Source organism: Talpa occidentalis, unplaced genomic scaffold (assembly GCF_014898055.3).
Source record: "Talpa occidentalis isolate TD23 unplaced genomic scaffold, MPIMG_talOcc4v2.1 talOcc4.2, whole genome shotgun sequence".
Classification (NCBI taxonomy): domain Eukaryota; kingdom Metazoa; phylum Chordata; class Mammalia; order Eulipotyphla; family Talpidae; genus Talpa; species Talpa occidentalis.
The window spans coordinates 94,813,677-94,885,765 of NW_023602073.1; the positions used below are offsets into that span (position 1 = coordinate 94,813,677).

A 72,089-nucleotide genomic window follows, 5' to 3' on the forward strand; every position below is an offset into this window, starting at 1 on the left:
ATTAGCTCTTCCCCGTGTACTTCAAAGGATCTGGCAACATTGCCTTCAATTGCCCTGGTTGGCATATAATAGGTAATCCCTTAGTATGTATCTCAGAAAGAAAAAAAGCTTAACTGTGTCTGGAGAAGGTTTTTCTTCCTGAAATCCTATGAAGCACTTGGTTGTTGCTTTGAAAATAAATGTAATTGTGGTTATTTCTCCAAAAGTGAATATTTACTTCATCAATATCAAACGTATTCCCTATTGTTTTGTTTCCATCTATATCTCTGTACACAGAATCTTTTTATCTCTATCTAAAAATATTTAAATAGTATAACTCTATACTACCAACTGTAAGATGCCAAGTTTATCTTAGAACTGATGAAATAGGGTACTCATAAAGGGACTAATAAAGACAGAATGACCCACTATCAGAGAGATATTTATATTTTTTTCCATTGCCTATTTTTTTTGAAGGAGGATATCCAACTAATTGTGTAAGGATGTTAAAGCAAACAGGTAAATAGTATTAGAATGGAAGCTTAAAGAAAGATACCATTTCCTCTTTATCAAATTAACAAAGACTCAGAAAATGAAAATATCCAATTTGGTGTGGAAAAAGAGAAATGGACATTTCCATGCACGGGATGTATTAATTTTTATGGAAGGAAGATCTGAGATCTGCCAGACTTTATTTCTTTTGCACTTAAGTACTTGACAGAATAATTTCTTTCACCTTAATTTCTCTGTCTAATAGGAAATGCAGAAAAGAAGAGGCAATGAAGCAGAGGAAAAAATTAACAATGATTCTGGATGCTCATGGAGAGAACAGTCTATGGAACGTGCTGTAAGAAATGTGCAGGATAGGAGCTCTCCACCCTCATCCCAGACAGGTGCCATGGCTTGGAGGAAGGGCAAGCTACTCTTTGGGAGGCAAGCAAGAGAACTTTCCTTTTTTTTTTTTACTTTAAAATATCATTTTATTTTTTCTTAATTTTTTACATCATTGTTCATTTTTAAACAATATCTGCTTCCCCCCACCCCCTCAGGTGTAGTCCCCATAGTTTCCTTCACCAATGCACCCGTGGACCATCACCTCAGTCCCCTGTGCTCCTCCCTCCCTCCCTCTGACCCCTCTCCCTCCTCCTCCCCTGCAGGATGTCTCTGATTTGTAATTGTCAGTTTTTGCTTTGTTGTGTTTGTACTGTTATTTTTTTTTACACTGATGTCTTTTTTTTTTTTTTTAAGATTTATTATTTATACAAGCACTGGGTACAGTCAGAAGCGCGGGAGGGTGAGAGAATTCACCAGAGCCAGAGCAGGGAGCAGAACAGGCAGAAGGACCAAAGTACACTGCTGAGGGGAGCAGCGGGCTGCAGGAGAGGTCTGCGCGCCATGTGGGACCCTCCTCCTGTGGTGGTTTGGGGGAGCAGCCAGGGATCTAACCCGGCGCTGCAGAGGCTGCGGGAAGCTTCGCAACCCAGCGCTCAACTGCTGCGCCACCAGGGAGGCCCATACACTGATGTCTTATTTGGTTCCCCTATATTCCTGCTACAAATGAAACCATCCGATATTTTTCTTCTTCCTTCTGGCTTATTTCACTGAGCATCATTTACTTTTAGCTCCATCCAAGTTGCTGCGAATGGCATGAGTTTATCTTTTTTGATTGCTTAATAATATCCATTGTATATATATGCCACATTGTCTTGATCCAGTCATCTATTTTTGGGCGTTTGGGTTGTTTCCAGGTTTTACTTATTTCCTCTTTAAGAGAAGGTGAAAGTGGTAGACAAAAGGAAGGGAAGGGTGGAGTAAAAGGGGAGAGAGCCTGGAGATGGACAGTAGCTAGGACCTGTGAAATCCCCTGTCTGAGGAGAGCCCACTTTTTTTTTTAAAGATTTATTTATTTATTTATACAAGCACTGGGTACAGTCAGAAGCATGGGAGGATGAGAGAATTCACTAGAGCCAGAGCAGGGAACAGAACAGGCAGACTGACGAAGTACACTGCTGAGGGGAGCAGCGGGCAGCAGGAGAGGTCTGCGCACCATGTGGGACCCACACTCAGTGGCCAGGGATGGAACTGGCGCTGCAGAGGCTGTAGGCAGCTTCGCAGCCCAGCGCTCAACCGCTGCACCACCAGGGAGGCCCAGGAGAGCCCCACTTTTAAAGAATGAAGATGAGTAGCACGTGCCTGAAGTTGTCTGCTTTTCCTCCCCACAATCTCAGGAAGTCCTCACTAAAGTCAGCTACGCTGACAAATGTTTGTTTTCAGCTATTTTTGACTGTAGTTTTTGAGGAAACTGACAAAGCATCCTGGGACACGTAAGAGTGACTTGGCGTAAGCCTGATGCAGGACCGACAAGACAAGAAGGTAAAGGCCAATACCCTCCTCTGACCTCCACCTCTCCCTGTACCCACTCCCACCCTGCTCAAATGTGTAGTCATTGGCGGGTGGGCTTTGCTCTCCTGCAGGCTGTACATTGGGCAAAAGGTTGATTCATCCATTTGATACGTATTTATGCACCAGCAGCTATGTGCAGCCACCGTTCTGAGTACTAGGAAGGAAGCAAACATGCTTCCATTCTTATGAGAAAGGGAGATAATAAATAACATACAATGTTCACAATTGCTGCAAAGAAAGGCAGGATCAGAGAGTAGAGGTTCATGGGGTGAGAGTGAATCCCTCCATGAACAAGTAAGCACTTTCCGCACAGACAGCAAGTGCAAGGTCCTTGTGATAAGGACCACCTGACTGATGTGTGTGAGAGGAAGGGTGAAGGCGTGAGGCACAGTGGTCAGGAAGAGACACTAAGGGTCTCACAGGCAGGTTATAGCCATTGGGTATTATTCTAAGTGTAACAAAGTCATTGGAGAAAAGGATCTGTTCTTCTATAGATGTTCTTCTGTAAGGAACAGCTATTCCTTTCCCCCATGTAATTGATTATATCACTAAAGATTCAATATTTATTTCATGAAAGGGTTAAAATCCAATACTATCAATATTTCATTGCTTAAATTGTTCCAACTTGGACTCTTTGAAGCTCCTTTAGAATGCTCTTAAACTGCTTTCTAAAATTATGAAATGTTTTATATATAGGAAAGTGATTAAATTCAGAATATACAAAACATATATGGCATAAATAATAAAATAGAAATATGATTAGCCAGCTTCTAGATTTTAACCTTAGAATTTGAGTAAGGATATAGAAACATGGGGGCCAAGTAAGGAGGAAAATCAGTAGTTGGGCTTAAGATATTTTAAGTGAGAAGGTTTTTAGTTGCCCAGTGAATGGCATTAAGGAGGGAGAAGGAACTAAGGGCAACTGAGAGCTCATCAATAAAACTGAGGGTGCCAGGCTGACATGCGGGCTTCAAAAGAAGAAAAATCATAGTACACCCAATCCTACCGCTCTAAGGGAAATTCTTCTTAATGAACATTTGGAGTTATTTCTTCCAATTCATGGTCTCTTCTTTTTCCTTATTTAACATTTTAATATAAACATTTTTAAGTTTGTAAGGCCATATGTGTGTATAATTACCTATGTCTCTATGTGCATATATATGATGTAATAGTCTTACATTCACATACCATATCAAGGGTTAGCCTTATATATCTTCATTTTAGAATATTTTCTCTAAATTTTCCTGGCCTTTTGCTCTAAGGCACTTTTTCACATTGGAAATGTCCTTCCCTAAGAACTGAGGTTATTGCCAAAGTTAATTTTTCTGTGTTCTTCAGAAATGTATATGATTTGTAGTCTTCACCTCTGTTATTAAACCTTCATGGTCATTATCTGTTTTTGTTTCCTTTTATAATTTTTTTTAATGAGCTTTCTCTTGAGCTCATTTTTTTGAATCAAAGGCTTCTAGAAGTTTACAAAAGTAACAATTACCAGATGTAATTGATAATATAATACAAGGCAGATATTTTCTAAGATACTCTTTACCTCATGAAGTAAGACAAATTCATAATTTTGATGCTTAACATTGCATTATTAGATTTCTTTAACATATAAGCCTCATTCCATACTACATTCTTTCTATCTAAGCCAACATGTAAGTCTGTTAGTTTCATATCACATCCAGCTTTTTTCATTTCAACTCTTCAGAGAAAAACCCTCTTTGCATTTTTTTCCAGGTTTTACCTATTTCCTCTTTAAGGGAGGGAGAAAGTGGTAGACAAAAGGAAGGGAAGGGAGGTGAAAACATGAAAGCCAGGTGAAAATATGTGGGAAAAATCAATGTTCTGTAACTTGTGGCAACTTGTTTTCAACATTATGTTCTTCTTCTCCATTTTTAGACACTATTCCCTCTGTAGGAGCCAGGTGTTCCTCTTTGTTTCTTTTTTTCCCTCTTCTTCTATTACCAATAGCATTTTTGAAAAGGTGGGGAATCCCTACATAAATCTAATTTTGTCAGCAAACTTAGCCTATAGATTGTCCTCAGTGCCAGATTGCTCTCCCAGGCATAAAATGATTGATTTCTAAAGTATGTGCACAGCTTCTCTCCAAATTCTGTTGATTCACAGGCTCTAGGAAGGTAGATAAAATCTGCTGCTTATAAGAAACTAACTGCCCATTAGAAGAGTTAATCTGTTGTAGAAGCTGAGAATGTATTTCTTCTAAATTTCATTGAGCATGTAAGTTATAAAATTAAAGCTATAAATATCCATAAAAGGAAACTGTCCTTATTATTGGAAAATATAAATAAAGTCCATCTTTTCTGGTCATAATTTTATATATGTAGTTATTAGTAGTTTTAAACAAATAAAGAAATAACTCACACTCCTCTTAAAAATATCTTATTAGATATTTTATATGTAAGTCTAAATTCTTAAGTAAATTCTTAAGAAAAATTATATGGTGAATTAATGATGAGTTTTGAATGAAGCTGGAATGCAACAACCATGCTACTTCTATGTTAGTGGAAGAAACCACAAATAGACCAACATGAGCCATGAGGTGCTGCACTCTTGTTACACAGGAAATATGATGGATTGTTTCATCCTATCTACCCTTGACAAAAGGTTTCCCTAAGTTCCTTAGAAAAGCAAACTTGAAAACTGATATCAGAATCCAATTTGATAAGTAAGTTATAGTTCGTGGTATATAATTACATTATAGTAAACTACATTAATTTCACTAATTTGCCAATAAGCATTTTTCTATCTCCTTTTACATCCCCATTTGGAGGCCTACTCTGGGTATTGTTGTGGAGAGACATCCAGGCTGAGAGGAGCCTTTCTGACTTTTCTCATCAATATTCTGGTGTCCAAACACAGATTCTAGGGCTGATTTTGAAATAAACTACAAGTTGTAACTGTGCATTTCAATACCTCAGAAGGCTATGATTTTTAAAAAGCAGTACCAATTCCTAAAGAGCATTTAGCAGCACACATGTGAGAGCATAACCAATATATACATGGGAGTGATACATAGAAATGAAAGAACAAAGAAAAACCTAGCATCCACGAGTATAGTGTGGGAGGGGGAGGGCTACATAATCCTGATGTATAATGGACATGGTTTTTCTTTGAAAATCTTAAATATTGTCTTGTGGAACCTAAACCATAAATTTCAAATATCAAACAACAACAACCAAATAGTGACAAGAAGATCTAAAAAGCACTCATCCAGAAATGCAGAACATAAGATAAAATGACACTGGGAAATCCAAGCACTCTGACAGCTAAGAAACAAGATCAAATCAATAAGATATTGAAGAGTAGAAATAGCACATAATGTTTATGCACCTAGCAGACAGTTCTTGATTCTTTTTGTGAAGTTAAGAAGAGATGAACTGGTCCACCACTAGCAATAAATACATTATTTTACTATATATATACATATATATTTACTGTAAATATATATAAGGGATTCAAAAATCTCTTGCCCCAAGTGCCTCTGCCTCTATCCAAAGTTTGTTCCTTAAATGTTCTCAATGTTGATTCTTCTGCTTAAGTTACTTTAACTTTAAATGCAACTGTATTACAATATGACTCCTAACCTCCATCCCTCTATTGTTTCCTAGAAGAAACAGCATATTAAAAAATTACCTTCCTTTACACCTTTCAGATCTTTCTGTAATTTAGGGCCTGAAGAAATGGAGGCTTAGAGAAAAATTTGTACAAAAAACTTTTATACAAGAGTTTTATTATATTAATGCATGATATGGTCTTAGAAATCAACAATATAGAAAAACTTGTAATAAGAAGAGTAGCTGAATTTAAAGAAGCCCTTTGGAGAAATAAATGTCTGGAGTACCCAAAAGGCAGTTTGAGTGTCCTATCGCAAGATAAAGGAGAACTTTAAAGGAATTAGAAAGCCACATTGAGGTCAAAATTAGCCATTTTTCCTGGATCTAAGTCTGAAAGGGAAACAAAAAGAGTTTGTTTATTGTAGTTTATCTATTTGGTTCAATCTTTCCTAATTAAACTTATGAAGTATTTTTCTTCTTCTTATACTTCCAGGTAGATGCACTGATATTCAGCAAAATGAACTTAAGGCAGCCAGGTAGGCAAGGAGATGACATAGAAAAAATACCATGGTTATCTGGTGGAAGCAGGTGGTGCTCTAATTTTACACCAAGGTAGTATCAGCAGGGCCCATGGATGATTGAGCCTCTACTCCCATCTGGCATCTTTGAAGTAGACTGAGATAGCATGAAGTGGGGTAATTGATACTCTACTGCTCTTTCAGGCACAATGGGGATCTGAATCCCCACCATGCATAAACAAGATGGAAAGAGAAAATGATATTCAGTACTCTGCTTTCCTCCAGAAAGAGGTGGCACAGCATTTTTCGAGAATTGAAACAATTAAACTTGAATTCTATACCTAGCAAAAATATCAAGACACTGTCAAATGAGAATGTATTGCCAGCAGACTTACCATGAAGAGTGGCTAAAGAAATTTCTCTAAGCAGAAAGTAAATAATAGAGACTGGGACTTTAGGAGTGAGAGAGAACAATGGAATGGCAAAATAAGTGTAAAAATAGTAAGTTATTCTTCTTCTCATAAGTTATTAGAATTATTTGTAATATTTGAAGCAAAAATTATAGCATCATCTGATATAGGGCTTAACACAGATACAAGAAATACTTAAGATATATATTTTTAAGTGGAGAGGATAAAGAAGTCTAATGAAATTAAGATGCTTATACTTCACTTAGAGTAGTAAAATACTAATACTACTCAACTGTATACTGTAACACCTAGAGCAACCTATTAAAAAAATTACAAGATATGATCAAAAGCACTACAGATCAAAATGTTATTAAAAAAATTTCAAGTAATCCTCAAGAAGAAAAAGAAATGGAAACAGAGGGACAAGAAACAGAATGAAGAAAGGACAAGAAAGAAATAAAATGGCATACTTAAGCCATATCGGTACTTACATTAAGTTTAAGTGGTTTAATACACCAATAGAAACAAAAATTGGCAGAGTATATTTTTTAAATACCCAACTATATGCTGTATGTATGAAACTCCATCAAACTAACAGCATAGTTATTTGAAATTAAAATAATAGAAAAAGATGTATGATGTAAGCATTAGCAATAAAAAAGTAGGGATGATTGTGTTAATATCACTTAAAGTGCACCTCAGAGTGAAAGAAATTAGTAGGGACAAAGAAGAACATTACATAATAATAAAAGGATCAATCTACCATGAATACTTAAGAACCTTAAGTATATATGTGCCAATAAGAGAGTTCAAAAATACAAGAAGCAAAAACTGCAAGAGTTAAAAGAAAAGTACATGTGGGATATGAATAATTATTTGAATTTTTATTTTTAATTGAAAATAATGCAGTAATTATAAATTTCAATGTCTTCTATAGCATGAAGATTTAACAATGCTTCATCTTCCTCATCTGCAGAACCAAATAACAATTATGGTTTGGAGTAGGTCAGCAATGCCATATGGCTCACCCCAAGGATTACCAAATCTCCTCCCATAGCCATACCAGCTGATGTAAATGTATACATTTCATTTACTTGCCAAGCATTGTGGAACACCCACTTTATGCTGATGGAAGTACCTAAGGACACGGGGATGAGTGTTATGGAAACATACAGCAAAAAAAATGGAAGGGTATCTCAGAGGATGCTATAAATTACCATAAATAAATGAGAAAGCCCTGAGGTTCAGAAAGCAATAAGAACCACAAGTGTGGAAGAAATGTCAACCTGGGCAGAGATGTGGATAAGAACACAGACTGAGGGTGAACTTTTGAGTTCTACACTTTTCTGTGCTCCACGTGGCTCAGTTCCATCATTCTTAAGAGAGAGGCAGTAGCAGTGAGAGTGGCAGTAGCATTGATAGTAGTAGCAGCAGCAGACCAATTAATTTAGTGCTGGTGTTGATGAGCAGTAGCCGAGGTCAACCTGATTCACATGAGCTGACTGAAAAAGTTTTCTGTAGGGCAATAGCATACCGATTACTTGTTCCTCCATACCCCAAAGCTAACAGATTAAACAAAGGGAGATTGTCCCCTCCTAATGTGCATCCTCGATGGGATTAAGAAAGTCTACGAAAGACATGCTCTCAGAATAAGAAAATATTTACTAGAAATGCCAGGTACATGAAACTCTCCAAGAACAAATCTTTTCCTTCCTCCTTAAACTTCTTAATCTTCCTAATATAGGTTACGATTTGTACTGCACCAGCAGTGACATAAACTGAGCCACAATACCTGAAGGATTAGATGATGTTACTATAAGAATATGCATTCATGAAACAAAATAATTAAATGCTGGAGTATTATAGCCAATATAAAAGAAAACAATAGGCTGATCAAATTCTTCCACACTAAACAGAAATACCAAAATAGGAGTATCAAGGATTTACATTAAACATAAGCTTTATCCTCAAAAAGACAAGGAAGGATATTAGTAAGAAAAATGTGTAACAAGAAGTCATCAAGATAGACATGACTATATTGTGTACAAAAAATGTTAATAGGTGAGACAAAGAAGACAACAGATGGGCTAAACAGTATTATGATTATAATTGGTACAAAATTACCAAGTTGAAGAAGTGACCCTACAAATCAGCAGGGAGGGGGAAAGGGTAAAATTTTTTTTCAGTTAAGAGATATAGAAGATAGAAGTAGAATCTATCTTGAATGATAGCCAAATAAGGGTTCCTTAAATGGAGGCAGAAGAAAGAAAAATACAAAGGAAAGAAAAGAGACAGTGACAAACCTCTCAGAAATAAGATGAAGAGTCTCAAATTGGAAAGGTCCTAGAGGGCCAAACAGGATAAGACACACTCATACCAAATTCATCATGATGACATTTGATAATCTAACTTTAGAGTGAAATTTAGTAACATCGAAAAGCTTCCAGAAAGAGTGTATCACTTCTGAACGAACAAGAATCAGGTTGACATTTGACTTCTCTACAACACTGAATGCCAAAGGACAGTAGACTAATATTTTTTAAAAAATTGATGAGAAAGAACTTTGAACTAGAATTAATATCCAGTCTATCATTTAAATGCAGGGATATGTTTAAAGGAAATGTGCTTGATCTTATTCAGATGTGTCAGTCTATTCCTACTTAATCTGGAGACTTAAAAAGCTAAGATACATTTACAATTAACTCAAATTACATTGAGATGACAGTTTTATTTTTGCAGGTTAAATACTGAGGAATAAATGCTTGCTGCCAGTAATTGAATGAGGAAATCAAGCCTCTGTGGCATTATCAACTGTTGTAACTAGTTTAAGCAAACTTTGATTGCCTATCTTCATTCTCTTTGAAGGCAAATGAATTTCTATGAATGTAGAATTATTAAATAATGCAATACAAGAAAAATGAATAGCTTAAAATTGGTAATGTAAGTCAGATATTCATTGTTTTGTTATTCATCCTCTCTAATATGACCCCATTGAATGTTCCATAAAATTAATTTTTAAGTGGAAAAGTATATAAATAAATAAATGCAAGGATAAAAGTAAGCCATTGTATGATTTAAAAGTTGCCACATGAAAAGACCCTTTGCAAAACACTCTCTGAGGAAATAATTCAAAGAGAAGAGAAACAAATCTAGGAAAATGCTACAAAAGATAGGAATGTAAAGGGATCAAGTAACTAAGAAAATGTACTGTTTGAAAAAACCTAGGACCAAAACAGACAAATTAATAAGTAAAACAAAAAAGAAAGAAAAAAGACTTGCCTGTCAACCCAGATTACATCTGAGAAAAGGGTTGATGAGACACCAAAGAAGATGCTCATGTTCTAAAGCCCTTGTCTGCTTGGATGGAGAGAGGACAGATCAATTAACTGATAGAGTTAAGAAATTAATTTATTAAGTATGTGTAAATATAAATCTTAAGTCATTATGTACAAACAGCAGAATGACAAAAACAAATGTTTCCTTTTTAAACTTAAAAATATTAAAGAGAGGGCCTCCCCTGGTGGCACAGCGGTTGAGCGCTGGGCTGCGAAGCTGCCTGCAGCTTCTGTAGCGCGGGTTGGATCCCTGGCCGCCGGCAAGGGTCCCACATGGCGCGCAGACCTCTCCTGCCATGCCCACTGCTCCCCTCAGCAGTGTATTTCATCAGTCTGCCTGCTCTGCTCTCCCCTCTGGCTCTGGTGAATTTTTCACCCTCCCACGCTTCTGACTGTACCCAGTGCTTGTATAAATAAATAAATAAATCTTTAAAAAATATATATATTAAAGAGAAAGCCCCTCAAGCTCTGGGCACAAAGAAGAAAGTTTGCTGAGGTTTTAAATCAGTCACAACAAAGCTATGAAAAATATCACCATAAAAGATATTTGCTGTGAAGCAACCCTGTGGGTTTTATCCACCATTATTCCAAGTCTTTGCCCTTCGATGCCGCTACCAGAAGAAACCAGACCAGACTGATAGGAACACGCGTGCGCACACACACGCAAATCCTTTCGTGTAAGAACTTTTGTCTTCTAGTACTTCCTTTTCTCACACACCGATTGCATCTGTACACAGAGACAGCAATCTTCTGAAGGTAAACAACACACCCCTTTACAGAGATGTTACGATTACTGTATGCTGGTTTCTGAAACAAATACTTGGGACATTAATGTAATTTTTCTATTATAATCAGTCAGACAATTGTATACAAGCTGGAACCTACCTTGAGGGCTGGGTGGAGAACAGTTGACCAGAACTCTCTGCTGATCTGATTGACCACCTGGCCCTCATCTTTGTCTCTGAAAAAATAAAATTCCTTTATTCACCTTTTCTCATCACAACAGTGATTATTACCTTTCAGTCAACAAGTATATAAAAATACAAGTTGAAATATCCAATGGAAGGTTTCAGGGAAGGAGACGAAAAATAGAGTAAACCTAAAATAAGAAGTAAATCCTAGAAATAATGTAATGTAAATAATAAATAAAGGGCTTCCCTCATGGTGCAGGGGTTAAAGTCTCAGCACTATCAAGCAATCACCAGCCACTGCAGCATGAGTTTGATCCCAGGCCAGGTTGCTGACCCACATGGCACAGCAGACCTCTCCTATCTCGCCCGCAGCTCCCTCAGCAGTGTATTTCAGTAGATCTGCCTGTTATGCTCCCCACTCTGTCTCTGGTGAATCCTTTTACCACCCCCCCACCTCGCACCTCTGGCCTACACCCCAGTTCTTGTGTGAATAAAAACAAATCTTTAAATAAATAAATAAATGACAATGAAAATAAGCAAGAATGTGTTAAACTCATTCTCAAGACACAGAATCTCAGAATGGATTTTGAAAATAAGATCCAGTAATACGTTACCTATAAGTCATACTTTTACAAAATATAGCAAAGTTGAAAATCAAAAAAAAAAAATATGCTATAGCAAGCAATTATAAAAGCTAGCAACTTTAAAATGTGACAACAGAATTTAAAGCAGATATAAATCATAAGGACCAAAAAAGAAGCATTATTTTGGTAAAAGGAACACTATATTATGGGAGGTAAGGAAATAGAAATGGTACAGACTCAGGCAGCCAAGACTGGGGTGATTGGGTGGCAGCTGGAGGGAAGAATAAGATCAGGAGGTGAGCTCTAGTAAATAATAGTAGAAGTTTCTTGAAAAGAAACATCAGAGGAGAGAGAACACTTCCATAGTGCAAGAAGAAAGTAAGGAGGGAAGGAAGTAGGTAGCAAGGGGAGGGCAAGGGATGGGAGGAGAGAGTGGGAGGCAAATAGCTGAGTCTCACAGTGAACTCTCACCTGCTTTTCAGCCCAGCATTTAGTTTGCAGGCAGATGAAACCTGTATCATTTCTCTTGTAGCTAAGAGTCTCGATTATACCTACCTTGACCGCCACACAAAACAAGGTAAGTTTTACATTCCACCACCAGAATGCTTATCACACCTCAATAACTTTACACATCTTGATTTTAAATTTCTTATTTGTGTATATACTTTCCCCATAATTCTAGTGTCTCTGATATATTTGAAGACTAAAAACTGGGGTGTATAAAAGGCAGGCTAAATCAGGAAGAATGAAATATATAACTCAAATTTCCAATCCAGTTTTCAAATCCCAGGGACGCCACCCAGCTTTGAAAGTCTGGATGTACCCATGGGCCACGCCTTTGAAATTTCTGATGTTTGCCATCTCTGACTGTAATGTCTGCCTCCAGAATGTGCCTTTATTACACAGAGAATGAAAACCATCCGTTACAGTAAGTGGCCTGATGTCTTCACGAGGGGCTTTAAAATACAGAAAGGGAAACCTTGCCCAGTGAACCACGGAACTGTTGTGTCTAGGATCCAAGCACAAAAAGAACAAGAGGCATGAAGGCTTCATCTGGCTTTCTTAGTCTAAGAAAATAATGGAGAATTTTTTTTCCTGGAAACAAAAAACCAGTGCAACATGTTGTGCCTGGAGGAGAGAACAAAGGTTGCTATTTTTCCTTAATGACAGCACTGGGTCTGAAATTGAGCACAGCAGGTAGGAAGAGCGTGTATAGATTTAAAAAGATATCTAAATGTTACGCAGGCACTTCCCCGAAGAATGAGCTGCACCGAACCTGGTAGCGGGTTTTCTTTATTTTTCAACCAAAAACAAGACATTCTTGCAAAAACAACCCCATTCTTGCCCTTTGATGCCTTGATTTACTGTCACAAAGCAGAGATTTGGCTAAGATAAAAGTTGGGGGCTGGGAAGGGCTAACCTGTCTGTTCTGGTGACTTCCCTCTTTCAATTATTCCCAGCCCCAGGGGATGGCTCTCCCAGCTCCTCTCTTTGTTTCTATAATTGTCATTATTAGTTTGCTAAATGTATCCCTATGTGCTCTTTACTGCAATATACTGGTTCAGGATCATAATGGATTCCTCTACTCGGGGACATTTCACAGATAAATCATGGAGATTGAGAAATTCTGTCTCCCAAGCCTGATACAATTTGATGCAATTATAAGAAACCCTAAGAAAGGAGATTTTTTTAAAGCATTGATCAAATGTCCAAAGTATAACAAAACAAAACCAAAAAAGAAGCAAAGAAGTAATATTTTTAAAAGATGTTTGTGACAAGGCAATTTGATCTGCATAAATTAAAGATTAGATGAAAAAGCAGAGAATGGAATCTGTGAAAGTAGGTACAGAGTAATTCAAGGACATGTAAGTCCCCATCACCGCTGGATAGAAGGAACCAGAGTCTAGACCCCAACAGGACTTCAAAAGCCTGTATTGATAGCTGATGAATAACTAAGGATGAATATTCAATGCTATGTCATGATTGGAAATGTAAATGTGGCTCTGAGGCATGATTCCAGACATTAGACATTTAAGAAAAGGTTCTTTCCTTTACTTATTTATGGCTGGATTTACAGACAGATGAGTTTTGTAGGAGGGAAGAAGCATGTGGAGAGCCTTGCCAAAAGGCGTGGCAGAGAGGGATTGTGAATGGCAAAGGAATGCAATCCGTCATGGTTAGGATAATAGGGCAAATTATTCTGTTGAGGAAATATATAAACAGAGATTTCCAAGTCAAGAGGAATTAATTTGGCAACAATCAAATGGAATTAAGTCACGAAAACTTCTGTTTAGATAAGGATGGGGGTGAATGAAAATGAGGACAGAGAAACAGGTGAGTGATGCAGGTACTGAGATCACCAAAATGTAGGAATTAAAATGACTAAAAATTTCTAACACAGCCTGGCTGCCACATTTGTGGGATGGTCTAGGGCTCTTATGGTAATTCTCACTCTTCTCCTGCACCCTGAAATAAGTAGGAGGAAAAGTCTAAATGCCTGAGAATTGAGAAATTCTTGCAGTCCCTGACAATTTTGTGACCTTTGTGTGCACAGAATTACTTATTTTTCTCTGCAGTGCAGTGAAAAGCTCCAGTCATGTTAAGTTGGGTTTGTAATATGAAGTTTATGTCTTTGGAATTGTATAGATCATTCTTCTGAGTTGGCTGTCTCTGGCTGTGTGGGCTTATTTACATCTGTAAACAGAATTGGGGCTAAGGTGTGTTGGGGGTTAGAGATGCTGGAAATCAAGACAGTGCAGAGTGACAAAGCAAAAGGGTGAGGAGTGTCTGCTCACCAGTACAACTCTTCAGCATAATTTGCCTCCTTTATGCTACCCTAGTTTCTTCTTTGTAAGCTCTCTCAGATGAGGCAGACAGATGGTATATTGGGAGACAGTCTGAAATGAATGGGAAAAAAAGTGGGTGGTACTTCAGCAGAAGGTGAAAAAGATAAGAGACTAAAGTGGACCAGATTCCCAGTCTCCTAGATATAATATCAGCAGCATCTGTTTGTTTTAAAATCAATTTTCTTCCTATTTCTTCCTCAATAAGACGCTGTTGACTGCTTTCACTTTAGTGGTTAAATGAAAAAAATAGCATATGGGTTATCTAAGTGCCTTACCTTAATGAAAAAAGATTGCCTTTAATATTTCCTCTATGTTAACTGACTGGCTTAGCCCTTGATGTGATGAAAACAGATTATCCAAAGAACCATTCCACTAAAAACAGATACCTTTGGACTGAGTGTCCATCCTAATGACTCAGCAGCTCAGTTTGTCTCCAGCAGAGGTTAGAACACTCAAAACAGAACAAAAGAAACAAAGAAGGTAGTGGAGTGGGGAGACAATTGTAGCTGATGCCCAATGGTTGAAATTCCTCATAACACTATCATAGAAAAAATGTTTGCTAAGGTTATGACAGTAATATAAGATTTAGTTTAAGACTGAAAAATTACAATAATTTCTCTTTCTCTTCCATTACTCCAACCCAGGAAGCCAGCTAAGTAAACACTGTCATCTATAAAGCAGATGTAACCTTTGGAAGGAGAGAAAAGCTGTAGAGATGAGTAAGGGACGGAGGGGCAGGCACCATGGAAAGACAAGGCTGCGGGTTCAACGGAGGGAACACACTCTTATTACTCTCACTACAGATGCCTGTGCTCCCAGGCTGGCCTTTGGTATGCTATTTGAACAAGGTGTAATTACTGTGATTATGACTCTGAAAATGGCTTGAAGCCTTATCTTCCCAGTGCCACCCATCAATTGTACAATGCCAGAAAACAGAAATCTCTCCAGTAACTGGTCTTCTTCAGGATTGAATTATTTTTCTGATTAGTTTACACTTGTATTAGTTTATCAGAGTAGCTGAAACAAAGTGCCATAAACTGGATGACTAGAAAAACAGAAATTTATTGTCTCACAGTCTGGTAATTAGAAATCCAAGATCAACGTGCCTCAGTGGGTTTGGTTCCATCTGAGGGCTGTGATGAGAACATGTTCCATGCTTCTCCCCCAGTTCCTGATGGGCTGCTGGCAATCTTTGGTGTTCCTTGGTGTGCAGATGCATCTCAGTTACCTCTGCTTTCACCTTCACGGTGTACATGGTGTATGTTCACATTTCCCCCTTTTATAAGGACACCACCGTACTAAATAAGGGCCCACCTTATTAACCTCTTAGGAATTGAATTAACCCTGGAAAAACCCTACTTCCAAGTCAAGTCATATTCTGAGGCACCTGTGAATTAGGACTTTAATATATCTTTTTTGGAGAACACAATTCGCCCATAACACTACCCAAGTTCAGCTGTTCTTAAATGAGAGCACCCACCAAGATGTCTGATGTAAGGCTGATCCTTCAAATACTGGTTTCAAACCCTTCCAGAATGGAGCTGTGCCTTTTATTTTGGATCTGAGAAGCAAGGGTGACAATTATAGTGGCATTTAATCCCATGCCACATCTTTAAGGTGGTTACTAGAGCCCCAACCTTCCTTGTAGTGACTTGCCTCTGCTGATAATTAGGAACTGATATAGGCCACCTCATCAGGGGCTAAGGCCCCTAAAAGTGTGTTTTTTCGGCTACAGAGACCTGCTTCTCCCACCCACAATGCCATGTCCCCTGTTCGTTGACCCTTCTCTTGAGGTTGGGAAGGACCTCAGTGTTAAGGGAATTTTCTAGATTGTATCAGCTTTTAGAGATCTTAAAAAAGGTAATCCCCTTCCTTCCTTGTTATCCTAGAATAATATCTTAGGATAAGGGTCCAGGATAGTTGGGGACATCCTTTAATGTCTCTCCTCACTGATTGTAAAAATGCAATGCAATTTACATCAAGAGCCTCTTGAAAACTCATCCATTACCAGGATGCACAATGAAAAAGTGATAAGAAAACAGAGTAACTGCTTAGGTATCAGCTTAATTCTTTCTTTATGATTCCACATAGGCCTTGTTCAGAAATCAAAATGCTGATGAATTCGAACCACTAAATGTGAAGTGCTGTGATTTCCGCATGCGTGCTTCACCTGGCTAGGGTATTTTCACGTGTCCCAAGGCCATTGACTGCAGCTTTTCCTTCAGATCTTTACCCTTCAGTGCTAAACATACAAACACTGAAAATACCACAGAGATTTTGCATCACACAAGTCAAGGATTTAGGAAAAAGGAAATCTGAATGGAAACTTCACATAACTGGAGGGATTATTCGTGGGGTCACAAATATGGATTTCGTTGCCCACATGCCTTTGATAATGATATCAACCTGAGTTCACTAACCAAAAGGCAATGAGGACCCTCTACAGTCACGTGGAAGGGCGTGCATGGAAGTTTTTGGAAACCTTAGTAATAAAAGTCAAATGGTTTTCTATATGATTATGAGAAGAATGGGATATTTCTGAGAAAATGGCAGTTTTCCACTTCTATTATTCTTGTCATGAGTCAGAGAGCTATATCATGTGAATTTTTTAAATTATAGATAGAGGTTTAAAAAAAGTAATATTACCAAGAGAAGAAAGCATATTTCAGCTTTGGCTTTTGAAACCTGTATTGCAACACATACATTTTGTTTTTATTATAAATATAAGGCCATTTTTCTTGGCAAAAGAAAAAGAAAGCTTACTATTTGTGATGAGACTGAAAGCAAGTAAGAAACACTGAATTGTATGATCATTCAATGAAAATTGGTTGCTACCTTTGATTGACATAGAGAACTTTTCCTACAGTCTGTTAGGAAGTAATTTGAAATCAATAAAATATATAAGCCAGGTTCTCAAGTTAAATAGCAGAAAGGTGAAAGTTGAGTTTGTATACTACCCATAGGCCATCTATTTCCGTGGTATTTAGAACATATTCAGTAGGTATTAAAAAAAAACTTTTGTCTCAGTGATAAATAAAGCAGAATAAGTCATGCAAGGAAAGAAAAGAAGACTGTGCTTAAGAGAATACAGGATAGTTGTTCTGGAACAAGGTTTTTAAAATATGTTCATTCTGATACTTTCCTAAGGCTGCTGAAAACTACCCCTATCTCTAACAACCCTGAACACAGAGGCTGAACAATAGTTACTGAAATTTCCTACTCTGGGAAAAAGGGAGCTATCATCACCTTATTTGCTGTCCCCAACATAGGAGAGGAGTAGCAATAGGGAGGTCAATCTAGTGAGTTATGGGGGAAGCTGCACAGGAGGAGCGCCACCCATGGCTGGCTATCGACAGGAGGAATGAGTCAAATCTGGACCTTTTTTAGAGAAAGTGCTGGAAATCTGGTGTGCTAACTGAAAACAAGAACAAGCTCAAGCTCTGTTAATACCAGTCAAGTCACCTTGGGTGAGTCACAGCTTCTCTCTAATATAAGTATAAATCACTACTCTTCAGTGAGTTTGGGAGATGAAGATCTACAGACACACAAATCATTGTTGCACAGGGAAGAGAGCCCATTTTATCATTAATTGGGCTAGCGCTTGCATCCTGTAGGAATCTGCACTGCGGCATATTGCTTAAGCTCAATTAAGTTTAATAGGTCTTCTCCCTCTGCTCCAAGGACAAATCTCACTGTCAACCAGTCTCTGGAGACCAGAACATTCAGTATTTATACATGAAGAAAAAAATAAAACCAGAGAAATGGTCAGCCAGCTTCCAAAATGCAGCAGTAGGCAAGTTTGTCACACAAGGCTGGATGCAAAAGGTCAAAGAGGGAAGATCCTGTAATCCTGATATCTTTTTAAGCACAGTTACCCTGATTACCAGTAAGTACAACACAGCTAGTATGGAATTTGAAGGTGAACTGAGCAGGAGCTGGTGGGCAGATTTCTTTCCCCCTCCATACACCTGCCTATTTATCTTAAAATACTGTGGTGGTCATCAGATCAGAGAGGTAAAATTGCTTTTGTAAAGGACTATAGTAATATGCATCATCATTGTTACAGTTGCAGGGAGGACACAAGAGATTTTGCTAATGAACCAGCACAATAAGCTACCATGGCTGATACATGCCTTGAAATGTTTCCCACATTTGGGAATGCCAATCTAATCTTCATGGTGAGCCTCTAAAAAAATATTGGGTTTTCAATTCTATTGAACAAGCTAGTAGGAGATTGCCTTAAAGCCCTGCTCCACACAGTGACATGGATACTGGTATTAACTTTGAAATGTAAAATTAGAGTTCCAGGTCCACAGATCTGCCTCTGGGTCCCGCCTGCTTGCTCTGGAAGGGCGGCTGCTGTGATATACTACCAGAGAGAGTGTGCAGAGAAATAAATGTAGGTTATTGGTTCCTTGGGTACTTCATTTCTGAGAAGCAGTTACAATTTACTGTTTGCATTTAGGGATATTCAAATTTAACACTGGAAGACTAAACTCCCTCTCTCATTCCTTTCACTTTAGAACCAACCTAAATTTTGAAAAGCACAGAAGAGGGTAAATGCACTGTTACTTCCATGCAATGGGACACCTCCTAACCAGATGTGCAATGATTGTGATGTAATAGACTAAGAAAAGAAAACATCTTATAAAGCAGCGGGTAGATTTTCATTTCATTAAGACAAACAAAACCATAGTTGTGTGAAAAAAAATCAAAGTATATATACAAACGCAAATGTTAACAGTAGTTATTTATGGATATGAAATATTTATTTTCTTCTTTTCAGTTTTCTCTATTTGCCTTAGTTTCCATGATAAAGAATATGTGGAATCATTTCATAATCAAAAAGAAGAAAATATTAAATTGCAAAAAGACGGCAAATATCACTATCTTCGGTTTCTCTGCTACATCAGCCTTGATGCCCTTACCCTGCTTGTTTGTAATCTAAAGATTTAACACAAGAAAATGTGAACTGAAGAGCCAGAGGAAAGTTCCCCAATACCAAAAGCAAAGCTGATATTAGTAAACACCCTGAAGAAGATGTGCAAGACAAAGATGCCTTTAAAGGATCTAGAAACTCTGATGAGATGGTTGAATTACTTACTCTGCTTTAGAGCAAGAATTTCAGGATAGTGAGTGGAAAAGGAGGCACGAATATTAAGGCTATCCATACAGATCACATTGTTCCAGTCCCAAAGAGCAGCAGCCCCAAGTGCACACTGAGCATCAGTGCTGATAATTGCAACAATTGGAGAAATCCTGAAGGAAGTCATCACAGAAGAGGGGTGCAGTCACCGTCAGCTGCCACGGCCAGATCCTCGCCCTCAGTTTTGACTTAATACAACTGTTTTCTTTTTTGGTTTGTTTTACTAATTAAAGCCTAGCTTCAATTCTGAACTGAATCTTGGAAAATGTAACCTGCAAAGTTGTCATGTTTTTCAGATCAGTTTATCTTGGTCTGAAAATATATGGTCACTACAAAGTGGCCTGGCATCTTTGGGTCCAGTGACTGGGTTTGAAGGGGGGCAGTACGGCTGAAGAGTTTTGGAGAAAGCTGATGTAGAAGCCTGTAGTATAGTCCCAGAGATAGCAAGTTCTCAAGTAAGATTCTCCTTTGTGCTCTGAAGAGGTTCAAAAGCATGCCCCCCTCGAAAAGATTCCACCCAAAAATATGCCACTCTGGCATAAGGATTATTTTCAGCTGAAGGCAATTGAGAAAAAGCATCTACAGGATGTGCTCTCCTTCCTCCCACCCCTCCCATGCCTGAAAGTAGATTGTAAATGCCCCTTGTGAGGATGTCCCCCCACCCACCCACCACCACTACTGCCCCTCCCAGGAAAGAGATAAACAACCTTATCGCAGAGAGAAGGCACTAAGAAAAAAATCTATACAAATTTCACTGACTAGCCCTTTTCCTCCATCAATTTCTCCATATATTTACCTCCCACAATTTGCTGACCCTAAAAGCTCAAAGTTCTTTTTCTTTGTCTTGTCATTTCTCTACAAATTTATTAGTTTTTGCCAAGATGCTGTCTAAGCCCAAGTCCCAGCCACCACTTTGGGTTGCTTATCACTAAGTTCCATTGTATGTATGATGTACACATTAGTAAATTTAGGTTAGTTCTTCTCTTGTTAATCTATCATTGTCAGTCCAGCTTGCAGGGCTCCAGGAAATAATCTAAGAAGATGGGGGGCAGGGGGAAGTGTTTCCTTCCCCATAGCTTCAATAAACAGACATTGCAGAAACAATGCATTCTCTCACCTGACACCAGAACCTGAAATAGTGGGATCCATATGGCCGGTTGATTCCATTTTGAACTCAGAGTCACCTCATCTCTGATCTCTGCTATCCCATGTGCTGGGAGCAAATTTACTGTAGCATCAGTTTCAGCCACCAATCCAGACTTGACTCTGTTAGAGGAAAATAGATACGTCTGAACTGGTGAATCTGAAGTAGAAAAGACTTTCTCAGAGGCCTTCCAGTAGGGATTCTCTCTTGCCTTATTGGTCTGGTTGGGTCACCTGGCTACTCTCCATCACTGAAAAGGCAAAGAGGATCACCCTTAGACCAATCAGGCCTAAGAGAAAGGCAGCTTTCCCAAAGCATCATGGGGCCATGTGGGAGATTATAGAGGATCCTTAACAAAACCAGGGTCACTAAGAAACATGAAGAGTTGATTGATTTGGGGTGGACAAGAAAATTGTCTATTACACCCCACTCAATCTGAATGGTTTGGTTCTTAAGGTGGTTCGGAAACTTAGTTTCTTCTGCCCACCGGATGATATATTCAGAGCTTCTCCAAAGATAGATAGGAACCCCTCACTACAGCATTGTATATGTTATTCTTCACTGACCAACACATCATCAAGGGATGTATGATGTATATATATCTGATGAGGCAATTCCAAGATGTATGTATATACATACATAAATAAAATTGCTTACCATTGTATTATACATATTGTCTTGTTACTTTGTCATTTCATTCTGCAATCTATAAGGAGATATTTCCATGTCAATGCACACTGATTTAGCCGAACTTTTTCACAGCTGAATAGCTGAATAGCATTCCACAATACAGATTACTATAATTAATTGAACCTCTCATCAATAAACATTTATCTTGTTTAAATTTTTAAATTAATACAATGTCAAAATGTACATATGCTGCCTTACAAATATATCTTATGTATGTAAGCAAGTTTTTCTTTAAGAAAGACACCTAGAAATATAATTATTGGGTCAAAGACTTGCTTTTAAGTTTTGATTGAGGGGACCTCCTTGGTGGCTCAGGGGTTAAAGACAGCACTATCAAGCTATTACCAGCCACTGCAGCATGAGTTTGATGCCAGCCACTACAGCACGAGTTCGATTCCCTGGCCAGCCAGGGAAGTCACCCACATGGTGCAGCAGATCTCTCCTGTCTCATCTGCTGCTTCCCTCAGCAGTGTATTTCAGTAGATCTGCCTATTCTGCTCCCCACTCTATCTCTGGTGAATCCTCTCACCACCCTCCACACCTGTGGCCTACACCCCAGCTCTTGTTTGCATAAATAAATAAATCTTTTAAAAAATACATAACTTTTGATTGAATTTGACAAATTATCTTCCAAAAGAGTGTCTCCAGTTTTCATTTCCACCCACAAAGGACAAAACAGCCAATTTCTTCATACTTGCTTAAATTGACATTATCCATTTTTTTCAATTTGAGCATTCTGATGGGTGATATATAGCTCATTGTTTTGATGTGCGTTTTCCAGATTATTATTGTAGTTCAGCATCTTTGTATGTTTACTGGCCATTTGGATTTTTTCTTCTTGGAATTGCCTCATCAGATATTTTGTGTATTTTTTTCTATTGGGTTTCTTTTTGCCTTTTCTTTTTGATATAAAGAAAATTTTGTATGTCCTAAATGTTAATCTTTTCCCCATTAAATATGTTGCAAACACTTTCTCCCATACATCACTTACTTTTATTATTATTTATGTAATTTTCTGGCCTACAGAAATTACTAATTCTATAAACTCAAATTCATACTTTTAGCTATTTCTGACCCAGGAGTATAAGGGAAAAAACATTTTAAAATGTTAGTCCCCTAACTCTATTATGCATTTCTTTTTTATTTTTTAAACTGGCATTATATAGAGCTGAGTATTTTCTTTGGTGTACAGTTTTATGAATTTTAACACATACATAGATTTTTTTTTTTTTGCAAACACCACCACATTCAGGATGGAGAATAGATCCCCATCCCCAAAATATAATGCTATCCATTTAAGCATATTTTCCCTTTACCCTAAGTCCTAGCAATGTCTAATATGCTATTTATCGCTATAGTTTTATGTTTTCTAGAATGTCATATAAATGTTCTCATAGAGTATGAAAACTTTTGATGCTATTTTATTCACTGAGCATAATGACTCTGGAATTCATCTAAGGAATTGCATGTATCAAGAGTTCTTTTTTCATTACTGAGTAATATTCCATTTCATGGATATAGCTACAGTTTACCTATTCACCTGTTGAAGTTCTTTTGGGGTTTCTTTTTTTCAGTTTTTGGTAATTATGAATATAAGATGTATTCAGGTACAGGTTTTTGTATGAACATAAACAGAAGTATAAAATTTTTATAAGATGCAATCAATTTTTTCTCTTAGATTATTCTTTTGGTGTCATGGCTACATGTTTGCTGATTAGCCTCTAATAACAGAATAGTTTATAAAGGATAAATCTTAAGATTATTATTTTAACTAATCTTTCTTATAATATTATAAGTGTTTTATATTATACATTTCTCTCAGCTGAATCCTACACATTTTGATATTTTTTACTTTCATTTTTGTTCAATTAAAAATATTTTCTAGTTTTCTTTGATCTTTGGACTATTTGTATTTTGTTTAATAGTCAAGTATTTGGAATTTTCTTTATCTTTATGCTATTGATTTCTAGTTTGATTCCATTTTGGTCAGAGATCAAACTTTGCATGATATTAAGTATTTTTAATTTGTTAGGAAAGTGGTTTGTCTTGGTGAATGGCCCATTTATACTTGAAAAGAGTGCTAGTCTGCGGTCATTGGGTGGGATGTTCTATAAACATTGATTAAATCTAGTCATTTCATGATGTTTAATACTGCTTTATCTTCACTGATTTTCTCTATTCACTAGTTCTGTTAATCACTGAGAAACGAATACTGAAGTTTCCAAATGCAACTATGGATTTGTTTACTTCTCCTTTCAGTTCTATCAGGTAATTTTTTCATCTCTTTTAAAGAACTGATCCAAAGTGCACACATATTTGGAATTGTTGTGAATTTATTTTTGTTGAACTGACAATTTTTCAATTATTTTATGTCCCTCTTTATTTCTTTCACATGTGCTTGTCTGATATCAACATATTCACATCAACTTTCTTCTGATTAATAAGGTACTTGCAGAATACATTTTTCTTTTATTATGTATATTTATTTCCACATGCATCATTTTATTCAAAATGTGTTTTATAGCCACTATATCATTACTTTCAAAGTGTGTCTCTTGGAGTCAGCATACAGTGGGTTATACTTAAAAATAAAATTATTCTGTGTATTAATGATGTATTTATGCCATTGATATTTGCTACAATTATCGATATCTGTGTATTTACGTCTGCCATTTTGTTTCTTGTCTTCTGTCTCATAGGTTTTTTTATTCATCTCTTTCCCATTTTTCTACTTTTCTTTGGATTCTTTATTTCATTTTAATTTGTCAGTTGTGCTTTAGTATATTTCTTTGGGTTTTTTTAATATTTATTTATTTATACAAGAACGGGGGTACAGGTCAGATTCACGAGAGGGTGAGAGAATTCACAAGAGAGAGTGGGTAGCAGAACAGGCAGACAGACTGAAGACACTGCTGATGGGAACAGCAGATGAGACAGGAGAAGTCTGCCACACCATGTGGCCAGCCAGGAATCGAACCCGTGCTGCAGAGGCTGCAGCTAGCTTCAGAGCGCAGCGCTCAACCCGTTGCACCACCAGGGAGGCCCTAGTCTATTTCTTCACATTGTTTAAATTATTATACTTAACATTTCATAACCCACTTAGGATCATTATCTTGCCCCTTCAAGTGACATGTAAAAAAATTACCAATGTATAGGTCTCTTTCCACCCTTTATGCTATGTTGTATTATTTGTAAATTAAGCTGAGATATATAAAAGGTAACTTTCAAGCAATTTAAGAGTACTTGAAAATTATTTTCAAAAGTCATTTAAATATTTTCCTTGATATCTTGCCCAACAGTCTAGTAAATGATAATCAATGCAAATCAATCAAAGATAAATTTCAGGCTAGCCCCTCTCAAACTACCTAAAATTATGAATTAATTACATAGTACAGTGCTCTTTTTTTTTTCCGAATAAGTCACCATAATTAAAGACAGAGATTGTCTAAAAATACGAAACTCTAAGAATTATCTCAGTAGTAATAAACCAGGCTGCCAAATGACTTACTAGTGATATCATTATTCCACCAATGTCATTACTGAAAAAGTTATAAGTAAATCTTTACCATTTAATGCTCTAGGATGACAAGGAAGAGCCTAGGAAATTACCTATAATGAATTTGTAAGCATATTAGCCCCTTTGCTTTCTTTTTTTTTTTAAAGATTTTATTTATGGGACCCTCGCCGGCGGCCGGGGAACGAGCAGGCGCTGCAGAGGCTGCGGGCAGCCTCGCAGCCCAGCGCGCAACCGCTGCGCCACCAGGGGAGGCCCCCCTTTGCTTTCTTAACAAGGGCTTATTATTTCCATCTACAGCTCTTCCTTGTGCTACACCCACATTTACTCAGACTCCAAAGCCAATCCTTTATTTGCTCACTTTTAAGAGAGATTTGAGATGCTCCTCCCCAGAAATATCAAAATTCAATCAACTTTAAAACTATGCTTGCTCTGACTTTGCTCCATATTAACAAACTAAAGTCCAGCTCTAATTACCAAGGTCCCGAACAAAGTTCCATGGCCCTTTAAGATGAGAAATTGCCCTAACTCCTTGGGTTCTTAGATCCAGAGCCTTGGCCCTAAACCCTACTACTTGCATCTGGGCCCCATTGCTAGTGTTAGAGCTCCTTGCTGCCAACTACCCTTTGCTACCCTTTGTATTATAGTATTTGCTTCACCTGGTAAGACATCTTCCTGATGCAGATTAACCTATGCCTTGCAATTCATCTTCTCTCTTCTTCTGGGTCTGACCAGACTGTTTGCTTCATCTCCTCCTACAGGTGCATCTAGACCCCGTATTCAAGCTCTCTCCCTGTCACTTCTGTGCTACCATCTCAACACTAGTACCAGTACACCCTAAAGGTCTGTTATTCACTAATTATGTAAATATCTTTATTTGCTCATTAGGCAGAATTGTTTTGACACCTCTTCCTATAATGCTTTCTATGAACCTCTATTATAAGATTTATTAAATGTTATTATTTACCATTTTTTACCCTGCTTACCTTGAAGACAATTTAAACATTGCATTAAATCTTACATTTCAAGTGTTTATGTTTACTTCTAAACTATCATAGATAATAAATGTGCATAATAGAAAAGCTGGAATGTAATAATAGCTCAATTTTTTTTCTCTTAAGCTGTATAATAATATCCCAGTAACTCACAAAAACTGTAGATCACTTGCATGATTGGTAATTTTGCATGATAAAATTTTCTCTCCCCACTAAGCACCATGTTTTTTCCCAGGGAAAAAAAACAAGATGACTATTTCACTTCATCTGAATCTGCTTTAAATATCTTTAATAATGTCAACATGCTTCAGGTCACAATCACAGCAAATTTAAAGTCAATACCACATTCTTCCAAACTACTTAAGTGCAAATCTTTGATCTTTTGCTTTTGAGCATCTGGCAATTTTAACAATTAATTCTGGCATAGTGGATGTTATAGAGATGATGACAAAGTAATAATGCTAAAATTTCAACAACCATTAATTATAGGAATGTATGGTATAAAGTTTCAGATCACAGGAATGTATCAGATAAAGAAAGGTTAAGATCACAGAATCTAGAGTCAAACCTGTGATTAAATTCTAAGTCTGACTGTGTGACATTAAGCTAATATTAACTTATCCTCTATAAGACTCAAGCTCATCCTCTTAAGAGGGGAACATGATTAACTGAGGACATGTATTAAAGTGTGCAGCATAGTGCCGGGCACATAGAGTGTGCTTAAAAATAAATATTGCTTATCGTTATTAGCTGTTAGCTATTACAAGCTTCTAGTAGCAACCCTGTTTCTTTTCTTGGGGAGGCATTTAGGAATTAAAAACTTCTTATTGAATATTTTACAATATGTGAAACACTCAGCAAGGTCCTATGGAGAATATGAAACTATAAAATGCACACAACCTGCCAGCTAAAGCTCGTAATCCAAAGGAGGAGTAAGACATAGGCAAAAAAAAAAAACAAAACACACATGATGTCAGCAAATAGGAGTGCCCTCGAGAAAGTCACCAACGAAATGCTAGGAGAGTTTAGCAGATGGAGGGAGAAGACAAACATGTCTCAGCAATGATAGGCACACAGTCTGATACCAGGAATGTTCTTGACTGGTAAAAAAGTAATTGCTCTTTAAAAAGTGTCAATCTGAGTAACTTGAAGGATTTTTTTTTTTGTTTCTTCTATTTATGATTCTACCACAGTGATATTTAATTGTATGGTATTCTTTAAGAACATGTAAAGGGATCCTTGCAAGTCTCCCTAATAGGTACTCATTAATTCAGCCAAGCTAAACCAGCTGTAAATGAAACTGACAAATGCTATTATCCCACTTGCTATATTTTTTCTATATTTTCTTTTTATATCCAGATGGTTTGAAGATTTCAGAACTCCTGACACTATGTAGAGAGCCAAAGGGCCACAGATAATTAATGTGGACTGCTGCTGAATCCATTTCTCTTTCATCTTTAATATGCAGTAAAAGTCACTGGAATATTAGTGCAGAGGCTTGGATTCAATATTCATGATGTCCCTTAAAAGACAACAGATTTAATTATTCCATTTCTATCCCCTCCCACAGCACTCTGAGCCCCTTCTGACTTTGAGGATGAATGAGTAGTGGGCAGTCTGCAACCCTCACCTGACCATGCTGGTTCTGTGATCTTGGTCTCCCAGCCCCCAGAAATAAATGTTTACTGTGTATAAACCACCTAGTCTGCAGTATTTTGTTATAGCAGTGCCAACAGACTAAGTCAGTGTTGTAGTAAGCAATAAAATTGCACTATATGAGGGTCTCTTTGGGGAAAGCATGGAAACTTTCAGGTTCCACAGGAACTTCATAAAGTCAATTGTCTCACCACTCCGCCTTGGTATGGAAGAGTACACTGCCTTCCCAACTGACACAGTCTCTGCTCACACATGGTCCATGGGCAGGTTTCTGGATGCCAGATGGGGCAAAGCAGGCTAGGAGAGAAAGGGTTAAATGTGAACACACTTTCCCAGGGAAAGCTGGTATTGCTAATAGATATCTAGTCTATATCTATCTACCTTCTATCTACCTATCTACCTACCTATCTACCTTCTATCTACCTATTTATCCAACTGTGTTTTTCAAGGGATATGTATTGGAATGTAATTTTTTATTTTACACAAATCCTTGTGCAAAGATCTTAATTGGAATGATACTTTATCCCAGGTTCATTGTGATATATCAGCTGGTGCTATTGGCTGCACCTCTGAAGCAAATATACTCCTAAAACCAGAAAAAAAATCAGAAAATTGGCATTCTTGATTATATACTAGAAAATACCATCTTTATTATTTAATAGCAGTTAAGACTAAAAATGATGAGTCAGGTAAATTAAAATAAAAATAAATTTGTTTAAAATATCCTGTTTAAACATAACAAGACCCATCAGCTTAGATTAAGAGAGTAAAGTCAATTATATTTGCTTACAAAAGATACACCTACACATAAAAGAAAAGAACATTGAAAGGACAGAAATAATACTACCAAAAATGAAATTCAATTTGAGCATATATACTGTTGGCAAACCAATGAAAAAGCAGTGATCATAAAGATACCAATGAATTCAATACAAAAGCTTTGAACAAGTGACAAAGGATTATTTTATGTTGATGAAAGATAAAATTCACAATAAAGAGATTGTATTGTTTACACAAATTTGTAAACCATAATATAGTATCATTATATATTCTAACAACTGTTAGATATTCAAAGAAAATTCAACAAAATGCCAAATGTTTGGAGTGTTGAACCTCTTTAAATTTCTTCTCAAATATCACGCACATTTTATGAAAATTATCATGTACTCTACTTCCAAAAACCTCCATAATTTCTAAAAAGGCAAATTATCTACTATGTACTAAAACAACAAAATTAAAAGTTTAATCAACAATGAAAACAAAATTTTTATAACAATAAACATAATTTCCCCAAATGACACTCTTTAAAAATTATTTGATCAAAACAAATACCTACAAAATATTATTTAGACAACAATTGAAGCATAGTTTCAAAGTTATGAAAACAGATTGAAAAGAAATCATTCAACTCAACATTTTAGAGAAAAATACCAGAAAAGCTAGGAAAGGACTTATGAGAAAGGTACATGTAAACAAACAAGTAAGCAACATAGGAAACAGAACAGTGTTGACAGAGCTCTCTCAGATTTAAGAGAAAAAGAGCAACAGTGCAAAGAATAGATAAATATATGTAGGAATGACACAGAGGATGAAACAGACACAATTTAAAAGATAGGAGAGTGTTTGTATTACTCAATGCTAATATTAGAAAGTTCCAATGAAATACAAGCTTGTCTTTAAGAACTGAGTTGCTAAAACTGACTCAAGAAATAGTCAAAAGCAAATCGACACCCAACCACAGACAAATAGAAAAGGTGTAAAGGAAGTACTGGCTCTGAAATCAGATGCAGTTTTGTCAAATGTTGAAGGAACAGTTAATGCTACACAAATTGCTCCAAAGAATGATATAGAGAGCTACATAATTTATTTTGTAAAGCTAATTTAGTTCTCATATTCAAACAAAAAGAAAGGGCAATCCCTTTTTGACATATTCAAAAAACCTTAAATAATTTATTAACAAACTAAACTCAACGGTATGTCCAAACACAACCACCCTAAAATTTATCCCTGAATTTCCATATTTATTAAATTCAATAAGCAAACATATTATAGGACATGTGATATATACCTATAAAATAGAGTGTAATACAATTCATTTTTTAAAGATTAGAAATACAAAATTGAAGACTATTTGAGCAATATTAAATCATCAAAGAAGGAACTCAATTTCACATTTCAGGATAAAATGGAAAACCCCATCAAAATCAGGCAGAAAGCAGAAATCCATGTTATAAATGTTGACATGCAAAATTATATATTGAGTTCATGCCAAAACAAAATATGAAATTTTAGAAAACACTGAAAATACAGGAGACAAAGTTATCATTGTCTGTTGATGATATGATTATAGGTCAAAAATTAAAGAAAATAATGATAAAAATAAAAATTTTTGAAATTAATGAAAGCCCTGTATAATAGCCAGAAAAAAGAAATGTATGTATCTTAATATTATTGGCTTTCCCATATGCCTATGATCACCAGTCAGAAATTGTGATGGAAAAATATTCATTCACTAGCGCCACACTAAATTCATGACCTCAGCTGTGTCCTCCATACTCCCAAGAAATCCCACCATGTTTCCTTGGCCCATTCCCTCCCTGTCATTGTCATCCACCCATCTATTACTGCATCTCAGCAAATGACAGCTGCTCCCTCGTTACATGTGGGAGCCCTCTCAGACCATCTGAGAATGGTATGAAACCATGCTCTTCTCTTTCTTGTCAGTGGTCTTACATTTTTCCCTATCAAAGACCAAGTCTCCATATGTTTTTATGTTCTTACATTCCATATTTTTCCACAATCTTACCCCTTTCAAGAATGACCACTGTCTTTATTATCAAAAAACAGTGTAACTAGGCCAAAAGAAAATAAATGACATAAATACTTAAGGAAATAAAAAATCTCTATTATATAGAGATGATAGGGTTGTCTCTCTGTAAGACCAATGAGAGCTAAGAACTGAGTTAGTGCAATACCTTTATTATATACCATTAAATTCAGTTAAAAGAATTAAAAGATTCACTCTGAGTAGAATATATAGAATATCTAAGAATAAATCTATCAAGTAATATGTTAGAGCTATATATTTTTTTCCACTACAACCATTTTACTATAGGATATAATAGATTTAAATGAATGTAGAGCTATACCATGTTCTCAAAAACTTTAATAATATAAAAACACCAATTCCATTCCAAATCAAATCCTCACACAAAAGGAATATGACAAGAGCAAAACATGTTTCCAAAGTTACCTAAAACAAAAGCTAATTACACAAGCTTGCTCAGGCCATTTTGCATGTTTGATTTTTTAGTCTGCTTATATATATAATGAGGTCAACTAAATTACCACTTTTCCTAACTTTTAATAGCTCTTACATTAATTTTTGATAGATGATTCATTTACTTAACTCAGATCCCCAGTGAAATAATGAATTGAGGAAATGTTAAAAATCTGTTAATATCACAAAAAGAAAAACCACTGTGTGTTTTCTATCTCCTGACAAAAGAATAGAACACCACATAGACGGTCTTCTTGTGTATCTGCTCAAGTCTCTATATCTTTCAGTTTACAGTTACACTGGGGACAATAGAACATATAAAATGACACCATGGAAGCAAACAGTGAAACCTAGGATATAGAAATTCTACTGATCTCTTAAAAGAAGAATTTCAAAATGAAACTAAACAAACAAAGGGAGAGGAAGTTATGGATTAAAAGAGTTAGTAATCAAATGCCATCTAGGTACTAACCTGGATCATGATCTAAAGAAACCAATGGCAAAAAATTTTATGAAAAAAATGAGAACATTTTTAAACACTATTTTGTGATATTTTAAGTCATTGTTAAATGCTAATATGTGACAATAGCATTGTGTTCATATACTTTAATATGTTCTTACAAACATAATTACTGAATAATTATGTATAAAATTGTATATCTGGAATTTGCTTCAAACAATCCAGTAGGGGTTGAGAATATAGATAAAACAAGATTTGCCATGAGTTAATAAGCATTAAAGTTGGATAATGAATACAGGGGGGCTCACTCTAGGATTCTCTCTACTTATAAGATTTTCTGTAATAGGATCAGGATGGAATATAATGGTGGACTGTGGGCACTTTGGTGGTAGGAAAACTGGTTTACCCATCAGAGGGGAGTAATCCTATATTGTGAAAAATTTTTAAATGATGTTTAAAAAATAAATTAAAATTAAAATTAAAAAATTTCTATAATGGAAAGTTTAAAAGGCAAACTACAATGTTTCCCCTGAATCTGCCCTGTTTCTGGTTTTCCCTAGGAATAACTATTCATAGTTTTCTCATGCATCCTTCCAGAGTTTTTATGTAACAGATTCTTTTCATGATTAATAAAACTTTCAAAAATATATTTTTAAAAGACAGATTTCTTGGGAAGTATCTAACTTTCAGTCTATCAGTTGACAGTTATTTGAGTTCATTCCATAAGACTGATGCTCATTTCCTTTCTGACTTCCTTGGACACAGCACCAGATCATTGGGAGCAGGGTAAGTGCTTGAAAATAATGACAGCAGATTCATTCCTGGTGACTGTTTCCATGGGAATGAATCAGCAGCATAAAACTCTCAAGTTTCAGCCTGAGGGTCACAGAAGGCCATTCCATTTTCAAAGTGTTGTGGTTGTTTATGGCTTTTATGTTTGAGGGGGTGAAAAAATATCAACCATAAATTTATTTCATTGAAGAACATTACCTAATCTTACATATGAAAACCCGGCCATTATTCAAGGAGATCTGACGCATATTGTGTTCATATACAGCCCTGGTCGTGAGAGGCGGCTGAACACCATCATCTTCAATTTGACTACGATTGTGTTGAAATTCTGCCATTCTATACATTTTAGAGTGAAACATAGATTGGTGGGTCTATAACCAAAGAGTACTGCCTTACATGAGTATTACTAACAGAACTTTCTGTAGGCTAATTGGTATGCAAGGAATGTCAAGATGCAAATGGGATTAATTCAAGTTAATCTTTGACAAGAAGAAAAATGCAAGAGTTTAAGGAAGGATAGCAATGGCATAAATTCCTAAATGGAAGAAAGTTTTGAGAAAAGCTATTTAAGGATATTTCAAATAATTTAAATAATTATGCTTAATCCAAAGGCTCTTTGTACATCTTTCATTGTTTAATAATACTAGACTGTGGTTGTAGAACAATACATGGTCTTTTTTTTAATGCACATCCATCAGCACAAATCTTGGCAATACATCATCTGGGAAAATTGTTTTTTGGGTGATGAATTGCCAGGTTAAGAGAATTATAGTCCTGCTATCACACCTTCATTACCAGAGCATATTATAAAATATGTTTTTATATGAGACAGGGATTTTGTTGTGATAAGAATTAATATAACACTTTAACAAGCAGCCTAAGCACATCATAGATTTGTATCCACAATATTATGTGGCAATGTTGATAATGACATTCATAGTGTCTTTTTTTTAAAACTGTGCAATTCATACCTACTTCTATAAGTGAAACACAAGTATAAGTATATGAATAATATGAAGACATTTTTAGCTAATTCATTAAAATAAACAAAGACAAATGAGTTTCATGTGCAGCACCAAAGGACAGTAAAATTGTGTGTGAAGGAAATTTGTGATGGGGGAGTTGGCAAAGAGACAAAGGGGCCAATGCTGCATTCAATGAAAATCATAAATTCTTAGTTTCCTTGTCCGAAAGAAAGCAGTAAATAACCAGGTTAGGTAGTGACTGTTTATGTAGGTAAACTCAGAACCTCCTTTGAGACATTTAAAACTAATTAGTAGTTATAAATATTAGAAAATTCCCCAGGCTAAAGAATTGTTTTCTTGTAGAAACATGTAGTGAAGACAACATTTGCAAAGAGCACACAGTTTTCTCCAGATGAGAGATAGTAGGCCAAGCAATGAGAAATGACTAAGACAAAACAAGCTTAAAAAAAATTAAACAGGAATTTATCTGGAGGGTGGATCAACATGGCAGCAAGGAAACGCTGTGAGTATCTCCCATTAAAAAAAAAGGTAATAGGGAGGAAAAGCGGCAGGTCCCAGTGAGAACTGGGACACGGAAGATAAACGGGTGACTCCAGCAAACTACCCGAAGAAGAAAGTTGCCATAAAAGAGGACTAGAAGGGAGGAAAGCTCAGAACCCTGCTACCCTCCCCCACCCACAAAGTCGTCACTCTCCAACCAACAGAAAGGAGGAAAAAACAAAAAACTAAAACAACCAACAAGACCAAACTACGCATCAAGTGGGACTGAGAGTGGAAAGGAACTATTTCAGCCACCACACCCCGTGAACTGGAGCTGTGGAGAACCCTGCAGGATTCACTGCAGAGGTGAGAGAACGGCTCCAGGCACTATTAGAGAAAAACAAAGACTCCGGGAGACCTACACACAGCCCCAGGCCAGCTGGTAAGCTTGTGCAGAAAAGCTGTGCGCATGAAAAGGATATGCAGATTGCAGCTGCCCAGGTCCCGCCCCTGCGACCTAGGCTTGTGGGGAGACGCGCTGGGGCCCTCACTAGGTGAATATCCCTCACTGAGTAATCAGAAACCAGGCACCCAGACACAGGAGTGGGGTGCAAAAGGTGCCATTTCTGTGGACACTGAACTGGGCTACAGCCCACGTCCTGGACCTGAGGGCTTTGGAACTGAGACCTGGGGCATGAAATTCGGGGCATGGGATTCCCACGACGGTGGGGCACAAGGCAGACACAGCACCCCAAAGCCATTGAGGCTTTCCCCACCACTCCCACTGTTCCCCTGTCCCACGGGGTAAAATAAACAGCTCCCCAAAGACTCTAGGAGAGATCTCTGGTGCCACCTAGTGACCAGAAAAAAAAATCACCAACACCCCATAGAATAGGCACCTTTCTTCAGTAAAGACTGCTTGAAACCGGCAGAAGGCTCCCTGAGGAGTCAGAGGTGAGCTGGGAAGTTCGCCCAAGCCAGGCCCCTTCTGACCAGCAGTCCAAGCCTAAAGGGGGAGAGGGCACCCACGGCCGGGGCAGACCGGGCGCGCGGAAGAGTGTGCCTGTCTCTGAATTGCCATTTTAGAATAGGGACTGTTCTTCAATAAAGACTGCTTGAAACTGGCAGAAGTTTCCCGGAGGAGCCAGAGGTGAGCTGGGAAGTTCTCCCATGCCAGGACCCTTCAGGCCAGCAGTCCGAACCCAGAGGGGGAGCAGGCACCCAAGGCCAGGGCAGACCAGGCACGCAGGGGAGTGCATACCCTCATCGCCTTTTTAGAACAGGTACCTTTCTTCAATTAAGACTGCTTGAAACCAGCAGAAGGCTCCCGGAGGAGCCAGAGGTGAGCTGGGAAGTTGGCCCACGCCAGGCCCCTTCTGGACAGCAGTCCGAGCCCAGAGGGGGAGCGGGCACCCACGGCCGGGCAGACTGGGTGCGTGGAAGAGTGTGCCTGTCTCCAAAGCGCCATTTTAGAACAGGGACCTTTCTTCAATAAAGACTGCTTGAATCTGGCAGAAGTCTCCCCATGTTGCCAGAGGGAGAAGTTTCCCTGCGCAATCAGAGGTGAACTGAAGGTCTCCACAAGCCCAGTCCCACCTGGCAGGAAGTCGGAGCCCAGAGGAGGATCCAGAGATTTGGAACCCAGAGTACAATCCAGCTGCCCCACCTCCAGGGAAGTCTGTGGGACTTCAAGACACACCTTTGTAACTAAACACAGAGGAAGAGAGATTCTGTGACAGTGACCATTAACATACTCAAAGTACCACTGCCTCACTAGACTTCTGGCATAACTGTTTTTGACTCGTTTGGATTGCCAGTTTCTGAAACTCCCGAAAGAACACACCAAAAAGATGCCAGGCAGTACCAGCAGCACAGTGTCCCCACACATAAGGAAAATTAGAAGACAGGGAGCAGGGAAAAGAAAAACTACAAGCAAAGTAGCAACGCCTCAGAAAAAAGACATACCACACACAAAAAAAAAAAAAAAAAAAAACCCACCCACCAGCTTGCAACTATGGTGACTTGGAAGAACTTCTGAGCCTTCCAGAAAAAAATTTAAAATTGCCATGATGAAAAAACTGATGGAAGTTATTAAGGAAAACAACACTCAGAAGAATGAAATTGAGTCCCTAAAGAGGGAAATGAAGGAAATGCAGGAGATCAAAGGATTTTTGCTCAAGAATGCTGGGAAAAGCAGTGATAACAGAATAGAGGAAATGGAAGAACGAATAAGCACTCTCAAAGACACAGAAATAAAAAGAACCAAAGCAGAAAAGGAAAGAGAAGTACGAATGAAAAAGACTGAAGAAAGACTTCGGGAACTATCTGACTCCATGAGGAAAGGAAATATAAGAGTTATAGGAATCCCAGAAGGAGAGGAGAGAGACCTAGGAACAGAGAAAATATTCAAGGACATAATTGAAGAGAACTTCCCAAACATGAAGAAGGAGCTGAAAATTGATATACAAGAAGCAAGAAGAACACCAAACTTCCATGATGAAAGGAAAAATACAGCAAGACACATAATAGCCAAGCTCCCAAGAATCCAAGTCAAGGAAAAAAATGATGAAGCTGACGAGAGAGAAGAAACAGATGACATACAAAAGAAAACCAATCACACTGACATCAAACTTCTCTGAAGAAACACTACGGACAAGGAGAGAGTGGAGGGACATAGTCAACAGACTTCAAGACAACAGATGCCAACCAAGAATACTCTATCTTGCAAAGCTCTCCTTTCTCTATGAAGAAAGAATAAGGACCTTCCCAGACAAACAGAAAATCTGGAATTTCATTATGACTAAACCCCCACTCCAAAAAATACTACAAGGAGTCCTAAAGCCAGAACCTCAGAGGGATGAATAACAACAAAAGAAGGCCAAAAAAAAAAGTTATTAAAAGAATAAATAGGAGAGGGGCGGAGCAACATGGTGGCGAGAAGACACTGCGAGTAAGATCTCCCATTAAAAAAGGTTAATAGGGAGGAAAAGCGGCCGGTCCCAGTAAGAACGGGGACACGTAAGATAAACGGATGACTCCAGCAAACTACCCGAAGAAGAAAGTTGCCATAAAAGAGGACTAGAAGGGAGGAAAGTGCAGAACCCTGCTCCCCTCCCCCACCCACAAAGTCGGCACTCTCCAACCAACAGAGAGGAGGAAAAAAACAAACTAAAACGACCAACAAGACCAAACTACGCATCAAGCGGGACTGTGAGTGGAAAGGAACTATTGCAGCCACCACACCCCGTGAATGGGAGCTGTGGAGAACCCTGCAGGATTCGCTGCGGCGGTAAGCGAACGGCTCCGGGCGCCATTAGAGAACAACAAAGACTCTGGAGACCTGTGCACAGCCCCAGGCCGGCCTGTAAGCTTGCACAGAAAAGCTGAGCGCTTGGCGCACTTGAAAAGCAAACGCGGATCGGGATCGTGGCTGTCCAGGTCCCTGTGCCTGCGACCTAGGCTTGCGGGGAGACACGCTGGGACCCTCACTGAGGTGAAAGTCCCTCACTGAGTAAGCAGGAACCAGGTGCCCAGGCACAGGAGCGGGGTACAAAAGGCGCCATTCCCGCGCCACTAAACTGGGCTACAGCCCACTTCCTGGACCTGAGGGCTTTGGAACTGAGACCCGGGGCATGAAATTCGGGGCATGGGTCCTCCACGACGGTGGGGCACAAGGCAGACACAGCACCCCAAAGCCATTGAGGTTTACCCTACCATTCCCGCTCTGTTCCCTGTCCCACGGGGTGGGGGGGGTCGAAAAACAGCCCCTCAAGGACAATAGGAGAGATCTCTGGCGCCACCTAGTGACCAGAAAAAAAAAGTCACTAACACCCCATAGAACAGGGAAATTTCTTAAGAAAAGACTTCTTGAAAAGGGCAGAAGGCTCCCGGAGGACCCAGTGGCCAGCTGGGAAGTTAGCCCACGCCAGGCCCCTTCTGACCAGCAGTCTGAGCCCACAGAGGGAGCAGGCACCCATGGCCAGGGCAGACCGGGCACGCAGAAGAGTGTGCCTGAGACTGGATGTGCAGGGACTGCGTCCCGCGTCGCCATTTTAGAATAGGGACATTTCTTCAGTAAAGACTGCCTGAAACCAGCAGAAAGCTCCCTCAGAAGCCAGAGATGGCTCCTGGAGGAGCCAGAGGGGAGCGGAGAAGTTCACCCAAGATGCCGGCCAGTCCGAGCAACACAGTGTCCCAAAGCATACAACAAATTAGAAAACAGACAGAAAACAGAGTAGAAGAACCACACGCAACCTAACAACTCCTCAGGAAAAAAGCACACCACAAAAAGAAAACCACCCCCCAGATTACAACGACAGTAACTTGGAAGAACTCCTGAGCCTTCCAGAAAGAGAATTTAAAATTGCCATGATTAAAAAAGTGACAGAAGTAATAAAGGAAAACAATGATATGAGAAAAATAATCAATGAGCAGAAGAATGAAATTGAGTCCCTAAAGAGGGAAGCAAAAGAAACACAGGAGATCAAAGAATTAATGGAGGCACTAAAGAACTCTGGGAAAAGCAATGAAAGCAGAATAGATGAAATGGAAGAATGAATAAGTACTCTTGAAGACACAGAAATAAAAAGAACCAAAACAGAAAAGGAAAGAGAAGTACGAAAGAAAAAGAACGAAGAAAGACTTCGGGAACTATCTGACTCCATGAGGAAAGGAAATATAAGAGTTATAGGAGTTCCAGAAGGAGAGGAGAGAGACCTAGGAACAGAGAAAATATTCAAGGAGATAATTGAAGAGAACTTCCCAAATGCAAGAGAACTGAAAATTGATATACAAGAAGCAAGAAGAACACCAAACTTCCACGACGAAAGGAAAAATACAGCAAGACATATCATAGTAAAGCTCCCAAGAATCCAGGACAAGGAAAAAATAATGAAGCTGACAAGAGGGAAGAAACAGATAACATTCAAAGGAAAACCAATCAGGCTGACATCAGACTTCTCTGAAGAAACACTACAGGCAAGGAGAGAGTGGAGGGGCATAGTCAACAGACTCTAAGAAAACAGATGCCAACCAAGAATACTCTATCCCGCAAAGCTCTCCTTCCTCTATGAAGAAAGAATAAGGACCTTCCCAGACAAACAGAAACTCTGGAATTTCATTACGACTAAACCCTCACTCCAAAAAATACTACAAGGAATCCTAAAGCCAGAACCTCAGAGGGACGAATAACAATGAAAGAAGACCAAAAAAAAAAAAAAGTTATTAAAAGAATAAATAAATAAAATCAAAGGAAAGACAAACACAATGGCAAATACAGATGCTAACATATCAATATTAACTCTAAATGTAAATGGACTAAACTCTTCAATAAAAAGACACAGAGTTGCAGCCTGGATTAAGAAACAAAACCCAACCTTTTGCTGTCTCCAGGAAACACATTTAGCTACAAAAGATAAAAATAGGCTCAAAGTTAAAGGATGGAAAACAATCCTACAAGCAAATGGACCAAAAAAGAAAGCAGGAACAGCTATACTTATATCAGATAAAACAGACTTCAAACTCAAAAAAATAAAAAGAGACCCCAATGGTCACTACATTATGATCAAAGGGACAATACTTCAAGAAGAAATAACACTCATTAACACTCAATACTTCAATAACACTCATTAACACTCATTAACACTCAATACTTCAAGAAGAAATAATACTCATTAACATATACTCACCAAACGAGTATACTCACCAAACCAGGAGCACCAAAATATATCAGACAACTCTTGTCCTCTCTGAAAACAGACATCAGAGAAAACACATACGTACTAGGAGAATTCAACATACCACTATCAACAATGGATAGATCAAAAGACAAAAAATAAGTAAAGAAACTAAAGCTCTAAATAAGGACCTAGAGCATTTGGGCTTAACAGACATCTATAGTACACTAAACCCAAAAAAAACGGAGTACACATTTTTCTCAAGCGCACATGGATCATTCTCCAGGATCGATCACATACTGGGGCACAAGACAAACATTAACAGATACACCAAGATTGAAATCATACCAACCATCTTTTCTGACCATGAAGGCATCAAACTAGAAATAAACCATAAAAAGAAGGCAAGGAACTTTCCTACCTCATGGAGATTAAAAACCACACTACTGGAAGAACACTGGACTAACGAGGAGAACAAAGAAGAAATTAAAAAATTCTTTGAATTGAATGACAAGGACACCAATATCCTAAATATATGGGATGAAGCAAAAGCAGTTAATAAGAGGAAAATATATAGCAATAGAAGCTCACATCAAAAAACAAGAAAGAATTCAAAGAAACAACCTAATCTCGAAGCTCAAAGATCTAGAAAAAGAACAACAAAAAAACCCCAAAACCAGTAGAAGAAAAGAAATAATAAAAACCAAAGCAAAAATAAATGAAATTGAAACTAAAAAAACAATCCAAAAGATCAATGAAACCAAGAGCTGGTTCTTTGAAAAAAAAAAAAAATAGACAAACCCCTGGCCAGGCTCACAAAGGAAAAAAGGGAGAAAGCACAAATAAACAGGATCATAAATGAAAGAGGAGAAATCACAACGGACACAGCAGAAATCAAAAGAATAATCAGTAACTACTATGAACAGTTATTTGGAAACAAGTTCAACAATCTAGAGGAGATGGACAAATTCCTAAAACTCTACAATCACCCAAAGCTAGATAAAGAAGAAATAGAACACCTAAACAGACCAATTACAAGCAGCGAAATTGAAATGGTAATCAAAAACCTCCCCAAAAACAAAAGCCCAGGACCTGATGGATTTACAAATGAATTCTACCAAACATTCAGACACGAATTAGTGCCTATCCTTCACAAACTCTTCCAAAAAATTTAGAAGGAAGGGACAATACCAAACACATTCTATGAAGCCAACATTACACTAATACCAAAACCGAACAAGGGCAACACAAAAAAGGAAAACTACAGGCCAATCTCCCTAATGAACACTGATGCAAAAATCCTCAATAAAATTTTAGCTATCAGAATCCAACAATGTATCCATAAGATAATTCACCATGACCAAGTAGGATTCATGCCAGGGACACAAGGATGGTTCAACATCCAAAAATCAATCAACGTTATCCAACACATCAACAAAAAGAAATATAAAAACCATATGATACTATCAATAGATGCTGAGAAAGCTTTCAACAAAGTGCAACAACCATTCATGATGAAAGCCCTTGAAATTCTTGGGATACAAGGAACATACCTCAACATCATAAAGGCCATCTATGACAAGCCAACAGCCAGTATCATTCTCAATGGTGAAAAGCTGAAAGCAATTCCATTAAGATCTGGAACAAGACAAGGATGTCCACTCTCACCACTGCTTTTCAATATAATACTGGAAGTCCTAGCCAGAGCAATAAGACAAGAGAAAGACATACAAGGAATCCAAATAGGAAAAGAAGAAGTCAAACTATCACTATTTGCAGATGACATGATAATATATATAGAGAACCCCAAAAACTCCACAGAAAAACTAATTCACCTCATCAATCAGTTCAGTAAAGAGGCAGGATACAAAATCAACACGCAAAAGTCAGTAGCCTTCCTATACACAAACAATAAATCTGAAGAAGAAGAAATAAAAAAAAAAAAATCCCTTTTATTATTGAAACAAAAAAAATCAAATATTTGGGAATAAATCTAACAAAAGAGGTAAAGGACCTATACAAAGAAAACTATAAAACACTGTTAAAAGAAATAGAAGAAGACACAAAGAAATGGAAAGACATCCCCTGCTCATGGATTGGAAGAATAAACATTATTAAAATGGCCATCCCATCAAAAGCAATATACAGATTCAATGCTATTCCAATAAAAATTTCAATGTCATTCTTCAAAGAAATAGAACAATTATTGATGAAATTCATATGGACTCACCAAAAACCCCAAATAGCCAAAGCTCTCCTGAAAAAAAAAAGAAGGGAATGGAGGCATCACACTCCCAGACTTCAAACTATACTACAAAGCCATAATCATCAAAACTGCATGGTATTGGAACAAGAACAGACATACAGATCAATGGAATCGAATAGAAAATCCAGAAATAAACCCACAGTTTTATGGTCAACTAATCTTTGACACAGGAGCAAAGATTATGCATTGGAGCAAAGAAAGTTTGTTCAATAAATGGTGCTGGGAAAACTGGGTCGCTACATGCAAAAGAATGAAGCTTGACCACTACCTCACACCATACACAAAAATCAACTCAAAATGGATTAAAGAACTAGACATAAGACCTGAAACCATAAAATACATAGAAGGAAATATAGGCGAAACACTACGTGATTTGCACATCAAAGACATCTTTACAGACACATCACCCAAAGCAGTGATAGTGAAGGCAAAGATAAACAGCTGGGACTACATCAAATTAAAGAGCTTCTGCACAGCAAAAGAGACAATAACAAAAGCAAAGAGAAACCCCACTGACTGGGAGAACATTTTTGCACACAACACTCATGATAAAGGACTGATCACAAAAATCTGCAAAGAGCTGATGAGACTCAACAATAACAAAGAAAATAATCCAGTCAAAAAATGGGCAGAAGAGCTAAAAAGAAACTTCTTTGAGGAGAAAATGCAAATGGCCAACAGGCATATGAAAAAATGTTCAACATCACTTGTAATCAGGGAAATGCAAATCAAAACGACAATGAGATACCATCTTACACCAGTGAGAATGGCACATATTAAAAAAACTAGCAACAACAAATGTTGGCAAGGATGTGGAGTAAAAGGAACTCTCCTGCACTGTTGGTGGGAGTGCAAACTGGTCCGACCACTATGGAGAGCTGTGTGGAGATTTCTTGACCTAGTAAACATAGACCTTCCATATGATCCAGCAATTCCACTCCTAGGTATTTACCCAAAGGACACAGAAACATCAATTCCAAAGAGCACCTGCACCCCTATGTTTATAGCAGCACTGTTTACAATAGCTAAGCTTTGGAAACAACCCAAATGCCCAAAAATAGATGGCTGGATCAAGAAGATGTGGTACATATACACCATGGAATATTACTCAGCATTCAAAAAAGATAAACATATGCAATTTGCAGCAACATGGATGGAGTTGGAAGGGATCATGCTCAGTGAAATAAGCCAGAAAGAAAAAGAAAAATACCAGATGGTCTCACTCATAGCAGGAATCTACAAAACTTAAATAAGGGACCAGGAAAAAGAATAACTATAAGAAAGAAAATCTCAAAATCAACAAAGTATGAACCAGAGACACTCTATGGGGGGTGGGGGGCGGGGAAAGGAGGGCTTGGGGTCAAAATAAGGGGGTTGTAATTGTATGGGGAATATAAAAATAGAATTTAAATTAAAAAAAAAAGATAAAGTTTCAGATTAAGTTTACATATAAAAGTGTCAATTAAAAAAAAAAAATTAAACAGGGCCTCCCTGGTAGCACAAGGGGTTAAGACACAACCTGTGAAGCTGTCCACAGCCTCTGTAGCACGAGTTCCATCTCTGGCCTGGGAGCAACCCAAATGGTGTGGCAGACCTCTCCTGACTCGCCCACTGCTCCCCTCAGCAGTGTACTTCAGTCAGTCTGCCTGTTCTATTCCCCACTCTGTCTCTGGTAAATCCTCTCACCCCCCCCCCCACACACCTCTGGCCTGTACCCCAGTTCTTGTATGCATAAATAAATAAATCTTAAAAAAATAAGCTTACAATTTCTAGGTTGAAGGACATAGAAATGTGGCCTCATGAAGAATTAAAATGTTTGAAACATGAAATAAATTCTCAGCAGTGTCCCTTAGATTATTGTAACCTTTCTCCATTTTTCAAGTTTTTCAGATGTATATTTACAAATTTACTTATGTATGTTTAGACTAATGACTTAAAGAATCATTCTGATAATTTTTATTTTAATACTTTTAATTTTCCCTCTGCCCACCTATAACTAAGCAGGTGGCTATTCCCCCCTCCTTTTCCTAATAAACATATCCTTTTAAAATGTAAAATAAAAAATACTTTTAATTTTAAAGCTAAGAATAATTTGGGGCAAGTTTGAATTATCTTCTATTAGGAAATAGTCCGTTTTAGTCCTTGCCTTGCACAAAAGAAAAACACCCAACACCTTGCCTGTCAAGCTCCATGTGTTCCATCCTGAAGTGTCTGTGTGAACCTTCATAATAAGTGTTTTCTGCAGACATCATGTCCCTCCATCCATATAAGACCTGGCACTAGACTAGCTTATTGTGGTACTTGAAAATTTTTTTTTGATCTCTTAAAGAAACTGAGGCTGAAGAGTTATATATAACACATCTAAAGTCATCTGTGGAGTAAGTGGCAGAACTGGGATTCAAAATTCAAGTTGATTCTGAACCCATCTCTCTAAGTCTCTTCCTAGTCGAATCAAAATGTGTGCCATATATTGAACCAGATCCATTTTGAACAATGGAGTAATCAAAAGAATTGTTCATGAAGGTGCTATATTAGAAAGAAAGCAAGTGATTTTGTATATAGGACTAATGAATTTATCTTGGTTTTGGCTTTAGTATTCAGCGATCACAATTCTCCAGCTTAGAAAAGAAATCCATACCTAGCCAACCAGATTACAAGATCAGAGTCCTCAATGTGAAAATTTTCAGTGGCATAATAAAGGCATATGTCTTAAAGTATGCTTTAGAATCAGAAGATGGACTACAAGAATGCAAACCTTCTCCAGATCATAAAATGCAACAGATTATGCCAGGACAGTATATGGGGCTGGTGGCCTTCTTGCAGTGTACTAAATTCAGAGGGATATTTCAAGGTCTTATTCCTAAGGAGAAGACTGAATAGTTGGGCATTCATCCATTTCTTATCTTTAATTTAATAAACATTTGTCAAGTGCATTTTCAGTATATTAATAACAATTAAAGTAAAACTTTATCATCTGTAAAGTCAGGTGAAAACACAACCCATTATGGAGTTGTGAGATTTAAATGAGAGTCTGCGCATAGGACTTGAAATAATACCTGATATGTAGTACTCCCTTAAAACATGTTAGCTATGATTGCTAAATTCTACAATGCCCTTGACAATTTCCTAGTTGTTAGAGATTCTAGGACAAATTTGACTTCAGTGTTTTTATCAGGAAACCCCAGTTGTAGACTAAAGTCATGTAGATAAGACAGTAGAAGGTTCTATAGAATGCAGAGGGAACACAAAGGTGAGAGTAGCCAAGTGTATTGGAGAGTGAGGAAAAATAGTTCAAGCAAGAGTGACTGAATCCTGGAGGATAAGTAGATGTTCTCCAGGTAGAGTGCAGATGAGGGCTGGATTCCAGAAGAGATACTAGTAGGAGCAAGAACAGACTCAAAGTCATAGAAAGCCTATCTTCAAGGAATAATTCAATTATGAGGATGACTGAAGATAGGTGGCTGGTGGGAAGAAGAAAGAAATGAAGCCAGGTTTCCTTATTGCTGGTTTCCATACCTACTGATATACTCTTGACCTCCAAATCTCAATTGCTAGCCTCATGTCTTCCTCACAGTCAATAGTTTACTGCATGTTTTATTATATATAAAATAATTTAAAAAATTTAATTTAAAAATTGGGGAAAAAAGATTTGAAAGTTAGAAGCTTGTTGTTATTTCAATGTTTGCCAGGGCAGTCCTACTGGGAGCCAAACTATGATAGATTTCTTGGATTGTGTGGTCATGTGATTCATATGTTTGTGTTTATTGTACATTTATGTGTGTGTGTGTATATATATATATATATATATATATATATATATAAAATTTCCTCTGGCTTAGATAGCTGCCTTCATAAGACTGCTGAAATATTTCCTATTGTATGTGTCCCTTTCACTCATGTTTCCATAGTTTCTCATGTATCTCTCCTTGATCGATAGTGTAAGGATCCACGCACTGAGTTATAAATTTTAGGAAACTGAAAGCCAAATTTGGCAGTGAAACTTTCAAAGCTTCAACCGTAATAAGGACAAGTAAAAGCAATTCAGGATTCTTCTTCCTAAGGAAAATGACTTTTACCAAAAAGAAAGAGCCACTCTTTGTGATTTCAGTCACATTTACTCAGAAAATGTCTTGAAAGGACCCTGTCTTAAGAGGAAGACCTGGCAGACCTGCTGAGTGTTCCTTAAGTCAGTTCAATATGAAATAATGTCTTTCAATTCTACCATAGGGTAAGTTTTTTCAAAAAGTTTTAAGAAATTCTGAAGAGATGGTTGTTATGTAGATCTCTCCATGGGGAGAGCAGATTCTTGGCCCTGCAAGGCTCTGTGCTCCAGTTTAACTCTGTTCATGTTCAAAAGCATGAATAGAAAATCTATATTTGAATTTTTAACTTTTTATTTTCAATCAATTATGATTCACTATAAATTGAAAAGATAGTGCAGAAAGGTCCCATGTACCTTTCCCCAGTTTTCCCCAAAATTTACATCCTACATAATTATAGTATATATCAAAATCAGGATGTCAACATTGGTACAATGTGTGTGTGGTTCTATGTGGATTTTATCAAAGGTATGAATGACATAATACTATAACTACCATGGCTATCAAGATACAAGTCTTCCATTGCCACAAAATAAAAATTTCCCCCATGCTTCCATCTTATTTCAAAAATGTTATATTAATGGAATAATAGTATGTGATCTCTTTAGCTTGCCCTTTTTCATTCAGCATAATGACCTTGGGGTCCATCCAAGCTGTTGTATGTATCAATAGCTCGTTCCATTTTATTGCTGAGTGGTAGTTCATGATAGCTATATTCCACAATTTAACCATTCACCCAGTAAAGGACATTTAGGTTGTTTTCAGTTCTCTAGCTTTCATGAATAAAGCTGTTCTGAATATTCATGCACAGATTTTTGTGTGGACTTAAGCTTTCATTTCTCAGAGCTAAATGCCCGTGAGTGTGATTGCTAGGTCATATGATAAGCATAGATCAAGTTTTCTTAAGAAACTGAGGAGCTATTTTTCAAAATGGCTGCATAACAAACGACATTCCCAGCAGCAGTGTTGCTAGCTGTCCTGAAAAGCAGTTTGCATTGTCACTATTTTTTTATTTAAGATATTCTAATAGGTTTGTAATGATAGATCATCGAGATCTTAATTTGCATTGCTCTGATAGCTTGTGATGTTGAACATCTTTTCATGTGCTCATTTGCCATCTGCATATCCTCTTTAGTAAATGTCTCTTTACATCTTTTGCTCATTTTCTAATTGAATTGTTAGGGTTTTTTTTAACTGTTGAGTTTTGAGGGCTCTTTATATATATATATATACACACACACACACACACACACATAGTGTGTGTGTGTGTGTGTGTGTGTGTGTGTAAAATGGGATATCTACATAAACTCTTTTGCATGTAATTTGCAAATATTTTCTCCAAGTATGTAATTTTGTCTTTTCATTCTTTCAACAGGGTATTTCACAAAGCAAAAATTCTTATTTAGATGAAGTTCAATTTATCATATTTTCCTTCTATGTTTCATTCATTTAGTGTCATGTCGTATTTAAATTTTAGGATCGAAAATTCATTTGAATTTCTGGAGGACAATAAGACAATCAGTACTGAGTACAGAAAAATCATCATGACTGAAATGATATATGTCTGGGCTATGCTTCAAAATAAATAATGCTGTTTGGATGGTGGGGTGAGAAAAAGTGGATGGGGTAAAAATGAACAATAATTACCATGAATGGATAATTGCTGAAGCAGAGAAGATAGGTACATCAAGTTCATTATGTTATTCTTTCCACTTTTGTGTGTTTGAGATTTTTCCACAATAAAAAGTTTAAAAAAATGTATGTTTTTGACTAAATAATCCAGTTTGGGGAACTTTGCCCTAAGGAAAAGATTGAAATGATGGAAAAAGAAAGTTATTTGTATAGAGATGTTTATAGCAACATTATTTGTGAAAGTGGAAGGAAAATAAAAAATACAAATAGCTAACGATCAGGGAATGGTTATATAATCTATGCTATATCATCCCAGGGTACCATTATGGAGCCATTAAAGTGATAAACGTGTGGTTGAAGATACATGAAAAGTTTTTTACAAAATAATGTTAGACAGAAAAAACAAAACACAATCTTTCAACTGTAATTTAGCTAGTCAGAGTATTGGAATAATGTGATTTTATATTTCTCTGGCAAAATTTTAGTTCATTCCCCTTAAACAATTTAATAATTTCAGTTGCTATAAATGAAAGAATATGACAAGTTTCAGTCCCTTCTAAAAACAACATTGGCAGGTCTAGCCAGTAGGGCAGGCTAGGGGGTCTCTTTTGCTCCATCACTTCAGTAAGAGGGTGAATAGCAGTGGTACACACAACCCCCCTCAAACATCCACCTTCAGCATCTTGATAATGTATTAACAACATTCCTGGCAGTTGCACAAGCATTTTGCTAAAGTTAAAAGAAAAAAACAAAGGGAAATGCAAGTGTGATGGGCATTAAATTTTAAGCCAGTATAAAACTAAATTTTAATTGCTAGTGAGATATAGCTTGCTCAACTATAACTTGAGGGAAAATTTGCCTTAGAGGATTATAATGCTTGCCAATACTTCCAGAATGAATGTGGTGAGTCAGGAGAAGGGGTACCCAGTAGGGGTCTTAGAGGTAACAATTCTAGTTACATTGAAAAGTGTGATGGTTTTCAAGTGTGTAATTTTGTCTTTTCATTCTTTCAACAGGGCCTTTCATAAGGCAAAAATTCTTACTTAGATGAAGCTCAATTTATCATATTTTTCTTCTATGTTTCATTCATTCGGTGTCATATTTAAATTTTAGGATTCAAATTCATTTGAATTTCTGGAGGACAATAAGACAATCAGTACTGAGTACAGGAAAACCAGTTTGGGATATCTTTGATATTCTTTTTCTGAAAGGTGGAATGTAATTCCCTCCCTTTAAGTATAGGCTGTACTTAGCAACTCACTTCTAGTACACATGATGAGGTGATTTCCATTAAAAAAATTTAAGAAAAATTTTACAGAATGGTAGATGTGAAGGCATGTGTCTTCCAAAGTTGAACTTACAGGTCTGTGACTTCCTTCTTGCTCTACCCTCAGATCATTTGCTCTGGGAGAAAAACTACCACTTTGTGAAGATACTCAAGCAGCCCTATGGAATAACTCACATAGGGAGGAACTGAGGCCTCTTGCCAACAGCCAAGTGAACTTAGAAGCAAATCTCCAGCTCCATTCAAGTCTTAAAATGAAAGCAGCCCCAGGTGACAACTTGCTTGCATCCCCACAAGAGCCCCTGAGCTAGCATCACCCAATCAAGCTGGTTCTGAATTCATGACCCACAGAAACTGTGAGAAAATAAACCATTGTTGTTTTAAACCATTAAGTTTGGAGTAATTCATTATGCCACAGATATTTCTAAAGACTTCTGGGAATTTTAATATGATTCCTAAAAATAAATGTTTAATGATGTTTTATTGATTCCTCTTAATCCTTGATTATCTCCTATGAGACTATGTTCTTGTCATCAGATTTTTTGCAAACTAGAAAATTTTTCACAAATTCTAGAACTGCAAAAAGACTTCTGTATTTAAAATCTATATACCTGCATAAAAATATTGGTGATATAAACAACATTGAGGTGAAAAAATTTGTGAGTATAGTTATTTAAACATTAATAACTTAGAGTATCTTTTATATTATTAATAGTTCCAAAATTTTTGTGTAAAATGTTCTACTCTTTGAAATTTGTTTTACTTGTACTTTTGTTTTTAATGTTTATATCAAAGAGAAGGAAGGGGAAAAAAGATGTGGATATATCCATAGCTTATAAAAATAAAACCCCTCCTTTGTGAAAGCATTTCTCATGTGACTAGCACCACATCTTTTTAGATCTTTTGGACATCTTTTTGAGGAAACAAAAATATTAATACTTGAAATGAATACTAGTTCTACGTTGTTCATTTTTAAGCATCAAAAGTATTTATTTTTTAATGTTTTTAAATTCTTTTTTCAATTTTATTGATGTCAATTATTTTTGAGAAAACATTATGTGACTAGCTATAATTTAAGAATTTCTTTAGTGCTTTCTACGACTGTTGGTTGAATTTATATTCTTTTCCTTCATCAAAGGTTCAACAAATATTTGAAACACCGGAGAGGTATTCTGGAGTCTTGAAAGAAAGGCTACAAATTTCAAAGTCTTTGATACCTCCACACTAGTATAAAAACTGGCAGGCTTATTCTGTAATGACACTGTTGGTGAACTCCATAAAGAAGGCTTTGAATTTCATCTTAGGAAGTAATTCAGTGAGAAACAGATTCACTTTCAAATACCTCCACAGAAATGACCTAATGGAATGTCTTTGCACTAAAAATGTGAGGATATTCCTCCATGTTTGGTTGGAAGAGGAAGGTGGGGGCTGGGATTCATCATTACGCACCATAAAAGCCAAACTTAGGTACCACAGGACAAACAAAAGTCTTCTTTGTCCTGCACTCTGTGAAAACAGAGATTTTGAGGATAAAACACAAATCCGATTAATATTTCTGGCTTAAGAAACAACTAACATAAGACATGATGGTAGAGTAAGAGGATCATACCATAGTAATCTGTCCCTCAGGGCATACCAAAGTAACCTCTAGAAGCAAGAGCATCAGCTTTTCATTCTGTGCATTTGGAGAATGTACAGGTAGTAAAACATTAATTTGACAATATGGTGAGACATCTCCACAATGAGTATGTTTGAGTAATGAGGGAGATTATGCAGAACTCATGCCTGTGCCCACTGATGTTTAACAGATTCCTGAGTGGTGTCTATGCCATTGAATTTATATTCATTAAACTTACAAATAGGTGACTTATAATTCAAAGCATAGGATTACATTTCACAATATGGAAGAATTAGAAGTCAATGCATAAATTGACAATAAGAATAATGTAAGTCTCGGGCCTCCCTGGTGGCACAGCGGTTGAGCGCTGGGTTGCGAAGCTGCCCGCGGCCTCTGTGGCGCCGGTTCGATCCCCGGCTGCTCCCCGGCCACCGGAGGAGGGTCCCACATGGCACACAGACCTCTCCTGCCGCCCACTGCTCCCCTCAGCAGTGCACTTCGGTCCTTCTGCCTGTTCTGCTCCCCACTCTGGCTCTGGTGAATTCTCTCACCCTCCAGCGCTTCTGACTGTACCCAGTGCTTGTATAAACAAACAAACAAACAAATAAATAAAACATGCCTCTATTTAAAAAAAATGTAAGTCTCTGGGAAAAGTAAATGGGAATATCAGATGTAATATATAATTTATCAAGACGTATCAAGAAAAAAAGTAATAACTAACCAAAGTTTACCATGATTTCTTACTTTTAAGAAGAAAATGATGGTCAGATGCAAAAATAAAAATGTGGAACATATGACATAGTCTTACAATTATATTACTACTTAGTCACACTCTTACTCTTATTGTTTGCAAGTCACATCACCACACTCACCCCTGTCCCCTGAGACTTTACTGTGGGAATCCTCAGTTGTGGATATGCAATGACAGATCCCTCAGAAGGGCTGATTGAGAAGTGATTGAATATGAGTGATGCAGGTCATTGCAAGATGAAATCTGATGATGGAGGGCTGTCTGGATCTAATTCTTTGCTGCTTCCTACCTGTGTGACATTGGTCAAGTTACCTAATCTTTCTAAACCTCAAGTGCCACATCTATAAAATCAGATAGTAACAGAAATATGTTCACAACTGAGGATGGGAGGCTGAAAGTGAGATAAGGCAAGAAAAGGGCACAGTGAAGTGACTTATAGTAAATAGCACTCAATAAATTTTAGACAGCTTGGATAGTGCTCCAAAACAGATTCAAAAGGTTTCAAATTTGAAGAGAGAATGCTCTTTTGAAATAATATTAAAGAAGTATCTACATGGGAACTAAATTAATGGCAATTTCTTTTGAAAATTTTAAGGAAAGCCTTCAACTGGGTGGGATTTGACTAAATCATCCTAAGTTTTCTTGTTACATTCTGCATTGAAATGCAGTTGAGTACAGGAACTTTTGCCCTTTGGCAGCCTCTATAGAATGAGCGCTGTGTGAGCAAATGATGATTATATACTTAGTAATTTCAGTGTAATTCAGAGTTCACTGGTCAAGGTCATGCCTATAATTCTTTATCTCACTTGTCCTCGGCTGTCCTGATTCTCATTATCTGTGAAGATTCACATAGAATAATTTATCAAACTTTCCCCCAAAACTCCTAAAGGACAGTCAGTTGGCTAAAAAGAAACAGGATATGCTGAATTTTATTTTGCTAGAAATATTGCCACCCATGGTGTCTGTTTGCTATTGAAGTTGATTAAAGTCCTTCCAAGCTGGTCCTAAATTATCTGACCATGTTCTCTTCCCTAATTGTTTGCTCAAGACTCCAGAACACGCCTTCCTGCTGGTGCTTCTGTGAAAAATAGAGCCCCTCTCTTCTCTGTCTTTCAGTTCTTTCCCTTGAGGACTTTCCAGAACTCATGCAAATTCCCTGTTGTAGCTTATCCTCTCTTTCTCTCTCTCCCTTTTTCCTCTCTCTCTCTCTCTCCCTCCCTCTCTCCTCTCTTTATCTCTCTCTCTCTCTCTCTCTCTCTCTCCCCCCCCCAGAGCTGCCATAACAAGAGACCATAGACTAGGGCATAAATTTATTTTTCATCATTCTGGGAATCAAAAGTTCCAGATAGGGTGTCAACATGGTTGTTTTCTAATGAGAACCATCTTCCTGGCTTGGGGACAACTGCTTTCTTCTTGTGTCCTCACATGGCTGAGACCTCTAATGTCTTCCTCTTCTTATAAGGGGCACCAGCCCTTGGGATGAGGGCCCCATTCTTATGACCTCACTTAATCTTTACCAACTCTTCACAGACCCCATCCCCAAATACAGCCACACTGGTTTCAACATATGGATCGTGGGGGGGGTGCACACTTCAATCCACCAAATTCTCTCTCTCCCTCTTACCCTTTTCTCCCTTTCTCCCATCTTCCTGTCCCTCTCCACACCTCTCTCTTTTACTTTTGAGTCTTCATAGCCTCTATGCTCTATCCTATTCCCTTACTGCTCCACACAACACATTTATCATTTGTGGATAGTTTTTTATGTCTATAACTTATCCCCTTGACTAGACTGTACCTCAGACAGTCGCTGAGGCAGCCCTATACTTTTTGGCATCCTCACAGTCTGGACATATGGAAGAACTTCTTAAAGATGTTTCTTGACTGACTCATTAAAAAAAAAAAAACTCCATCAGTTGATAAACTGTAGTATTAAAAATTACAAAAATTATTAGTGGTATTCATTAAAGGTTTTTTTATGAGCTAGACACTCTTCCAAGTACCTTACAAATATTAATTCCACTAATATAATTAACCCATTTTATTTAAATGTGAACCAATTGTTAAACCATAATCCAGGTGCTTTCCATGTCTCATATCACATTTAATTCTCACCATGACCTGCAAAATAGCTGTATTAGTAGTATACATCACTTTTAAGATGAGAAAATTGAGGTTCAAAGAAAGTCCCCAAGGTGACTGGCTCATTAGAGGTGACATTGAAGCACAAGTAGAATGGGTCTGACTTAAAACCATGACTACACAAGGCACAGCGTGGCCCACACTGCCCAGGAACATTCGCCTGAAAGAGCATTCACCAAGTGGTGACCCCCTGAGAGATTCAATCATGGCATCTCCACTGCACCTGGACTGGACCAGTGTTCAGACACTGTTGGACTTTTGTTGCGGGCAGAGGTACCAGCAGAAATTATGTGCAGCTTTGGATGACTTAAGCTGTCCAACAATGGAAGAGAAATTCAGGCTGCTTAAGAGGCTGCCTTCAGTGATCAAGCTGATTTTGTCTGTCATACAGAGTAATCTCCTTCTTCATGAGGAATATTACACGGGCACATTTAGTATTCCACTGGTTCTGGAACAACAAAATACTAAGGTATACAGAAAAGACTGCACGTGTGGAGAATGCCCGTGAGCAAAGATTTCATTCAGAGATGCCAGTGGACCACGAGGCTGTGAAAAATTTAGTCTGTGTCCTGATGAATTAATACCAAACTCCATACAGAAATGGCATATTTTTGAGTATGGCTCTGTAATTTCATCTCTAAGTAATGCAATAATGCAATAAATGAAAAGCTAAGTCTAGAGGATACAGGGAAATAGGGGGTTGTAAAAATGTGAACTACCTTTTAGGAGACGATTTGGAAGTATATACTAATATGTCACATGTCTCCAAGCTAACTACAGCAAAATAAAACATGCGAGGCAATGAGAACCATCTCCTTCAGTGGCACCCCCTACCCCCCCATGACTAACCAAATTGAGCACTTATCTGAATGTTTACTGAATTGGGCAGTTGTGGGAGAAAGAGGTATATTTTACTATATTATTTCTTGCATATAATAAGCAACTCAAAAAGAGTAAAAGAATAGAGTGCATAATGCAAATTTCCTTCCCACTCCTTGTAGTTGCCCAGTTTCTTTCAACAGATATAACCAATTACTAGCTTATGAAGTCTTCCAGAATATTCTATACATACACACATTTGTTATTCAGGTGATTTGTGTTTTCTTCTGTGTTACAGTCAACAGGAACTAAAAGAGAAATGCCAAACTTCAGTGTAAACTTATATTAGGAATGCATGTTATGAGCTAACCATTGTAGAGCTCGTCACCAACTCAACTTTCACTATTTCTACCTGGGAAGGATGGCTATAAATGTTTAAAATTCTCCACTCCACCAGTATCCTGGGAATTCTTTTTATATCCTGCATTGCGTGATTCCTCCCTGTTGATATGCTTTCTCCTTTTGGTACATCACATCCTCCAGTCACCTCTTGAGAAAGTAAAAGAGCAAATTATTTTGCTTGTCTGAAAGTCTCTTTATTTCCCCCTTTTCTTTGATTGATAGTGTGGCCAAATACAGAATTCCAAGTTGAAAGTAATTTTTTTCTGAATTTGAAAGCATTGCTCTGATGTTTTCTAGAATTGTTGTGGAGAAATATGAAACTATGCTAATTCCTGAGCCTTTGCAAACCTCTAACTCTTAGGAGCAAGGACAAATAAACTAAGCTGCATTTACATCCATGTTTGATATTCTCCTACTCTGAGTCACATAGTAAGATACTCGTGCTATCTCTTGTGTGGAAGTGGCTGTTGATCTGTGAGGTTTCATTCAAATGTAAGGACTAATTATAAATATATAGATGGAAAAATTCTGAAAACCCCTCTGGTTACAAGAAGTATTTATTATGATCACTGGTTAATGATCATAAAAAGTGTTGCTCTCACACTTCCTATCTTTTTCCAAAGCTCTTTTAGACTCTATTCATTGACTTGGAAAAAACGCATTAATATGGGCTAATTGACTTGTCACGTTTAATGAAAAGTCTAAATTACAAAACATTTAAAACTGTTATAGGCATCTGTACTATATAGTGAAGTGAGTTTTGAATTAGGCATCTGAAGACCTATGTTTAATTAAGCCACAACTTTGCCACTTATTAAACATGTGTCCTTGAGCAAGTCTATTAACCCATCTGAGCTACTTCTTTCTTATCTGTAAAATGGCCATAATGCCTAGCTGCTATGATAATTAAACATACTACAGACAGTTGCTTAATAAAGTGTGCAACAAACACTAGACACATGTAAGGCATTCTCACAGCAACTAATGCTGTCTAGTGGAGTTCTTTAGGGAAGCTGCTTTCATGTATAGAAGAGTATTTATGTTGATGTGCTTCCAGGTTGCTCAGTAACTGTTCTACCACATAATTTAAATTTTTTCCATAGTATTAGTCGCTTAACCATCCTTTCTTCTAGGATATTGTAAAAGTAAATTGTTCCTTGTCCAAATTATTAGAATTTCTAAATAGATAAGTACTATTGTAGTTTTACTTTTTCATTTAGTTGTCACTAAAGAAATAAGGCCATTTGAGAGTAACATTATTCTCAAACATTATGATCAGAAGTTGGGATTTTGGCAATTTGAAATAGATGGAAACTTATTATCATAACTTGAATATGAATTGGATTTTTTAATGGAAAATAAAATAAGCCAGAGATGAGTTTAAGGGAGAAGTGATAGTTTGATTTTTTTTTAGATAGACTTATAAAGACATTTTTTATAAAAAGTCACAAGCAAGGAAACAATGACTAAAGATTATAAACAGGTTTTGCACACCACTCACATGTGACACTGTTTCTCAAGGACTTTTCCCTTTCTACGTGCTGCTGTTTAGGTCAAAGAAACAAACAAGCATCTGAGAATTCTGCTATTCTTGAAGAAACACAGATGTGAATACTGCTAAATATATAAAAAGGGTGCTCACCCAAAGTTCCAATTAACTGAGAAAGGTGTAGGAGCTGTCTTTGTTCATCCTATCACAATTCACTTTATCCAAAATGCCCTATTTCTAATATTGCCATAAATTTAAGAAAAGAATTCAGTATAATTTGGTCATTCATTCACTCATTTCACCAATGTTTATTGAGTGCTTAATATATGCCAAGGATAGTGCTAGATGCTGTGAGTAAGACAGACCACAATTTCTGCCCTCCTGGAGTTTCCATCCTACAGAACGAAGTCAGGCAAGGCAAGTGCAGGCAGCAGATATTATGAAGCATGAGAGGAAATGATCCTGCACCTGTGTGACCTTTCAATATGGTGTTTGAGAGAACTGAAAGCCTTGAGAATCCTTTGGTTCCAGAGTCAATTCCAAAATGTATATACTAAGTCCTCTCAACATTATGGACAGGTTCTTAGAAATGACAGCTTCACATGGGCACATTTAGTATTTAGTATCATTCAACAATGTTGTTTCATTCAACAATGAGTGGGATTTCTTTGTTCTCACCAATGTCATAACGGAATGCTGCTGTTTGAGAACCTGTTGTATTTCTGTATACCTCTGGATGGCAAAGAAGATTCAAGATGTGGTCTAAAAAACCTGAGTGTGAAGAAAACTGATCATTTAACTGGAAACTTCACTCTTTCTCTCCTTTCACTCAACAAAGAATGCAAGCTGCCAGACTGATTTGTTGCATCAGAGGTATTTCAAGAAGGCCTTAATTTCTAATACTCTGTCCTACTCACCTTGTGAGTACATTCATACTTGTCACATTACATTTTCCTAAACTTTGGTCGGGAAAATATGGCCTCTGTCACCATAAAGCAAATGCTGGAGCAGTAGCTGAGATGTTGTAACTCTGCTCTGCCAACACCATGTAGCAAGGACAACAAGGGAGGCAAGCCGATTAACGGAGGCAGCAGTCACCGGAGATCAGGAAGAAAGTATCCATACTCTTATTAAGTCAGGATGCACAGAAGCATCTGGAGAGAAAGAATGACTGGCTAGGGGCTTTTGAAGACAGAGAAATTTCAAAATGTCTAAAGCCATTTTTTAAGTCATTAAAGATGAGGGGTGCTACTTACAGAGTAACCTTTTTATTCCATTGCCCATTGCTTTTCAAATTGTGTGAGAGAGAACCCTGACCTTATTAGTCGGGCTCTCCTGTGGAACTTCTAGCCCCATCTAGCCTTGCCTGCCCTGCTGTTTTCTTATTGCAAACTCACCATCCAGATTCTCCACTAGGAAATGAAGTCCTGAAGGCACAGCTAGGATAAACATAAGTTCCTCAACATAAAACAAAATCTCTCAGCTATGTCTTATCTGACTGAAGCGTCATCTCCTTTTAATAACAAAAATAACAAATTGCATATATGTGTGTGTGTGTATATATATATAGACACACACACGTATATATATATATATACACACACACACACACACACACACACACACATGTATATATTTGAAATTTGATGTGGTTTTGCAGGGATGGAGTTAATGTTCTCCATTTTCCTTAATGATCACATCCAGTGAGATGAAGTGTCACTTGTTCAAGTTGCTTGATTCTATTAAACCTAATATCATAAATTATTTGAGCCACTTTACAGTCTACCTAGTCCAAAACCTCACTTACAGGTGAAGAACCAGAGACCCAAGGAAGTTTCGTAGCTCTCCTGAGCCAGAGCGTTAGTCAATTGTAATGTTAGGGGCCACTGACTCCAACTCCATAGTTATTCCACTAAATGCGGTAATACACGCGGTAACATTTCTAAAGACTTTTCACCTCTGTAAGATCATATACTAGTTTTCGGAGGAAATGGAATCCCTCTTACGGAATGTAGGGAGGCAATAAAGATACTCAGCTATATACAAGAGCAGGATTACCCACCTGGCTTTGCAGGCTTTTTTTTTTTTTTTTTTTTTTTTTTTTAACACATAGAATGTGGTTTTTTAGCCTGTAGATGGCGCAGTTGGGCACAGAGTGACTTAAGGTTAATGGTCTTTCTGACCCCTGTATTTGAGGACTTTAATTCATGCATGATGCAATATTGATTAAACTATAAAATTTGTATGATTCTTGACACATAATATAGTCTTGTCAATAGTGAGGACATGTGATATAGAAAACCTAACTTGAACACATGTGAACAGATAACCCTTTCAGTCACAGTGGATTTCTAAAACGATGTTGTATAAAGATGACTGCAATAAAATAGGCTGTAGTTGCCATAGGAACATCTCTGGTGATTGGTAGCAGTGTTATAAGTATATGGACAGGGGAACAATTTCTTGGGCAAAAAAGGAGCCCTAGCAGATTGGTGGCACCTGAAATGGATAAAACTGATTAGCTTACACAATGACTCTTCATCATTCATTTGACTTAGACATGAAGTATTGGCTGTAACGTGAATTAATTCAATAATTAATTTACCATCATTTGATCTGTCTCCTTAAATTTTAGAATGGCTTTGATGCATTAATTTAAATAATCCAGTTCTCTTTAACATGCTTTCCACTGACTATAAACAGCCAACTTTTTTGGCCCTTAGAAAATGTCACCTTAGCAAACAAAATTATTACAAATAATTCTGTTGCCCAGAAGTTTCTTTTAAAATGATGGGTACTCCATTTATTTTTGTTGGTGATAGTAACTGAAAAGATTTCTGAAAAACATGGATTAATCCTACAATTCCACCCTCTCCCCATCTCCTCCAACCTCCTCAATTTATTTAAAGCTACATGTTAGGGCAACTACTATCAGTCCAAAAGCACCATGGTCTGGAAACAATAAGAGCTGCAGTTCATCCTTTATTATCATAGGACTAACTTGACATATTGTGGCTGAGCTTTTTGAGCACTTCACACTCCACTGAAAAGCATCAAGCCAATTACCAGACCTTTAGAATGGACATTTTATACAAGAGTTCACAGAATGATTAAGACAGACATAAGCAACCATCAGGCTTATTGGTACTTTCTTTCTTCAGAGTAGGAACATTGGTACTGGAAATGCTGAATAAAGGGTAGCAATGTAGGGGATTTAATTATGGGTGTTTATTAAGCAACTGGGTAATTGGGACTGGCTATATTGTCTGCATAGAGCACAGAAAGACAGAAATGAGACTGTGCAGGGAGTAATATGATGACTTTTGCATTTTTAACAGTTTTTGACAGTTCTCTCTTGCTAGTACGTAAAAAAATGGAGAAATGGTAGGCACAGAAGGAACACTTAGGAGGCTATACAGAGGCCCAAATAAGGTAGTTATGACTTAGATTAGAATGATGACAGTGAATATGAAGAGGAGTAAGACCTACATTTGAGGTCTATTTCAGATGTTGAAAGACTAGTACCTGGAAGTGGATGAAAGTTGATTGTGAGGTAAAGAATGGGATTAGATATGACTCCAGCCATACTGTCATGAACAAGTGAGAGAATAGTGATGCTGTTTACCAAGACAAGGAATTCTGGTAGAAGGGGGCCACCAGGGATAAGGATAGAGAGAACTCAGGCTAATCTGGTGATTATGAGATATCTAGGTGAAATATAAAATAAGCAGTTGTAAACAGTGAATCGGAACTCAACTGAATGTCAATTGACTTGACAATTAAAATTTGGGCACCCATGTATGCTTACTGAGCCCACAAAAGTAAATGGAAATTCCAGAAACCATCTATAGAATAAAAAATAATCAGGTCCAGGACAGACCCTCAAGGAACCCCAGGACAACGGTCAAGGGATAGCGAGCAAAGGTTGAAACACAGAAGAGACTGAAGGAAAAGAGACTAAAAACAACCACCACTCTGCAGGTCAGTGGAAACCATAGAAAGGGAATACTGAAAAAAAATGGGGAGCACCCGGCAGCATTAGATGCTGTGCGAGAAAATGACATAAGAATAAAGATGGCCAAGGATAGTTATTGCTATACTTGTTAGCACTGTTTTTGACTAACCCAAAAGACATGGAAGGGAGAGTAGAAAATATTTTTGTGCTGTCTTGCTCTTGTCTGTTATCTTTTCAGAATCTTTCTTTTCATAAGCTGCACACTTGATTTGGAGATGAGTTGCCAACACAGCTCTGGGATCAGATGTGATCTAGGCTGTACTATTTACTAATTGTCTTACTTTTCTGTGGCTGTTGTAACAAGTTACCAACAATTGTGAAACCACAGAAATGTATTGTCTGTCTCACAGTTCTGGAGGCCAGAACTTTGGGATGAAATCAAAAGGTCAGCAGGCCCATGATCTTCCTAGAGGCTTTAGGGGAATTTCTGTCCTTTCCTCTTCCAGCTGCTGGTGACCACCAGCATTTGTTGGCTTGTGTCTACTTCACTCCAGTCTCTGCCTCTGTAGTCACAAAACCTCCTGTTCTATGGTGGAGAGATGTTGATATCCCTCCACAGCTCTCCAAGAAGAACACTTACAATGGTATTTAGGGCACACATTCCATGGAAATATCTTTTGCTGAACATCCAAGCTCAACAATTACAAGAGCTGCTTTCCATGAAAATGCAGGACAATGAAGCTAACTTTCTACCATCAAATATCAAAGGTCACCACTCCTCCAGTTTCCTCACCTGGAGTGGCTTTAATGTTCATATTCCTAGCAACATTTTGTTCCAGACAAATTAAGTTTTTTTTCTGTCATGCACTCTAAAATTCTTCCAGCCTCTGCCTGCTGTTCAGTTTCAAAATTACTTAAAAATGTTGGATATTTGTTACAAGAGCACTCCACTTCCTAGTGCCCAATCTATGTTAGTTTCTTTTATATAATATATATATATATATATTATATATATATATTTTACATCATTTTTCATTTTTGCACAATGCATATTTTTTCATCTTGGTTATTATGTTAGTTTCTTTTGACTGAACTTCTCCTCCAGTTACAAGACTGGTCTGAAGAGAAAACATATGCCCAGGCCAGGACCATCACGGGCTTTCTCTGGATTTAAAAAACTTTACCTCAAGAGGGAAATCCTTGTCAATTCTCTACCTGTCTACTTGTCTATGTATGCATCTGGAGTTGTAGGCTTCAGTTTCCCTGTAACATAGAGAGTCTGTTCTCATTAGAAAAGAATGAAGTTAACACATTAAAAATACAGATAAGAGACATCTATGGAGAGTGAAGGTCCATTCTGAATATGGTTTCTACATTTCTTGCCCCTGAGACCAGGACTAAGCCTGAAGGACTTATTTCAAGTTTAATAAAAGATGAAGGGCCAGAAACAGAGACTGAAAAGTAGTCACAGAGGGCAGAAGGACACCTAGATCTTCCAGAGACCACTGGAGAAAGTGACATAAGAAGGAAATGGTGGGGTGGGTCAGGTGCTGCATAGAAATCTGGAAAGGAGTACTGAAAACACCCTCCCCCTCACCCTGAGTTCACCAATGACAAGTTATTGGTTGGTAATCAGGAAGCCCATTCTAGGGAATTGTGAGAACTGAGACAAAACTAGAAATGACTGAAGAGTCAGTGGGAGAAGAGGCACAGAGGAGATTGGGAGCATATATAGAAAGAAGAAATTTTGCTGAGTGAAAAAAATAGAGTAGATGCAGGTAGAACAGGTGATTTGTTGGCAGGAATATAAGAACTTCTATTTTCTCTATTACACATCAAACCAATTCTATTGTAAGTGAAAAAGAGAAAATTGGTAAGCTTTGATGGAACAGGATATGGAAGTGATCTACAGAGATTCGGTGGCATGGGAGTTATGAAGAAAATGGAGATGATATTAAAGTTATTGAGGATGACAGGAAAGTACTGTACTCAAAAAAAAAAATCCAGAATTGCCTGGACATTTTAGAACTTGGTTGAGTAATCTGAAAAGCCATATTGCAAAGCTGCTCATATTAAACTACAATCAGATCAAGTCTCAAGATCTCAAAAAAGATTGTTAATTCAAGCTCCCTTCAACCAGAACTTTTTCCACTAAAGAATTTTTTCATATTTCTTTTTTTCTTTAACTAGGAACAGTAGTACAGAACCCTTGGAAGAGGAAATAGAAAATGAAAGTGGACAAAAAAGATAACCTGTAAGTACTAAAGACATCCTAAACCTTAAGATATGAATGTTCTAGGCTTTTGTGTCCTGCTTATTAAGGCTGGTCCAATCTTGACAACTCAGTTCCTGGACTTATAGGATGTTAATGGAAATTGAATAGAAAGAGCTAGAACTGAGGAAGTGGAAGGGGAGTTGTGTTACAGAGTATTGATATTTATTCTTGGCCAAAAATAAAGACTGTAGGAAGAAAGGAAGAAAGTCCATGATGGTTTTGATGAGTTAATTCTGAGTAGTTGAGGGCAAGAAGAAAATTAAGGGATCAGCTGCCTCCAGTGGAGGACAGTAAGGATGAAAGAGGTGGATCAATAATGACTTTTAAGAAGTTTCACTCTGTATTTGGAATGTGTACCTGCTGGGAGACTAAAATGCATCTTTCAGGTTTCTGCAGTTCTTGCAGATGTTCAAGGCTATCTTTTCAAGGATATTTGTCTAACAAATATTCTTAGAAGACAGACATGGTGTCTCTTTCCAGAACAAAGTGTAGGCATGGTAACTGTCCAAATATAAGTGATTCAGAGTCCCTAAGCCTAGGATTCTTTTCCTTTAATGCCACTCACTGCGTATTGTTGTTACTTGTCCCTCTTTGTATCACCTCATGGGGATTGAAACCTGGGGAACTGGAGCAAAAGTGCTGATACTGGGCCTCCCTGGTGGCGCAGCGTTTGAACGCTGGGTTGTAAAGCTGCCCGCAGCCTCTGCAGCGCGGGTTCGATCCCCAGTTGCTCCCTGGCCACCGGAGAAGGGTCCCACATGGCACGCAGACCTCTCCTGCTGCCCGCTGCTCCCCTCAGCAGTGTCCTCTGTCTGTCTGCCTGTTCTGCTCCCTGCTCTGGCTCTTGTGAATTCTCTCACCCTCCCGTGCTTCTGACTGTACCCAGTGCTTGTATAATTAATTAATTAATTAATTTTTAAAAAAGTGCTGATACTCTGGCTGCTGTTGCCATGAGTAGTAGTCTATGCCTCTTCTTTGACCCAGAATTTCATGTCTTCTACTTGCATCCATGGAATTGTGGCAGGCTCACTTGTTAGCTTACAAATTTGAATTTCTCAAATCACAGTTTTGTGTCAGTTGTATGAGTTTGCATCATGGAGAGACTGGACTATCTTAGCCATGCCCAGTGGGCCCCACTTATGTTCAGGTTATATTCACTGCTATTGGTTCCTGGAGTCAGATCAAACAAGCCCTTAACAATAGATTAATATAAATATGGTTTTTATTTCTTTCTTTACTTTGCCCTATAATACTCCAGGAAAGGATGTGAGATGACTTAAAAAAAAATTATAGACGGAAAATAAAAAGCAAATAAGTGAGGAAATCAGACGGAAAAAAAGAACAAGTGAAATATTAACAAAACAGCTATGAATGCTGTCCCCCTCCTGGGGATGGGTCACAGATTTGGTTCTGAGCTCTCTTATAGTTGTTGCAAAGATGAACATGTATAATAAGCAAATGTGCTTGAGTTTTACTGCTTGACTGAGTTAATTAACAGTGCTTCCCTATACAAGTTTTGTACCCTCATAAATTTAGCGTAAATATGAACTGCTAAATTCCAAGACTATTTCCAGTGTTCTCACATGAGCATCATTGGAGATGAGAATATTTAACTCTACTACTTACTATTTGGTAGAATATAACTTACGAATTGGCAGAGTCCCTTAATCTTTCTGAAGCTCTATTCTGTTATCTATAAAATAGGGATAGAAGCAAACTCACAAAGTTCACTCATTCAATCCTAAGCTCATTCAAATGGTAACTGAGCATCCAACATGCTGGTCGGTTCTGAGAACTAGAGATAAGAATGAAAAAGACCAACATTCCTGCCCTCATGGAGTTTATGTCAGATTGGGGAAATAGGTCATATAACCAAGCAAATATATTGCTAGATTGCATCATTTGATGTTACTACTGGGAAAATAATAAATCCCATCAGGTAGAACAGTAAAGGCTGGTAGAGAGCAGAAGGATTGTAATTTTAAACTGTGTGATCAGAAAAAAAAGCCTTTTTGGGGAATCACAACTCAAGAGCGAAACCTTAAGCTCAAAGGCCCTCGTGCAAGAAATTCCTAACTTGGAAGCACAGCAAGGAAGCCAGTGTGGCTCAAGTGGATTAAGCAAGTGTGAATATTAGAGAAAATAAAGAAGAGAGTTAACAGGGACCCTGACTCAGAAAATTCTTCTATGCCATCCCAAGGACTGTATTCTGAGTAACATGGAGAGCCACTGGGGGTTTTAAATAGCAGAGTGATATGGCCTGATTTTTATTTAAATAATATCATTCTGGCAATTGTGTTGGGAATAAAATAATGTGGGAATAAACATTAGAAAGGCAATGAAAGCAAAACCAAGGAGGCCAGTTTTGAAGCACTTGTAATAACCCAGGACAAGACAAATGGGTGACTTGGTCCAAGGTATTGGGAGTGGAAATGAGGAAAATTAGTGGTGAAAAGTTGGTGATAAAATTAAAATGACATGATACATACAAAAAGAAATTTGGGGTCTCCCCTGGTGGTGCAGCAGTTGAGCACTGGGCTGCGAGGCTGCCCTCAGCCTCTGCGGCACCGGTTCAATCTCTGGCAGCCGGTGAGGGTCCCACATGGCATGACAGACCTTTCCTGCCGCCCGCTGCTCCCCTCAGCAGTGTATTTCATCAGTCTGCCTGTTCTGTTCCCCACTCTGGCTCTGGTGAATTCTCTCACCCTCCCATGTTTCTGACTGTACCCAGTGCTTGTAGAAATAAATAAAATAAAATCTTAAAAATAAAAAGAAATTTGTAATCTGAATTCCAATAAAAAGATCAAGACCTATTTTTATAGCATATTTCCAAGGTAACTTCTCAGTATAATAATCCCAAAAAATTACATCATTAATATTAAGGTCTCTGGCACAATCCAAACAAGACATCTTAATTGGAGTCCAACTGGATAATTTGAAAGAGTCAAACAGAGGAGGAAAATCCAATTTAATGTATATTATTGAGGTATAATTTGTGGATTTTTCTGTACTTTGCTTTCTACTTTTTACCATAAACATAATAATTTCATAACTGGAATTTGATTTTTTTTCAACATCTACATAACACCACTAGGCACCTTTCAGGATTCATGTAGAGCCCACTTCAGGATTGTCCACCAAGAGATGGATAGGGGAGTATTGGCCCCTGTACTCTACTCCAAGGCCCATAGGTTACCTTTGTGTATTGACCACCTTGAGCATGAGTCAGTGGCTGAATAGGCCCCTGCTGGCATGCCAGGTGATGAGACAGAAAGTCCCCAGAGCACAAAGCAACATGTGCAGCTGCAGCCACAGCTGGCGTAAAGAAGTGGGCAGGAAATATGTGGAACACGCATGGGTACCTGTACAGTCACAGCAAGGAGCACACTGGTTTTTGTAAATTTCAGTGTAGAAATGTTTCCTGGAGCCCAATATGAGGAAAGATGAATGAAAGAAAAACTTGGCCTGTTGAACTCAGCACTCCTGGCAGTGCCCATAGGAATCTCATAAGGCATGGCCAAGGAATTGGAGTGGGGCATGGCACTGAGGGCTGGATAAAGATGAGCCACAGGGAATAATTAAAGACTAGAAGCTTCTAAAACAGACGGTGGGAATGAGACTACGTCCCTTCACACAGCTCTATCCTGGCCAGCCTCAGAGCAAAGCCCCACATGCTCATGTGGGTAGTCTGATACTGTTCCCAAATGAAATTGCTGTTCATATTTTCTCTGTTGTCTGTTCAAATAAGGTTTTATTGTTTATTGCCACACACACCTTCAGAAGTCAGATTTATGCTTTTGGCTTTGCATACTCCTCATGAAACTCAAAGAAAATAAAAAGCTAAGATATTGGAAGGGAAAAGTGAGAAGCTGAAGGATTCTCTACTCGGTGACATTTTCATTGACTTCAAAATTATATTCACTTCATAGATGAGGATGCTGGTATTTCCATTGGAATTTCAAGGAAGCCTGTACTTATAAATTAGTAAAATGTTTGAGTCACTGCAAAGTTGTGTTTGGTCCAAGATTCAGCCTTGCATAACACAAGGCATCTATCCTAGAGTCAGTGGGTCCCTCATTAAAACACCATTCCTGGAATCTAGCCCTGTTAGGGTTAAGTTTTTATTGCTGTCTACATAATGTGCAATTACTTAAATTGCAGGACTTTTGTTAGAGGTTGGTTGCTCTTTGAGAAAGTGGATTTTTTTTAATGCATGGCTGGATTATAAGGCAGAAATTCCCAAAGGACCTTAGCAAGTATTGTTTTTAAAAATGAACTTTGACTAATAACCCGACTCCTATGCCCCAAGACATAAGTAAGATGTGAACTACATTGACACGTGGTTGTGGACTTGGGAACAAAATCAATCTTTTGGGGAATATAAGGCTCAGAAGGAAAAATCAGAAAGTACTGGATAACTCAATGGAAAAGCATTCAAAGATGTACTCCATTAAACCAGTAGAAGTCTCTTTTGATAACAATTAACCTCACGAATCATAGAGGTTATAAAGTTGAATTATTTATTCAAATAAAAACCTCTAAAAGGAAATGGAAAAGATCTTTAAATGGTGCTGTCTTGCATGGATTTTGGGCAATAAACTAAGTTTCCAAACAATTTGACTTAGTATTGGCCTAACTTGTATTAGATTATCAAATCAAATAGAAAGCAGCACAGTCCATGTTTGGGACCCAGAATATATATGCATTGTTGCATTAGTGTATGCTCCTGCTGGGTTAGGAAGAGAAGACATGATTCACAGGTAGAATAATTTCCCAGATTTTAGTCCAAAATTAACAGGATGCTGACACCAAGAAAATTGGTAGAATATCACTGAAGCTTAGATCCTGCAAATGTGAATCTTAATGATGTGTTCCTTTTGCATCCTGCACAAAAGGATGGGCTTCTCCTCAGAGATTAGGGGCTGTAGCAGCGGATGAGGATCGAGCTTCAAGATCGGCAGTTTAGTGCTTTTGTGCAATCAATATTGTTTATGGATTGCTCTGACATGGCTGCATCCATTTGAAGGGGGAAAAAAGAAACTACAAACATATACACTTGAGAATTTCAGGAAATTACCCAAATGCTCAAATCCTTCCCGGGGGCAATGGTTTTCAATAGGAGTTTACAAGATAAATCCATGCAGTGAATACATTTAAAAAATAATAATCTGGCAGCCACATGGAATAATAGCACACCCATACTGCTGCCTATTTTGAAAAGCGTCCTTAGTCAGAATGTGTGTGAAATTAGGCCATCAAAAAGGAAACAAGACAAAGGAGACCCAGAATGACTGAAACAGGCTGTGCAGCTTATCCACTGGCCCCTGACAATGCCACGCGTGCTGCAGAAAGTACTCAGAACCAGGCTTACAAAGAGGCACACAAAGCCAGCATGGAAATGGATGATAAGCAGAGATGTGGGCCATTGGGAGGGAAAGAAGAAGAAGCAGCTGCAAAGACAGGAGGCCAGACATGAGCGAGTCAGTTTGCAAATAGATGCACCGATAGTCAGGCCTGGGGACAGGGGCAGAAATCTCTAGTTGGGCATCACTGCCATTAGTCTGCTCTTTGCCATCTTGATGGCTTATGAATTGCTGGTAAACAAGGTCAACTTCCATGGCCAAAGTTACGTTAGCATCTTGATGAGAAAAAAGATACTGCATATTCTAAGTGTGGTTTTAAAAAATATCACGTCTAAAACTAGAGTAAACAGCAAAGGCTAAATTTTCAAAAACAAAAAACCAGGGCCAGAATTTGTGAGGAAGCCCATTCACACCCACTCACTGGCTGGCACAGGAGATGTGGGCATAACTTGCCGGGAAGTTGCTTCCGAAGTGAGAGCCCACTGACAGCCGTCAGGATTCTCCCAGCATAACCTTGCAGCTTCTGCTCCCTCTTCTGTGAGTGCACAATCACCATGTTTTTCAAAACTTTTTTTTAACACCTGAGTCACTTCTTTACCACAAGGGAATGAAGTGACATTCAAGGTATACGCCAAGAAAAGCTGTTTAAAGAAAAAAATGTGCAAGAATCATATTTCCAAAATATCCTCTCTAGGATGTAGAAAAAAGGAATCCTCTTACATTGTTGGTGGAAATGGAGTCTAGTCCAGTCCCTATGCAAACAGCATGGAGATTTTCAAAATATTGAAAATAAATCTAGCATGTAACCCAGCAACTCCACTCTTAGATATCTACCCAAAGAATGCAAAAACACTAATTTAAAGGGACATGTGCACCCCTATGTTCACTGCAACACTATTCACATTAGCTAAGCTATGGATACAACCTAAGTGCTTAAAGACAGATGAGGTATACACACACAGAGACACACACATACACACACAAAATGGAATACTACTCATGTATTTAAAAAATAAATAAACCTTGGCCATTTGCAACAACATGGATGCAACTAGAGGGGATTATCTAAGTGAAAAAAGTCAGAAGGAGAAAGACAGATACCAGATGGTATCACTTATATGTAGAATACGGAGAAACCAAACAAAAGGTCAGATAAAACCAAACCAACAACAAATTCTAGAAATCTGACTGCAGAATTGAGTTTACCAGAAGCGGGGGAGAGCAAAGTGTAGAGGGGGCACAATGGACTATGGCAGAGGACTATGGGGGTTGCTGGTTTGTGTGGTGTGTAACATACACCTGAAGGGTATGATCCTATAACTCTAAATCATAAACAGCATTGCAAACCAACGTTATCTCAACTTAAAAAAAAAGTTGCATATAAATTATTGAGAACTGAAAACAAAGAGCAACAATGCATATTGAATACCAAAAAAAAAAAAAAAAAATGCTCAGTATATTGAAGCTCCATTTCAATGTCTGCCATTTTCTAAGGATTACCTGAATGCTTCCTTTAAAGGCATTTGCCAGGTAACCGGTTTTGGGTTTATTTTCCCCTACTGTGGATGGATAAAAAAGCAAGTATAAAGCCATTACCAAAAACCAAAGACTGTCATATCAAGCCAGGACTCCTACTACCTAAATCACCCCCTCTGGATTCTCAAATGGATGAGAGGATATCTAAAATTATTTTGTATTTTCAGGAGTAGAGGAATAATTTAACAAAAGCTTTGTGAGTAGCACAGTTCATTAGCTGGTCAAAAGATTAAAGGAAAGGACAGTGGAGAACTTGTCCTTAAGAAAAAAGGAATCTCCCTGGTATGGGTTTTATAAAATTGCTCTTTAGCTCTAGTACAAAGGAATGATGGGGTAAGAAACTGACCAAGAGTATTGTCTCCTCCCCATTATAGCGCTCTCCTGGCTCCATACTTACTCCGAGGAAGTTTCATGTTTTGTAGCTCTATCCTGAGTCAAAGTCTGCAGAATCTTGACTGTGCTATGCTTTCCCTGCTCAGAGGAGGCCGGACTTGGGAAGGAGACAGCAGCCCTGATTGAGTAAGGTGGCTGGGAAGAGGGGCTTGTGATTGTTACTTTGTGTGCACAGAGTGAGAATTGCTCTTTCAAGCGCAGCCCAGGCTTCAAAGTGAAATGCAATCTTTGAGAAAAGTGTCAGTGGTAGGTAGCCTCCTAGTAACAGTAGGAAATTATTTCCACAGCATTTGGGGCTCTGATGATTCCTGTGCCATCCCCTCCCAGGTCGGCAGGCTCCACGCTTCATTTGGATTACAAGAAGGTGAGAGCAGGTCTGCGCCTCATTATAGCAAGACTCCAGGGGTGGGGAAAGAGCTGCACTCCAGTCTACAAGGAACTGTCAACTGCAAAAACTGCACCGACCCCCCTTTCATCAGAGATCATATTGTAATGAAGAGACATCTTTCTTTCTTCGGCGTAGCTTTATTCCCGACGCCAGAAGAAAAGATATCCGCATGTTGTACCTTGAGGGGGACCAGTGCTGCTAATAACACATCAGTCCAGCCCAGATTTTAAATGTTAATCGACGACCAGCCGAGGGGCGTCTTCTGGGCTGGGGAAGCGGGCTGGCAGCGGCCCATCTCGCTGCATTGACTCATGCCTGAATCACAGCCAGGCTGGCAGGATGTTGTTTTGGGGAAGTTCGCAGGCCTGTCAAAAACCTGCTGTTGCCATTGGCTGATATTATGCAAGATTCCGAGTTATATTTATTTATATTCTTTTGGGGTTTGTTGTGTGGTTTTCTCCCTTTGCTCCACAGGCATTAGAGCTTCAAGTGACCAAAGAGGAAAAAAAAAAAAAAATTTAAAAGATAGGCAAGAGCCCATTAAAAATAAAAGCCACTCTGCCTCCCAGCTCTCAGGTCAGAGCAGTTCCAAGCCATTTGCTGGGATTCATTAAACCCCTCTCCTCTCATCCCTTCTCCAGACATTGCAGTTGGGAGAGAGGTCTGGTGAATGAGGCAGAGCCATCATTTTGATTGCCATTGAGGCCAAAAAGCATCGTGTGCCATGTCCAGATGTATTCCTTTGCACACTTGTGGAATATCTTTCTAATTTGCTGGATTAACAGCATCTCACATTAAATGTTTCATTCCCCTGATGAAGTTTGGCTCAGGACTAGGATTTCCTTTGTACATGTTTAACTGGTGATGGATGAGGGGTTGACTGTGCAGCTCTCAGAAGATTCAAAGAACCTTAAGCTTTTCAATCTGAGCTTCTCCCACTCCCGGAGTCCGTAGGAGTTTAACTGTAGAGCAAAGGAAATTCTCCCAACTGTATCATGTAGCACTGATAAGTTCCCTTGCAGAAACTTGGTAGGCAGTAAGAGTGTGAGTGAATTCATTTATGTGCCTAATTTAAGATACAATTGAGAGGCACAGTGTTCTAATAGATGGAGTTCTGGCTGAGGAGTTAAGAAACCTGAGTTCCATTCTTAGCTCAGCTGATGGCTCAGTGCAGTGAAACCGAGGGTTGGCACTTTTAGAAGAATTTGAACTCTAGAGACAGTCAATTCAGGACAAAATTATATATAAATACAGCTATGATCCCCATTATCTAGAGCTTTCATTGTTTTGATAAAACCCAAATTCTGCTCTACCTAGATTCTTAGAAAAGTCCTAATGAAAAATATTCTTTGAGTTGAACCTCAAGGGGAAAAAGAAGGAGTTGTTTAGCATTCACTGTGCAAGGGGGAGCTTTCTTTGGAACATTGTTCAAAGCAGACCTGTGGTGTGGGGGAGGGGCACCCCCCACAATGGCAATGGGGAGGCGAACAGGGTTCTTTCAAGTCCTGCCTAGGGCACTGGACACAGCTGCATTGCAGCCTTGCTGGAAAAATGACCTTGGCTATTAGCTCGAGTGCTTGGTGGTTGTTTCCATCTGAATAGCACACTCTGAGAAGATTTTAGGTTTAGAAGACAAAACAATCAATGCCTATAGTTCCGCTGACTGTCCATCCACTGCAGTCTGTTCACTAGCTAGAATTTACTTTTCAGGCAACCGTGATTACACAAAAATAGATCTCAGGTATGGGTGTAACCAAATTACATTACCAAATTTTCTCCTCAAAATAATGATCTTTCAATGAATTAACGCAGTGACCTGCTAAATAATACAGTAATATGACATCCCACTCAAAGTAGTCATTTCCCCTCCGGCTCTAAGAATCTCCTTTGATTGCTTTTTCACCATGAATTTTAATTTTTCAGCTGTCAAAAAAAAATCCTTGTATTTGTATTTGTTTGGCTTTATCAATGATGAGGATTTTATTTTTTTCTATTCCTTTGATTCAATCATTCCATAAATACTTACTAGTGCAAACTGGGGGTCATGCACCTTGTTAGGTATTTGGGATACAAAGATAGATGTCTGTTTCTGACGTTAAGGAGCTGACAGTCCAGAGGGGAAGACAAACCAATCAGGAAAAGACTGGGTCACAGGTGCCCTGAAAATCTGTGCGGGTTTGGTGAGAATACAAAGGCAGGAAAGGATGAGAAAGTGTAAAGAAAGAGGCAGTAATGAAAAGGTATTTTCTAGGTGAAGAAATAGATATTTTCTAGTTGTGTAGCTTTCCAAGCAAATTCA

The 72,089-nt window shown here is 37.9% G+C and overlaps 1 long non-coding RNA gene across 1 annotated transcript; it reads right to left on the reverse strand.

Annotated features, from left to right (window-relative positions):
• Positions 1-11,136: 11,136 nt before the first annotated feature.
• On the reverse strand, positions 11,137-27,949 carry LOC129146486 (uncharacterized). The gene is made up of 3 exons (XR_008553279.1): positions 27,898-27,949; positions 20,825-20,973; positions 11,137-11,181 (listed from the first exon to the last, which is right to left on the reverse strand). It is a non-coding gene; the product is annotated as an uncharacterized LOC129146486 (long non-coding RNA).
• Between the last annotated feature and the right edge of the window lie 44,140 nt (positions 27,950-72,089).